The sequence below is a fragment of the Lathamus discolor genome, chromosome 1 (genome assembly GCF_037157495.1).
Source record: "Lathamus discolor isolate bLatDis1 chromosome 1, bLatDis1.hap1, whole genome shotgun sequence".
NCBI lineage: Eukaryota > Metazoa > Chordata > Aves > Psittaciformes > Psittacidae > Lathamus > Lathamus discolor.
Genome location: NC_088884.1, coordinates 25,082,573 through 25,154,661, shown reverse-complemented (window position 1 = coordinate 25,154,661; position 72,089 = coordinate 25,082,573).

Below are 72,089 nucleotides of genomic sequence, written 5' to 3'. Positions count from 1 at the left end.
ACTGTTGATTCATCATAACAGTTCTTTCAGATTATATCATAGAAAATTGCTCTTGAAGCCAGGTACAGTAACCAAGTGACACTGAAGAATAAATTAGTTACCCTACAAATAAATAATCAAATATAAAAAACCTCTTGACATGTTCCTCAACAGTAAAGAAGATATTATGTGATGATTACACTCCAATTCCATAGAAGCAGAAAACTAATCCATAAAATATTTAACAAACCAATCTGAGTGAAACATCCCCAGTCTCACTGGTCTATGTGAAAAACTGAATTACTGCCTCTTCAGATTCATCACAAATACTTTGGTATGCTCTTTTAATCGGAAGGTCATTTTAAAAATGACAGGCGGGAGTTATTTCTATTTGGGCAAATATTTGAACTTACTACCTTGTTGTGTTTATATAAAACTGTGTGCATTGTCCTTGTGTAAGTACTTTTCTCTCTGACCTTTTCAAGCATATAGCAAATAAATCTTTGCTTGGCTTTTAAGTGGCTGTCATAACAACATCACCACAGGGTTCTAGGTGTGTTGACTAACAATTTCTAAACAGCCTAATCAATTTGGAAACATTTTTCTTTGGTATTTAAAGAGGTTGATATAAAATGACTAATAAGCTTTAAAAGTTTCAGTTCATGAATATGAATGTCTTTCCCAGTTACATTTTCTTATAGTTTTATAAATAAGAAAGTTGTAGCATTTTTATTAAGATGGAATTAAATTGAAATATTGCAGTGGAGGTAAGAACTCATGGGCTTATCCTTCTCAGCAAGATTTATTATGGCTTTTATTGTTCAGTTTTGTGTGGGTTTTTTTTCTCTTTAATTAGGTATTATATTCTGTTACAGTTAATGAAAGCAGACTCCCACCAGAGGGGTGTCTAGGTAAGAACACAGTTTCAGTTTTAAAATCCTTATCTTTAAGGGAAAAGGTTCATATGATTTTACCCCTAGCCACCAGGACTTCCAGCTCAACTCAGAATCTTAAATTCAAGCTGTAGACTTTCTCTAACCCAAATGAGGATTCTGCTCATGTTCAGGGATCCCTGTGGTGTGTTGTCCAAAACTGGGACAAAGTCAGGTCTGAACCACCTAGGCAAGCAACGAGAAAGTGTATAGAGGGGGGGAAAAATATGTCACACTGGCAATTTCCCTAAGGAAATTCTGAATCTTTAAGATAAAATTTGTTTCTTTTGTGTCTTTGTGGGGCATTTGCATCAAAGTAATGGTGCAGGACTGTGATTGTAAGAAGTATAACCCAAGAGGTGAGATGTATCTTTTATCAGAAAAGTCTAGGATAATAATTAAGAATCAGATACTATCTATAATGTGACATGCCTGGTGGGTTTTATTACTTCTGTCATCTTATGTATGTGTGCACATGAGTGAGCCAGTAGTCCTTACATAGGTATTTAATACACATCACTTACTTGGAAAAGACAGCAAGAAAACCAGCTCCACTGAATGCCATGAATACTGTCAATAATCTGACTAATGCCAATTCTGGTCAAATTCAGGGTGCAAGATGGCTAACCCATGAATGGTGCCACATGTCTAAAAAGTGATAAAATAAAATATAAGCAAGCAAAACTTTTGGCATTCTTTGCTGCCAGCCTTACATCCCTTGAAAGACCTGCCTGAGCAATTGTGGCTAACGCAAGTGTTATACACGGTCCAGACAAAAAAAAAACCAATGAAATCTAACCCCAAATATCTAAATGGATTTGTTTAACTGTGTGTTGAAAGTAGCGACAAAATATTGCACATAAAAAAGTATATATTTCAAGCAGTTATTTACATTATGACATGAATGCTATGTTGTACCTTTAGTCATCAAACAGAAAACAGATAAAGAATTCAAATGTAAATCCCCTCTGAACAGAATATTGTAGGGTAAAAACTAAAGCTTGATGACTTGTGTCAGAGTACTGTGAGGGCTGATGGCTCTCCTGGGCCAGATGCTGGAGGTCAGGGGGGCTAATTGGGTGTCAGGGAAGGGCTTCATAGCCAGGGCTGGTCCCACTGCCAAAAGCCAAAGTCCATGGCATGGGCCCTGACTGGGAGTCCCTACTCTGCTGGCCCCCAGACAGGGTTTGGAGCACGGCAGGGGTCAGCTACTTATACTGAGCATTTCCATAGGTCTGGAGGTAGGCTGAAGCTGTCTTGAACTGGTTCTGTGGTGACATCACTGGGGCGGGTACTGACCGCACCAGGGAAATGAAAAGGGGTTTGAGCCAAGGGCAGGAAACAGCACAGGAGGCTTTCTTTGATGGTGACTAATAAAAATCTCCATCCTAATCCCGCCCACATCATCAATCCCTAACTTGCAAGTCTGGTGAATCTTTCACTGTAAAACAAGTACACTAGTGAAAACTACCAAACATACAAGCATGAGGAAAGGAAATGCATCAGAGAGAGTTTAGCAATGATAGTGACATCTTTGGTTTGTACTGGAAAACGTACAATGAAAATGTAGCTCTAGCAAAGCATCTTGTGTTCACTGAAACTCGGAACATGAGAAGCTCACAAATGTAGTATCTGAAATTCTTATGTAGCCTTCAAGCTTGTAGCCAGATCACTGAAAATAGAACTAAGCACAAGGCTATACCATTTTTAGATTCAAGGGAGTTACTCTAAATTGATTATGTTAATGGGGGTGATTTCATTTAGCAGGGAGGGATTCAACTTAAAAAGCCAAATTACTATGATTACTTTTAATGATCTCCTAAATGGTCAGCAACCTGACAAAGAATGAAGATTAATTCTATATATAAGAAGTTTTATCACAGATTATGTGGTTTGGGTTGTTTTAAATAGAGTAAAACCATCATAGTAGTTTGTAAATACTTCCTTCCTCAATGGAATTCTGTGATGTTGGGCAGTTACTGAAGATCTCACAGACCTTCTGTGGATGATAAATCTGATTCTCTAGTGTATTGTTCCTTCTGTAGCTAGCTCATTTGCATTTTATTTGCAAGAGCAAAATGTTCCTAATCTGCTTTTACAGGTGTATTACAGGAGTATAAGATCAGAAGTTGTTTTCTTGTCTTCATGAATATAAGAGTATGACTCTGGATTTATTCCATAACCGTAATGTGGGCCTTAATTTCTATCAACATAGATAGACATTTCATAGCCCTGAAATGGAACTGGAACTAGAAAAAATGGAACAAATGTAGCTCTTTCTAAACTACTTTCATTATAGTTTGACTGCTGGTATTGTGTTGGGTTTTTTTTTAAATTATATATATACACGTATAAATATTTATTTTCATTTACTTTGGTTAGTTTTAATTCAGATGTATTTACTTCAGTGGCCTTATTCCTGATCCTGTTAGGTGTTGTAAGTAAAAATGAGGCTGTTAAGAAAACCGGAATGGGTATTATTTAGCAGTAAATGGTCCAAAGTTGGTAACTCTTCCTTCCATAATTTTTAGCACCCAGTAGTGATCCGACGTTAGACCTCATCACGTGCTCTTTCCACACCATTAACTACAACCAGAATTCACAGTTTCACAGTAATTGAAGCAATGCTCAGAAACAGTGTTGCATAGTTTAATTTTTTAAGATTTATTCTTATGAAATCCTTTGGCTATATTTAATCCCTTCTGTTTTTAAAAGACTTCAATAAACTTGTCTGTAGATTACTGTGGAGAGAAAGAAACACAAGAGCGTCACCTCTTGGTTCAGTGGATGAAATACATGTTGCAAATAAAGTTTACATCATGCAGATTTAAAATGCATGATGGTACTACTCAAACTGAATAACCTTAAGATAGAAAGCTATGTGGTACGATAAACAAAATTTACAGTCCAGGAGACAAATAAGCTCTACATACTGTGATAAGGAGAGAACAAAATACCATAGTGTCCAAATCAAACCTAGTAGAAAGAAAAAAACCCTCTCAGCTGAAAAAAAGTCTGGCATCTTACGTTAGTTATACTCCACAACAACGAATAGACATTTGAGGAAACATTTTTCTATGTGCTGTAGAAATGGCCACTTCCCAGCTCCCAGAGCTTAAAAATTGTTGCTTCTTAAACTTCAGCTTAAGGTTCCTATTTAAAGTGGTAAAGGATTATGGAAACAAGTTTTCAATATCTGCCCATCTGTAGAGTAAATGATTCTTTCATGTAAAAAAAATACAGTGAGGAATTTGTATTTTTTTTCATTCATTTTGTTAATAAGCTTTGAGATAAAGGGTTTACAATCTGATTAAACTATTAAACAAGCAGCTATAATAAAATTTCATTGAAATCGTTTAAGTGCATACAGTGTCTTGGAAGCACTACTGAAACAGTTGTTAAGAGTGCTTTCTTCTGGCTAGAAGATGGTAAATCAATCAGGTAAATGGACCTCTGACATGTTTCCATTTCCAAACTCTTCATATCCACAAAGCAAGTTAAACTGGAATCCTTCAAAACTGTATTAAAAAAACTCCCACCTTTTTTTTTTTTTTTTTTTTTTGTAAACTCCCACCTTTGTGTGTGTGTAAAGCTGGGTGCTAGATTTTTTGTTGTTGTTGTTATTTTTGCATTATATTATGCCCTCCAATCTGAGTACCTGCTAAAACTGAAACGGCTATTCAGTACTGACCTTAGTCAAATTAAAGGGAAAATTGCTGGAAAACCATGAGGCAATACTCTGCTTCTTTGAAGCATCCTGTTTTCTACAAAGGCTGAGAATTTAAACTCTCACAGCATTTAAACTCCTGCTGACTGGAAAAATAATCTGACTGATGCAGGTATCAGGATGCTAACCAAACTAACAGGGTCTACAGCTTCTTCCCCCCATGCCTAGAGGTTTGGCTGTGTTAAAATTAACTCTGATTTTGCTCAGCTGTGTAACCTGGGATCAAACACATAAACTGTGAGAATGAGCTATGGGTATCTCTTCAGGGATTTCTGTCCCCTTTGCCTGGGAGCTGCATTTAAGCTCAGACTCTTGACCTAGGTCCTTGTGTGAGTTTTATTTGTAGCTGTGCCTTTGCCTGGCCCTGCACCTTACTGTCTCTGACCTGGCGTCACTGACTTGGCTTCCTGTACTGACCTCAGACCTGTGTTGTCACTAAAAGGGCATTGATGGCAATCACAGGGCTGTTGGCTGACCCTGGTTACTGCCACCAGTCCACTGCTCTTCTGGCATGTGTACTCTGTAATGTTGTCCTTTGGTGACAGAGTTCCTGCTCTGCCTGCATACTGTGAGTTCCAGTTCCTGGCTCCTCTTTCTGCAGAACAGCATAGGCTTGCTGTTCCCAGTCAGTGAATGCTCATTTACTGGATCAGTGGCTTTGTAGAACATTGAATGTGATTTCAAACTGGGTGTGAAATTCTGGTTTAGGGTTTTTGGTTTTTTTTTGGGGGGGGGGGGATTTTTTTTTTGTGGGTTTTGTTGGGTTTTTTTTGGTGGTGTCCCATCCCCCCCCCCAATACACCTCCAGTTGTGGGAGATCTTAGCCACATTATATATTACACCTTTTCTACTGTGTTCATTTCAAAGCAAAATAAATAGTGCTTCATTTATGCCATGCCTGCCTTGCTTAAGAGAATACATATCTGAACTTACAGGTATATCTGTTTGAGAGAGCAAATACAGGAGAAGCTTGGGAGCCAGGGTTAGTTTTAAGTGTTTGCATTGCATAACACATTGTGTTTATTCCTATTTTATATGTAGGTCAGAAAATCACCAACGAACCATTTTTTCTTCCATCAGAAAAAGACATTAAGATCCCTTAGTAAACAGTATAGACTGTATTTTCTTTAAGAAAATATTTCAGACTTTTATAGCAAAGTTTTAGTTGAAACTGAAGAACACAAGAAAAGAATTACGCAGGAGGGTCCTGGCTTCAAACCCATCTGGTGACCACAGGGTACTTTCCTCACAGGTCAGCTTTTCCATTCTAGCTTTGTTCTCTAATTCATCTCTTTTCTCAGTCTTTCATCTTGGCAGCAGAGTGCATGTACAACTAAATATTTATTTGGCCACTGTGAGACTGATCCCAGAGTTAAATAACGTCTTCTTCATGTAAGGTATAAAAAAACTTCGTCAAGCCAATTTATATTTATTTGTTTACATAAAGAAATACAGCTATAAAGGAGAGTCTAAATGAGATTGTCATATTTGTCAAACTATCACCTATCAGGTTGGAGACATGACATGTTGCCATTCCACACATGAATTTACCAAAGATCTCTTAAGTTATTGCCTATTTTGATGACTTTGGGGAGTGGGGGGGTTGTGTGTGGGGGGGGTGTGTCTCATTATTTTTTAAGGTTTTTAAAATAGCTTTTTTTTTTTTTTTCCTTTTAAATGATACTATGCTTGTAGTATGTGAGAACCACCTTGTACCTAGCCCTAGCTAGGCACATTAATCTCACACACAGGTCCTGTTCTTCATCTCTTAGTCTGCCTTTAGACATGTAGCTTACCAGTTTTTGAAAACATATTCTGAACAGAGTTTTAGTCCTGTTGAAATACTGATTAGAGGTGAACATCACATTTTCTGTCACTTACTTTTATAAAAAAGTATATAATAATTAGCAATGATTAAATGAAATCATATCCTTATCTAGTTGGTTTGGCGTTTTTTTTGAGGGGAGGAAGGGTTGGTTTATGGCATGCTATTAAGAACGTTAACAGATATTGGGTGCTGGAAGGTGGTAACCCTCTGTTGTAATTCTGCCCACAGTAGTGTTGTAAGCACAGTTTGAGCAATGTAACATTACGTGTAATATATTTATTAAATAATGGCAATAGATTTAAATTGATTTTTAGATTAGTATTTTACTGACTACTGTTGAAAGATGGATGAAGGGCTTTTGGAAAAAGAAACCACAAGCATATGGCAGTTGCATTTGATGGTTTATTTTGCCTTGGTTGTGGTTTATAATTTTCTACAGGTTTTAGTGAGATGTCCATGTCCTTTCACAATATACAGGCTGCATCTATCCAGTACTAAAAATAGTAAAATACCTAGTAAATAGGCAATATAGTTTCATCCACATTATGCATAGAAAAGAATAATGAGGTAGTAACTACAAATTATTCCAGCTTTTTGGAAAAAGAGTAGAACATCCAGCAATGATATTGTCTAAGCTCTGTACAGTTACTGTCCTTTTGGTGAGTGTATGGTGTATCCACTGAATATTGTTGCTGCAGGACTGCAGGGAGCATAATGAGGTCTGGATAATTTGAGTAATTTAATTAAATATTTTTTATTGGTGTAATATAGATTTTATACTGGAATTTCACTTGGTGTTTGCTTTGAGATGTTTGCCAGCTGAAAGTAAAAAGAATTAAGTTCTAGCACAATTAGAAAGCCAGATGGTTTGGGGATGGATGTGATGGCAAGTATTTCCTTGCCTTGAGATAGTGATTAGACCACCATTTTGATTGGTACTGTCAAGCTGCTGATGTTTATGCCTAATTCATGCAGCCCTGAGGACAGGCAGATTTTTCCATTAATAGTAAAAATTTCAACTAAGAGTTGATTTATAAACAGCATGAGCTTCTCCTAGAAAACTCTGTCTTTGTGCTAGTGTTTTCAAGAAAGCCAATAATGTTATATTCTTTAATTAATTTTATCATTATATTTCTTTAGAAGATCTAAATGAACCAGAATAATACTTAAGGATTATTTATGAAGCATCTGTTCCATATAAATGTTAGACAGTTTGTTTAGTCTGCTCCATGATAGTCATCCTTAATTGCTTACCCTAAAGAGATAATGTATTAAAAACATCTTTTTCTATTCAGTTTCCATTCACATGGCATGCAGAAAAGTTAACGTATCGTAAATGGAAGTGGTTTTACTTTGGGTTTTTTTTAAATTCAACAGTGCTCACCCTGGCTGCTGTGCTAGAACTTTAGAGTTGTGCAATAATTTTTAAATGTGAATGGAATCAACTAAATAAATACATAAAAATGAATAAATAAATAAATACTCTGTGTCTGGAAATAGACAGGTTGTACAGCCAGAGATAACATTAAAACATCTCTACTGGTAACTATTTTACATGTTTCCATCAAAACTTGTTGAATGAAAAATTTGACTATTTTCTAAAATATTAACTGAAAAAATCTGAAATGTATTTAAAGAACACTTGTCTTTCTTTTTATTTCGCCTTGTGCTAAATGCATAAATAGGGATTATTTATTGAGAAAAAATATTTAATCTGCATGTTAAATAAGCTGACTACAAAATAAATTATTTCACAAGAACATATACCACGTTCTTGTTAGGTAGAACAGAACACATTACATTAGTAAACATGGCAAGTAAAAGGCACTCTTTTTGAAATGTTCAAAGAGAAGTGTTTTCTCTGTGTCCTTTTAACATTATTATTTTTTAATTTTAGGTATCTGATGTTCCTAAATTAACTCTTAAAGGAAAGTCTGAGAAATAGAACTCATAACTAATTTTGTCAAGCTGATAGAAACTTGTCCATTTAAATAGAAATAAACAGCAGTAAGTTATTCTTTTTTTGATTGATGGATAGCATTATGTGGTTATGTGGTAGAGTTATAAAATAAATTAACTGATACAGCTGTTCTCTTGGATAATTTTATTGTAAATGATATTGTGTGCAGTTCTGGTGTCCTCAACATAAGAAGGACATGGAACTGCTGGAACAAGTCCAGAGGAGGGCCACGAGGATGATCAGGGGACTGGAGCACCTCCTGTATGAAGACAGGCTGAGGAAGTTGGGGCTGTTCAGCCTGGAGAAGAGAAGGCTGTGTGGGGACCTCATAGCAGCCTTCCAGTACCTGAAGGGGGCCTATAGGGATGCTGGGGAGGGACTCTTTGTCAGGGACTGTAGTGACAGGACAAGGGGTAACGGGTTAAAACTTAAACAGGGGAAGTTTAGATTGGATATAAGGAGGAAATTCTTTCCTGTTAGGGTGGTGAGGCACTGGAATCAGTTGCCCAGGGAGGTTGTGAGTGCTCCATCCCTGGCGGTGTTCAAGGCCAGGTTGGATGAAGTCTTGGGTGGGATGGTTTAGTGTGAGGTGTCCCTGTCCATGGCAGGGGGGTTGGAACTAGATGATCTTGAGGTCCTTTCCAACCCTAACTATTCTATGATTCTATGGTTCTATGATAATTGGAAATACATGCATCTTATACTATCAGAAGTGTGATTGACGCTTAAAATGTCAAGAAAATATGCTATGTACAGTTTAAGACTTTCTGAAGTACAGAATACGCTTAAGTGAACTTCTTGGCATATTAAGATTCTTGTTGTGTAATTTTTTTACTGTAATCAAGGTGAAATGTAAAAATGCAATGACCTGATTTCACAGGCTTTTTTGCATATGACTATCTTCAAAACAGCAATGCCAGTTAAACCAGTTAAAATCTTTATTGAAACATTATTTTATACATTGCTCCTCACTGGCTGAGCAAGTGCCAATATTTTACCTTTTTTTATCATTTCCAAATTCAAAATTCATCACTTAGAGAAACTTTGAAAAATACTGGAAATACTTGAAATTACCCTTATTTTAATTAATCAGCTCACTAAATTTCTTGGTGCTGCAAACTTCTGGTACAAAGATCCAGTTTCACTCTTTTGACAGTTGTGATGTGACAGCTGTGACTATCTGTATACCAGTGGGAGTAGTCTTTAGCATAAAACTTAAGCATGAGATTCTAACTCCACATATTAATCAGCATTATTTAACATAGATGTAGCACAGATAACTGTGCACTTTGATGGCACTACTTAATTAGAAGATTATTCTTTTCACTTTAAGTTAAGCTGAATTTGAAATCAGAGCTGATAATATATTTACCATTTTAAAGTATGTCTTCTAAAAACATGACACTGACCGAAAGCCTAGTTATGATAATGGTTAATAATTTTTTTTTTATAAATCTAATTACTGTTTTTTACCTTTGTTAATACCTGAAAAACCAAGCTAAGCAAATAATTTCTATCAAATAACTTATCAAATCTTTAATTTCTTGTCCACAAAACTTATTTGTCCATTTCTTTTCTGCTGGCTTCTTACTGTATTGACTGTAACAATTTTGCAATTGTCCAATTAAAAAAATTTAGTTTGAGTTTTGGTTCATCACATAAATTACATGATATGATTTCTGTTATTCAGAAATGTAACCCATCTGAACCACTTGGAAAACAGGCAGAACTAAAATATTTTAGAAGGCAGGAAAAAATATAAAGAGTCAGTGTCTTGTAAACATAAGCCCCAAAATAAACATTTTTAAAGAGTATTTTAGAAATTCGTCAGCTTTTGGTTACACTTCTCTCTTTTCTGATTATTTTAATATTCTGGCTTGTGGTACAGTGATAAAATAGTGTTCTCTCTCAATATGTTTCCCATGATCTTGATTACTCATGCTTAGTTATGGATTCTTTATGGAGTCTTATGGGTATATCTGACACTTAAATTCCATATTTTTATAAGCATAAGAAACATAGACTCTGATCCTGAAAAACATAGATAAATTTAAAAATATAGGCATTTCTTTCCAGTAGTCTTAACAGAACTTTGCAAAATATGATGGCACAATGATGCCTGTTCTCAGATTAATGCCCCATCTCTCTACCAGTGACACCAGTGGTTTAAACTAAAGACAGGTGAGAACTTCAATGGATACTCTACTGGCACATACCCTTTCCTGCAGGCATTTATGACTGACAAGTGAAAAGCAGCCTGTACTATCCCTAATACAGAGAAGTACGTAGTTTGAAGAAGACAGAGGCATTATCACAATGATATTTTTGTCACTTTATATTTGTACTTCCTCAAAATATATTTTCTATATGGATGGATAGAGTTTATAAGCTTCCATAAAGAACTGAAATATTTGAAAGAGAGGACTGTAGAGTTACAAGGAGGTAGATGAGATCAAGACAGATACTAGAAGTGAGAGGAGAGCAACGTGAGAGGGGAAGATTTGATGGGAAGTTGTGTGAAGTTGTGAAACTGGTAAAGGCTGCAAGGAGGTGTGCGAAGGAGGCAACAGGAAAAGAGAGTATGAACAAATTTAAAGATGGTGGATGCGAGAAAAATATTTTTGAGTGAGAGAACTTGGTTAAAAAAAAAATGTAAATCAACCTGATGAGAAATCTACTTTTCTGATGGTGTGAGTGAAGCTGAAGACACTGATAGCATACTAGTTTATGCTACAAGAAAGTAGCTGAGACTAGCGTATCTCACTAGAAATTCTGCCTTGTTGCTCCCTATCTTCCGTCTGTCCTTGCCCTTCTCATCTACTGGACAGACAGTCAAGGAAACTCCATTGTGAGCTATACATTCATTCTGTGTGGAATGAAACTGCTAATAGCCCCGTAGAAATTCAGTGATAACAGATTTTGCATTTAGTTTTTGAGTAGTCCCCAGGAACTGATTGTTGGCTTTCTAACTGTACTGCTGTAGGTCTCTGCCAAGAGAATCTGGGAAGCCTGAGATTTTCCTCTTCCATGAAGACGTGTGTTCACAGTGTTTAAAATTTGCTGAGTACTAGAGCATGAAAGCTAAGGCTTTGGTATGTGTGAACATCTGTGTGAATAAAACCCAGTCACTCAAACGTTCAAGGACAACAAATACAAGAAGAATGTATGGATGCCTGAAGAAAACGTATTTCTAAACTCCCAGAATTTGGGTTTGTTTGGTTTGGTTTGTGGGGCTTTCTTGTTTGTTTGAGGGGTTTTGTGCAGTTTGTTGTTGCTGGTTTTTGTTATTTATTATTTTTTTCTCTTTCTTTATCCACTAATCTCTGGTCATTTCCTAGGTAAGGTTCTCTTTTTTCCCTCTAAAGTTTGTTACTTCATTAGTGTAGCATGAAGTTAAGGCATAGTTACACAGCATGCATTAGCTCTTTTGTAGTGCAAAAAGAAATAAATTTAATAGAATTGCTAACAGCATTTTATGTAGTGCTCTTTCTCCCTTTCACTCCTCCCTCCACCCACCGCCACTTTTTTTCCTTCTTTTTTTTTTTTTTTTTTGTTTGTTTGTTTGTTTTGGTTTCTTTTTTGTTTTGTTTTGTGGTGTTGTTGTTACAGTAATTGCTGTCTGAGCCTCAAAGGCTAAAAATCGTTTTTCATCTCATGCATGAAGAATTTTAGTCTGATTGATGACATCTATGGAACCTTTCCTTAGTCACTAAGCTGCACTAATTTGCAAGCTAAAACAATATTAGCAAATTGTTAATGATCCATGAAACTGCTGCAGCAGCCTTAAATGTTATGCTCCAAACTTTCTTACAACTAAAGCAGCTTACCTAAATTCCCACAATGGACACAAAATGAGATGGCATTTACAGAACAACAACAACAACAAGAAAAATAGTAATTGTAGAAGTGACAGGCTTGGCTAATGCAGTACATTAGTGTGAATAATTTGTATTGAGGGCATGTGAACAATTAACATTAAAACCCAGACCTAGTTCGTAGCAGTTTGGATTTAATTTTCATGTAGAGCTAAAGCTGGTGCACATATTTCCTCTCTGAGCTTAATGGCTGCAATTTTCCTCTCTTTCCATCACTGTGTGGCTGGCTTTTAAAATGAACTGGATTCCTCATAAAGGAAAATAGAGTCAATTTTGGAAATAACCTGTGAGTGTAATTTTGCCTATTGAAAGAAAGGGGTTTTTTTTCACTTCCTTTTTTTTTTTTTTTTCTTAATGGACCCCAAAATACTGTTTGATGATTCATTTTTTGACATGTTTTAAGAAATTCTGTTGAGTGAGCAATATTCAAGTTGTTTCATGTTATCAGAGCATGTGGAAGGCTATCTCACAGTCAACATGGCAGAATACAAGAAAACATACATTATTTTCAGCTACATATTTGCCAGCAACAAAAGGAGACTGATAAAGCAATATGACCTTGTTTAGCAGCTGTGTGCCTCACTGTGCATAGCAGGAACAGTTTAAACAAAAGCACTGCTCTTTCCCTGGCCACATATAAGCAAGGTATTAAGTGTGTATGTGTGTGTGTAAAGCAAGATATAAAGTAAATTGTTAATGGGTTTCATATTTAAAAAAACTTAAACATTACCTCAAAAATCAAAGTAGTGCAACATCAAGCTATTCCAAAACACAGAAAAAATGTAATACCAAAAAAAAAATGAAATGAAATAAAATAAAGAAAAAAAAAGGAAATAACTCTGGGTTCAGCCAAATAATTAAGAATTAAAGTTCAGTAGGGAGACTTTTATAATTGTAGCTTTACAATTTAGTAACCAAAGTTGATTTTTGTTATTTAGTCTTTATCTTTCTACATTAGTGGAGTAAGGACTTAACAACACTTCTCAAACATGATGAATTATTTTGTGTCAGCCATGCTTTATTTCATTGTACGTAGTAATGATTTTGGTAGTAATTATGTTCTCTTTTTCAGGAAATTCTGCCCCCCCCCCCCCCCCCCCCCCCCCGGGAGAACTTGTGTTTCCTAAACATATATACAGAGATTGTACAATTCCAGAAGGCATAGAAATCCAAACTGAAATCCAAACTGAAACAAGATGAAGCTGAGTGAGTAGAGGACAATAACAGCTGATGAACTGCAATGTATTCACCTAGATAATCTTTTGTACTACAACTGTTTTTAACTATTGAGACAAATATTTTCAAGTTATACTCGGCTTTTTTGGTCATCCATCCAGTTTCAAGTCATAGTAACAAGTATTTTTACATTCCTGAGTACTACACATTAGACATAGTTCTCTTGTGTGATTTTTAGGTTCTGTAGCAAATTTTTTTTTTAGATATCAATATCAGAAAGTACAGTAACAATCTGTATGAATTAATAATTTTTTGTTCGTAGTTTTTTTCTAATATATCAATTTATAACCCATGAGTATGGTTTGAAGTAATTATTTATTTTCATGGGAAACCATAATATGGTTGATTGCATTTTTTTCCTTTATGGTCTTCCACACCAGTTTCTTTCTATCTGAAGTAGTGACAAATGTAAGGCAACACATATGTCACCAATATTTTTGGATCACTGAAAATAAGAGCTCAGTTTATATGTCATAAATTTAACCCAATATGACTGCATTTGCTATTTTCATTAGAGCAGGAGAAATAAGCATACTTTTCAGTTTAACATGATCATTTTGATAGTGAAAGATGGGTTTTATTTTGGGCCTCCCCTTATGTTTGTGTATGTTTGTGTCTGTTTATGTATGTTTATTAAAATCCATTCTTTAAAGGTTCATATACAAAGAAAGGAGTATTAGAATGCTTTGTCCTTCATTGGGTGTGAACGAAAAATATTTGTGGGGTCTCACGAGAGCAGAGCAGAGGGGCAGGATCACCTCCTTCGACCTGCTCGTCATACTGGCCCAGGATACGGTTGGCTTTCTGGGCTGCAAGTGCGCACTGCCAGCTCATGTTCAGTTTCTCATTGACCAACACCCCCAAATCCTTCTCTGCAGGGCTGCTCTGAATCTCTTCTTTGCCAAACCTGTAGCTGTGCCTGGGATTGCTCCGACGCAGGTGTAGGACCTTGCAGTTGGCATCGTTAAACTTCATAAGGTTGGCATCAGCCCACCTCACAAGAGTCTCAAGGTCCCTCTGAGTGGCATTCCTTCCCTCCAGCGTATCAACCAGCAGACTTGCTGAGGGTGCAGTCAATCCCAATTTTGCACAAACATAAAACTATAATCAATTTTTCATTAATCAATTTTCATTAATCAATTTTTCATTTTCCACTTCTGTTTTGATTGAAATGGGAGGACAATTTTAAAGTAGAGTTGTTATCTTTCTTAGATACTTTGAGATGATAAGAACATGATTAAGCCAGTAATTACCAAGATAATTATAAAAAACATAATGTCTCCTGTATTCTTAGGGTACAATTTTGACCTCTGTATGCCATTTACTCAGGAAATGCTTTTGAAAGATGAACTGAAGATTTTATTCCCAAAGTTTAAATACTGCAGAAGAAGAAATGCAGTGCTGCTCATAAATATAGTTCAGTGAGTTTAACGGTGTGTCTGGCAGTAAATAGCATTTGGACCCTAATTGCCAGGTCCTTTTTTAAGACCAGTTTCCTTATCGTTGAATAAACACTTATCTTTCAGCTTTTAAAAACGGTTTTAACAGAAGCTCCTCCAAAAGGCAGCATTCCCCTAAAAATCTTGAAGGCAGTGGTTTGATTCTGCTGTTTTTCTAGCTGAATAATTTTTTTCTAAAAGTCTCTATGCCTATCTTTAAAACCTTACAATAATTGTAATACTTGACAGAGCCTGGCAACTTTTATAGAAGTTTGAGAAAATACTCTTTTTGTTTTCAAGGTCTTAAGGTTTCATTAAATGTCTCTATTAGCACCGAGACTGGTTTTAACTTCTGAACAAATTCCAAGAAAACATTTATAAAGACTCACCCTGAAAAACTTGCAATTTAAAAGAAACTGGAGGGGGAAAGTAGAGAAATGACTCTTTTTGATCATGTATGCACGAAAGTTTCTGTGTAACTGCATTAGGGCTGTAATTCCCTGATTCTACAATTTATGTTTGTGATAGTAATCTTTCGTTGTAACTAATATGCTGCATATCAAAGTGCTGCAACACCATCAGTCTCTTCATAGAGTTTCTGAAGACGAAACAAATTCTAAAACTTTATTTAAACCATACCTCTACGAAAATATGAAGTTGGTTAATTTGATGTATAGGGGTTTCTGAAAGAGTTTTTTAATTATTATTCTATACACATGAGGATCAAAGCTTCTTGAATTTTACTTTGTACTTTGGATTTAGGAAAAATAACTAAGGTAAGGCAGAACTAAGTGAAAAGGGGCCAGGGCTTCCCTCTGCCAGACACAAATGGTTCCAGCCAGTTCAAATGGACCCACTGCAGGGTACAGGTGAGTTCCTCAGCCAGGATGGTGGTGGCTCTGTGAAAACAAATGTAAGAAAGGGCAAAAAGCAGCAGCTGTGAGGTTGTCCCCCTGTAGACCATGGAGGACTATGGTAAAGCAGATACTCACACTGCAGCTTTTAAGTGACCCGACACTGGAGCAGATGAAGATACCCTGAAGGAAGCTGCAGTCCATGGAGCCCCCATGCTGGAGCAGTTTTTTCCTGAAGGTCTGCACTCCTTGGAGAGGAGGACACATGCTGGAGCAGTTCTTGAAGAACTGAAACTATGGGAAGGACCAGTGTTGGAGAAGTTTGTGAAAGGCTGGATGGAAGGAATGGAACCCATGCTGTAAAATGTGAAGGGAAAGGATTGGTAGAGGTGAAGTGTTACAATCTGACTGCAGTCCCCATTCCTTCTAGCTCTGTGCTGCTTGGGGTGAGATGAGGTAGGATAATCAAGAATGAGGTTGAACCTGGAAAGAAGAGGGAGGCGGAGTATAATTTTAGTTTTGTCTTTGTTTCTCATGATCCTACTCTAATTGACAAAAAAAATAATAAAATTATTCTTCCCCAAGTCAAGCCAGTTTTACCTGTTATGGTAATTGGTAAATAGTCACCCTGGTGACAGTCACTCATCAACCCATGAGCTTTTTTCACACTTTTTTCTTCTCCATTCCATTGAGGTGGGGAGAAAGTGGCTTGATGGGCATTTGGCAGCCACTAGATATTTAAAGGATGTTATCTGTGAGTGAAAGAAGAGCTGAGATGGTTATGTTAAAATAGAAAATTAGCTTCTAGTTGCCTGCAGTTGCATGGCATGAATGTGGCTATTACGAAATGATAATTTTTGTTAGACTGAAATTCTAAGTACCTTTACTTGACTCTAAGACAATGCTTTTTTTGGTGTTTGGTGACATTCTAACTTACCACTAACTTTAATTTCTCAAGCAGAGTAAATGAAAGACGTGTTCGTGATAAACATAGCAACAGTTAAATTCTTCTATCTACAGTAGTGAGCAATAACTAAAGGAGAGTTCAATAGCTCCTGATTCTCATCAATTGTGCTTGCTAGTGCAAGATTACTGGGTCAAGGAACAAACAACATCTTCCTTATTTCCAATCTAATGTTATAATTGAAAAGAAAATGTTCATTCTATGTAGCTGTTTCTGTTTAGCTGATATGCTTGACAAAATAATTTTTCTACTGTCTGAACCTCTGAATAGATCAACACTACTGTTGCCTCAGGAAAAGATACAAGAATTGCTATATCAGATCAAGACAGGGTAGCTCAGGCTCTTGAGTTCCTAAGCTTCTGAGAAATTTGATAAAGGTTTTAAAAGAAAACTCCCAAATAGGTAGCATTTGGGGTCATATTTTTATTGGGAAAAATGAGGAAAGCTGGAGTACAAATACATTCCAAATCTCAAGCACTTGTAGCTTCCAGAAGATATAATTCTTTTCCTTACACTTTCTTGCAGGAAAACAGGTTAATGTAAATGAATACAAAAAAATGTATTGCCTCATCAAGACAGGAAGAACTCAAAATACAGTAATGCTGTTCACTTTGACCAGCAGCAGATTGCATGTATATAGCCGAGTCATTATTGCAAAAGCTATAGGGATCTGTTTAACTCTCCTGTCATGAGCATTAGAATGTAAAGCTGAGATTTTATTTTTTTTAATGTAGAAATGTATTCACCACCAAAAAAAAACCCTCTGAAAGACCAAAGATGTTTCTATGATCACAAATAATATATATACAGAACCTACTGAGCAAAATGGATGTTGTGAGGGAAATAAAAAAGGGGGGGAAACTCAAGCCCTCTTTGAGTTTTTCACTTTCTATTTTGAGTCAATATTTTGTCTGTCAGCTATTTGTATGGATATATATATGCTTAAAATAAACTTAAAATGACATTTTATGTCGTGACTACAAGCATTTCCTGACTTTTCTGACTTTCTCTTGCACTCTCCACATTATTGTTTTCATTTTGGAAAAATAGAAAAAAAAAGGGAATTATCATAAATAATTTCTTCATTTTTTTCTAGATTACTGGATTGATAGAACATTTATGTTAGCTAACAGGATAGAAACTACCTTTTTTCTTTGTTTCACTTCTATTTTCATCATGCTTAAAAAAAATAGCTAGAAACCTGATTTTTTATACAAGGCAAAAAAAGGACTTTTTTGCAAGATAGAAATAATTTCAAAAACAGTTGTGATATAATCAGGTCATTTTTTTCCTAACTGCTACAGCATTTTTACTTGTACTCTATATATCTGAACGCACACAAGTCCGTGGGACCTGATGGAATCCATCTGCGGGTCCTGAAGGAGCTGGTGAATGAAGTTGCTAAGCCACTGGCCATCATATTTGAAAAATCATGGCAGTCAGGTGAAGTTCCCGACGACTGGAAAAAGGGAAATATAACCCCCATTTTCAAGAAAGGGAAAATGGAAGACCCGGGGAATTACAGACCAGTCAGTCTCACCTCTGTGCCTGGCAAAATCTTGGAGCACATTCTCCTGGAAGGCACGCTAAGGCACATGACAAACAACAAGGTGCTTGGTGACAGCCAGCATGGCTTCACTAAGGTGAAATCCTGCCTGACCAATTTGGTGGCCTTCTATGATGGGGCTACAGAACTGATGGATAAGGGTAAAGCAGTTGACGTCATCTACCTGGACTTGTGCAAAGCGTTTGACACTGTCCCACACGACATCCTTCTCTCTAAATTGGAGAGATATCAATTTGGTGGATGGACCACTCGGTGGATAAAGAACTGGCTGGACGGCCGCACACAAAGAGTTGTGGTCAATGGCTCTATGTCCGGCTGGAGACCGGTAACGAGTGGTGTCCCTCAGGGATCGGTGTTGGGACCGGTCTTGTTTAACATCTTCGTCGCTGATATGGACAGTGGGATTGAGTGCGCCCTCAGCAAGTTTGCCGATGACACCAAGCTGTGTGGTCCGGTTGATACGCTGGAGGGAAGGGATGCCATCCAGAGGGACCTTGACACGCTTGTGAGGTGGGCTGATGCCAACCTTATGAAGTTCAACCACGACAAGTGCAAGGTCCTACACGTGGGTTGGAGCAATCCCAGGCACAGCTACAGACTGGGCAAAGAAGAGATTCAGAGCAGCCCTGCACAGTAGGACTTGGGTGTGCTGGTCGATGAGAAAATGAACATGAGCCGGCAGTGTGCGCTCTCAGCCCAGAAAGCCAACTTTATCCTGGGCTGCATCAAAAGGAGTGTGACCAGCAGGTTGAAGGAGGTGATCCTGCCCCCTCTACTCTGCTCTTGTGAGACCTCACTTGGAGTATTGTGTGCAGTTCTGGTGTCCTCAACATAAAAAGGACATGGAAGTGTTGGAACAAGTCCAGAGGAGGGCCACGAGGATGATCAGGGGACTGGAGCACCTCCCGTATGAAGACAGGCTGAGAAAGTTGGGGCTGTTCAGCCTGGAGAAGAGAAGGATGAGTGGAGACCTCATAGCAGCCTTCCAGTACCTGAAGGGGGCCTATAGGGATGCTGGGGAGGGACTCTTTGTCAGGGACTGTAGTGACAGGACAAGGGGTAATGGGTTAAAACTTAAACAGGGGAAGTTTAAATTCGATATAAGGAGGAAATTCTTTCCTGTTAGGGTGGTGAGACACTGGAATCGGTTGCCCAGGGAGGTTGTGAGTGCTCCATCCCCGGCGGTGTTCAAGGCCATGTTGGATGGAGTCTTGGGTGGGATGGTTTAGTGTGAGGTGTCCCTGTCCATGGCAGAGGAGTTGGAACTAGATTATCTTGAGGTCCTTTCCAACCCTAACTATTCTATGATTCTATAGTGAAATGTGCCTTCTTACCTTGAATTCATCAAGACTGAAATTCTGTAACTTCTTTCTTTTCTAATGGGAAAATTGGCTAAGAATCAATATAAGCAAGGTAGAAGTCAGTCTGGCAGGTGGTGGTTATCATATTTAGTCAATATGATTTGTAGTTTCTCACTACTAAGTGATCTATAATTAAGTCTGGACTTGAGAGAAAGAACTGAGGGTTTTCTTTGAAGAAGATACAAATAATTCACAAAGCTGGTATTCTTCAAATCAAGAATTTCGACTAATATAGAGGGGTGAAAGCTATTTTACCACACAGTTAAGAGTAATGCTCATGAGCAGTTAATACAAAAAATATGGGAATGTTGCTCATGAGCCTGCAAACACTATCTTTGATCATATTTCAGAAAAGAAAGAACAAAGAATTGTATGCTTAACCTAAAGTGTATTCATAACATGTTCTATAAATGGAAATTATTGTACCTTACTAGAAGTAAATAGTTATAGACATAATAGAGGGAAATTGATGAAAAATTCATCAAAATTTCCTCATAAAACTTAGCTGAAGGCAATCAGAACTTTTCCTGAAAGTGTTTATCTTGAGAAGGTGAACATTCAAAGTCACAACACATTTTTAGTTGGTTTATATTGCTATGCTACCTGCAGTTCAGGTGTTTTAAACTGTGGAGGTAGAATACTTTAAAAATTATTACAAAAATATAAAATGTTTAGACAGACAGTCTTAAAATGGGAAAAAAATACAAGGTAATTTCTCCCTCCAAATAGGAATATAATACCTAGGATTTAAAACTGATCTCAGTGTCTTGTATTTTAGGGTGTTAACATGGCACATTTTTCATGTGCTATTATGGTTGATTCTTTTTTCTTATAAAATGTTGGAAAAAGACATTTTGAGAAAAAGTTCAATGGAAAAAAAAATAAAGTGATCTATTGAATAAGTATAGCTTTTACCCTATTGAAAGGGTCATGACTTCTGTGGTTGAATATTTTTCTGTTACTCTTCTCTCACTAGCTAAGTCTTGCTGTGACCTTCTGATATGCTCGGAGATTACAGAATAAATGCATCACTCCCCTGTAATCTAACTTTTTTCTTCTTTTTTTTTAATTTGAATGAATAGATAATTGTTGGGAACTGTTCCTTGTGAGGTCACCCTCGTTGGCTGTGGAATTTTGTCTTCTAAATTATTTTGCAAATGTTACTGTCATATTCACAGTGATTATATTCCTGAAACTGGACTAAAAAGAACAGCCGTTTTTGAGCACATGAAAGTAAATTTGCCGTTCTTCAAGGCTTTAAATTCTGGACAATTAAAACCATTCTAGGTCACTTTCCATGCAAATTCAATTGATTATATTTCACAATGAAAATCAGATTCAAAATACTAGTGGTGGCAGCAGGAAAATCTTACAAGAAATTCTGTTACTTTGTATGATACCATCTTTTAACAAACTGTATGAATAACCATGTAGAATAACATATGACACAGTGGATTTAAATTGCTAAAAGAGACTGAAGAAGGCAAATCCCTGCTAGATCTCACTGCTCTTGCATAAAACTCAAACTCTTGTAACTCTTCCTCAATCTATAAAATAAGTATCAAATCCTCAGCCTCATAGATTTAGAGGTATAAAGAATGTGGAATGTGGAGATTCTTCTTGAAATATCCTCATCTCCTCAAGATGTTTTATTAATAGTTAAGAATATTTAAATCTTCCACATAAATGTTTTCTCAATGAAAAATGAAGGTTTTCTTAGAAAAAGAAAAATGTTACATTTGTTTAAACTGAAAGTTTATGCAGATTTTGAAGGTAACTGTGTTTCTAGCCATAGATATTTTTCATAGCAATAGTTATTACCTATTTAGAAGGTTTGCTTCATTACGCTTTTTGGTGTTTTTCTTTTTTTTCCTGGTGAGATGGGGAGGAGAATCAGAAGTTAAAACCCATGAGCTGAGATAAGAACAGTTTAATAATTGAAATGAAGGAAATAGTAATAATAAGGAGAAGAAAGAAAAAAAAAGAGGAGGAATAAAATTCAGGAAACAAGCGATGCACAATACAATTACTCACCATACATGACCAATGCCCAGCATGTCCCTGAGCAATGATCAGTCCTTTGTAGCTACCTCCCCTCAGTTTATATATGGGGCATGATGTGCTGTGGTATGGAATACCCCTTTGGCTGGTTTGGGAAGGGTGCCCTGTCTCTGCTCCCTCCTGGCTTCCCATGCACCTCCTCACTGGCAAAGCATGAGAGACTGAAAAGTCCTGGATCAGGATAAATGCTACTTAACAACAGCTAAAACATCAATGCATAATCAGAATTGTTATCAGACTGAATCAGAAAAACAGCAGTGCATCAGCTACTAGGAAAAAATTAACTTTATCCCAGGTGAGACCAGGACATAATTTAAGTGCACCACTTTCTTCCATTTCTCCTCTTTCCACAGTGAAATAATAGCTTATTATAAAAGAACCCCAACCAAACAGTAGACAAAACCCAGTAACATTTTAAAAATGACTTACTGATTAAAACATCTCCTAATGGCAACTGTTTTCCTGTTCTCTGGTTGTAATTCCATTGTTGTGCTGGGTGAAGAACTAGCTGAACGACAGGGCTCAAAGGGTTATAGTGGATGTGGCTGCATCTGGCTCCCAACTAGTCATCAGCCATGTTCACGGTTCGGTTCTAGGGGAGGCTCCGTTCAATATATTTGTTGGTGGTCTGGAAGCAGGAGGTGAATGCACCATTAAAAAGTTGGCTGATAGCAGACTGGGAGATGCCGTTGGCTCTCTTGAGGAACAACATTCCTGGCAGAGGCATCTAGGTAGATTGGAGCATTAGACAATGATTAATGGGATTAAATGGATTTAATTTAATAAATCCAAATGTCAGATTCCATACCTAGGATGGTGTTCGGAAGAGGGGAGAAATAAGGCAGCTTGCAATTCTAAGTCAAGCCTGAGATTAAGGTGATGGAAAATTAAAGATAAGATTCCAGTGGGGCCTCAAGGTGAGACATGATGATGAATTGATAATGAATAAGAAGTTAATGAAGATAGGCTGAGGAAATTGGGGCTGTTCAGCCTGGAGAAGAGAAGGATGAGTGGAGACCTCATAGCAGCCTTCCAGTACCTGAAGGGGGCCTATAGGGATGCTGGGGAGAGTCTCTTCGTCAGGGACTGTAGTGACAGGACAATGGGTAACGGGTTAAAACTTAAACAGGGGAAGTTTAAATTGGATATAAGGAGGAAATTCTTTCCTGTTAGGGTGGTGAGGCACTGGTTGCCCAGGGAGGTTGTGAGTGCTCCATCCCTGGCAGTGTTAAAGGCCAGGTTGGATGAAGCCTTGGGTGGGATGGTTTAGTGTGAGGTGTCCCTGCCTGTGGCAGGGGGGTTGGAACTAGATGATCTTGAGGTCCTTTCCAACCCTAACTATTCTATGATTCTATGATAATATGGAATTTTCTGTACATAGACATACCCAAACTTCTAGAAGGATATTGAAAAACTAAAGTTAGGTAGTTAAAAGTTAAATAGGCAAATTAATAAAATGGATGAACTAGAAGGGTGGACTGAGAACTAAAAGAAGTCAAGGTAGTTAAAATAATAAAATATTACTAATAATAAACAGATATTCACACCAAAGCATCAGAAGAAATTCCATAAAAAAAGTTAGAAGCAAGCCAAAGAAATCTCACTGAGATCACAAAATACTTTCCAAGAACAAAGCCTATGTGACTTATTCTCGCATCTCACTGAGATCACAAAATACTTTCCAAGAACAAAGCCTATGTGACTTATTCTCGCAATAAAGTGTATCAGAAACCACATATATGGCACTTCTAAAATGAGATTCCACAAGTCTGAGGAAAATATGATCCATTCTGTATTAATGGTTAAAAAGAAAACTTGATGTCTGAAATTAATTCTGACTCTTTTCCACTGTCTTGACATCTTATTAAGTAGCACGTAAGGGGTAAATTATGCAAGTTTTCAATATATGCATTTGTAGTGAGAGAGGAAATCATACTGAAAAGCCTGAATTTGTTCCTCTATGTTTCTGTTTCATTCACAAGGGAATCTGTGATTCTGTATTTGGGATTCAGTGAACAGATTTCTCTCTGCCTGAGGCTCCATGTGCTTGTCATGTTCTGATCAAACCTGGTTTGCTCAGTCTGCAAAGTATAACATCAGATATATGCTGTATAATTGTCTACCCACTGTGTAGAATATTTCCTGGAGAGCTGTGAGCCTCAGGTTTTAATCCTCTTCTGCTTAAATGTGCTTGGGAGTCAACATCTGTATGCTGGAAGACTTCCCCACAAGCTAGACTAAGAAGGGTTTGGGAAAGACATCCGTCAACCAGTTGTTGCTAACCCAAATCCCAAATTGACTCCATGTTAGTTCAGATTAATTACCAGGATCTACACAGTTATACATATCTCCTTTTTATGGAGGTGCCTGGGGTAATACAAGAGGAAGAATTTGAGACAAACTTCTTTACAGGCATTTTATTTGCTAGCTCCAGAATCTCGACGAATATGATACGAGTCATTGATATGACTCCACATATGAATTTATGCTCCATCCTTGTCTGTACAAATACTTTTTTGATACTACTTTGTTAAGCATTCCAAAATTGAGTGTCTCAATGCCTGTACTGGAGCTAAATGCTTGTGCTAGATGTTTGTGCTCTTTCACGTTGAACATAATAATGAAACATAAAAAGAATATGAATCTGCATAATTTGGTTTCTAGGTAAAACATTCAGTGCCCTTGAATAACAGGTACGAGGTCTTGGAAATTCAGGGCCAGGTGAATGGAGATGGTGAGGCAAATCTATCTAGTGAGTCACCCAGGGCTAGTCACTCACCCACATACCTCAGAACTTCCCCAACCAAGAAGAAAAGAAGAGTAATTGTGGTGGGTGACTCCCTTCTGAGGGGAACAGAAGGGCCCATTTGTCGACCGGATCCACCCCACAGGGAGGTCTGCTGCCTGCCTGGGGCTCGGATTAGAGATGTTAAAAAGAAGCTCTCTGAACTGGTGCAGCCGTCTGACTACTACCCGCTGCTGGTTTTTCAGGTTGGCAGTGACGAAATTATTACGAGGAACGTAAGGGCAATGAAGAGAGACTACAGGGCCCTGGGACGGCTGGTTAAAGGGTCTGGAGCGCAAGTGGTGTTTGCCTCCATACCTGTTGCAAGCGAGGGTGAAGGGATATATAAGAAGACTCTGCAGGTTAATGTATGGCTACGTGACTGGTGCCAAAGGCAGGGGTTTGGGTTTTTCAGTCACGGGCTGCTGTATGGGACACCTGGTTTGCTGGTGACAGGCGGGATACACCAGTCCCAGAGAAAAAAAAGGGTTTTGGGGCAGGAGTTAGCAGGGCTTATTGACAGGGCTTTAAACTAGTTATGAAGGGGGGAGGGGATTTAACTGGGCCTGTTGGGGACAAGCCCAAGAGGAACATGCTAGGGATTGAAGGATGGCGGGCTAAGGAGGACTATCAATCTCTTGTTTCACTTGTGGGAAAGGATAGCTCTTTAGACCCTGTCCCGCAGGGGAAAAAGGGTACTAGGACTGGCTCCCTGAAATGCCTGTACACCAATGCACGCAGCATGGGGAATAAACAGGAGGAGTTAGAAGTCTGTGTGCGGGCTAAAGGTTATGATCTAGTGGCGATTACAGAGACATGGTGGGACAGTTCACATGACTGGAATGTGGTCATGGATGACTATGTCCTTTTTAGGAAAGATAGGTCAGCGAAGCGAGGTGGTGGAGTTGCTCTTTACGTGAGAGAGCAACTAGAATGTATTGAGTTCTGTCCGGGGTCGGATGAGGAGCAAGTGGAATGTCTGTGGGTACGAATCAAGGGGCTGACTGGCACGGGTGATACAGTTGTGGGGGTCTATTACAGACCTCCTGATCAGGACGAAGGAGTTGATGAGGCTTTCTACAGGCAACTGGAAGTAGCCTCGCGACTACATGCCTTAGTCGTCGTGGGGGACTTTAATTACCCCGATATTTGCTGGAAGACTCACACAGCCAGTCATTCACAGTCTAGGAGGTTCCTCGAGTGCATTGATGATAATTTCTTAATGCAAATGGTGGACGTACCAACTAGGGGAGCAGCGCTGCTAGATTTAGTACTCGCCAACAAGGAGGGTTTGGTCGAAGTGGTGACGGTCAATGGCAGCCTTGGCTGCAGTGACCATGAGATGGTGGAGTTTAGGATCCTGTGTGGGAGGAATAGAATACCTAGCAAAGCCACAGTTCTGGATTTCTGAAGGGCCAACTTTGGCCTCTTCAGTCAACTGCTAAGGGAAGTCTCATGGGAAAGTGTACTAGGCGGTAAAGGGGCTCAAGATAGTTGGTTAGCATTCAAGGACCGCTTCTTCCAAGCTCAGGATCGGAGCGTCCCAATGAGTAGGAAGTCAAGTAAGGGATCTAGGAGACCGGTGTGGTTAAACAAGGAGCTACTGGGCAAACTCAAGTGGAAAAGGAGAATCTATGGATTATGGAAGGAGGGGCTGGCCGCTTGGGAGGAATATAGGACAGTTGTTAGAGGATGTAGGGAGGCAATTAGGACAGCTAAGGCCTCCTTGGAACTCAATCTTGCTAGTCGGGTTAAAGACAATAGAAAGGGCTTCTTCAAATACATAGCAAATAAAACTAAAACAAGAGGCAATATAGGCCCACTGCTGAACGAAGTGGGTACCCTGGAGACAGAGGATATAAAGAAGGCTGAGGTGCTGAATGCCTTCTTTGCCTCTGTCTTTACTCCTGCAGACTCTCCCCGAGGGCCCCGGATTTCTATAGCCCCAGAAGGAGTCAGGACAAAGGAGGAGTTTGCTTTGGTAGATGAGGATTGGGTTAGGGATCAGCTATGCAAACTGGACATCTGTAAATCGATGGGTCCGGATGGAATGCACCCACGGGTGCTGAGGGAGCTGGCGGAGGTCATTGCTAGGCCACTCTCCATCATCTTTGGTAAGTCGTGGGAAACGGGCGAGGTGCCTGAGGATTGGCGGATGGCAAAGGTCACACCAATCTATAAGAAGGGCAAGAAGGAGGACCCGGGTAATTATAGACCGGTCAGCCTTACCTCCGTCCCTGGAAAGATGATGGAACAACTTATTCTTGACTCCATCACTAGGCATATCAAGGATGAGGGGGTCATTAAGAACAGCCAACATGGTTTTATGAGGGGGAAGTCATGTATGACCAACCTTATAGCCTTCTATGAGGAAGTGACTAGGTGGAGGGATGATGGTAGAGCGGTAGATGTAGTTTTTCTTGATTTCAGTAAGGCATTTGATACTGTCTCCCACAGCATCCTCATAGATAAGCTAAGGAAGTGTGGGCTTGACGATCAAGTAGTGAGGTGGATCGAGAACTGGTTGAAAGGAAGAAGGCAGAGAGTTGTGGTCAATGGCGCAGAATCTAGCTGGAGGTCTGTGACTAGTGGAGTTCCCCAGGGGTCGGTGCTGGGACCGGTGCTGTTTAATATTTTCATCAATGACCTGGATGAGGGAACTGAGTGCACCCTCAGCAAGTTTGCTGATGACACAAAACTGGGAGGAGTGGCTGACACACCAGAGGACTGTGCTGCCATTCAGCGAGACCTGGACAGGCTGGAGAGTTGGGCGGGGAGAAACTTGATGAAATTTAACAAGGGCAAGTGTAGAGTCTTGCATCTGGGGAAGAACAACCCCATGTACCAGTACAGGTTGGGGGTTGACCTGCTGGAAAGTAGTGAAGGGGAAAGGGACCTGGGGGTCCTGGTGGATAGGAGGATGACCATGAGCCAGCAATGTGCTCTTGTGGCCAAGAAGGCAAATGGCATCTTAGGGTGCATTAGAAAGGGAGTGGTTAGTAGGTCAAGAGAGGTTCTCCTCCCCCTCTACTCAGCCTTGGTGAGGCCGCATCTGGAATATTGCGTCCAGTTCTGGGCCCCTCTGTTCAAGAAGGACAGGGAATTGCTTGAAGGAGTCCAGCGCAGAGCCACAAAGATGATTAAGGGAGTGGAACATCTCCCTTATGAGGAGAGGCTGAGGGAGCTGGGTCTCTTTAGCTTGCAAAAGAGGAGACTGAGGGGTGACCTCATCAATGTTTACAAATATGTAAAGGGTAGGTGTCAGGATGATGGAGCTAGGCTTTTTTCAGTGATATCCAGTGATAGGACAAGGGGCAATGGGTGTAAACTGGAACATAGGAAGTTCCACGTTAACATCAGGAAGAACTTCTTTACTGTAAGAGTGACAGAGCACTGGAACAGGTTGCCCAGGGGGGTTGTGGAGTCTCCTACACTGGAGATATTCAAGGCCCGCCTGGACAAGTTCCTGTGTGATGTACTGTAGGTTACCCTGCTCTTGCAGGGGGGTTGGACTAGATGATCTTTTTAGGTCCCTTCCAACCCTTGGGATTCTGTGATTCTGTGATTCTGTAATAGCACGAAATTCACCTTACGTGTCTCTAAAAAAAAAATATATCCTTGTATATTTTCATTACATACTGTTTCTAGTGTGTCATTAGTGGTCTGGGGATATGAAATAATTTATAAGCAGTCTTAATGCAGTGAACTAAATAGCATTGTCTTGTCAGTCAACAAAAAGGCAGTTATGCCTTTTGGCTATTAGGATCAATGTTTGATTTGCACCTCATTTTAATCACTAATAAATTAATACAAGCCTACTAAAGCATATGTAATTAGCATTTTTCTGATTGATTTGTCACCAAGAAATGACCCTGATTACATTGTAAATAATCTGTTTACTCTCAATAGACTTTGTTTATTAAATCATGAGGAGCTGGTGGGGTGGGTTATCCTTGGCTTGCTGTCATTCCCACCAAGCTACTCTCTCACTCCTCACCTCAACAAAACGGGGAGAAAACAAGATTATAAACATTGTGGATTGAGATAAAGACAAGGAATTTGTTTACCAATTACCGTTAAAGGCAAACAGGCTTGACTTGGGGAAATTAATTCATTGCCCATTAAAACTAGAGAAGGATGATGAAAAACAAACACAAAAAAATCACCTTCCTTCTACCCCTCCCTTCTCAGGCTCAGGTTGACTCCTGACTCCTCTACCTCCTCCCCCCAGGGGAGGGGAATGAAGAATGGGGGTTGCAGTCAATTCATAACACTTCACCTCTGCTACTCCTTCACACTTTTCCCATGCTTCAGAATGGGTTCCCTTCCAGAGTATGAAGCCCTTCACAGACTTATCCAGCATGGGTCATTCCCACTGGCTGCAGTTCTTCAAGAACTATACCAGCAAGGATCCTTTCCATGGGGTACAGTCCTTCAGGAATGGACTGATCCATCCAGCATGGCCCCCTTGTACAGTTCCCACCAAGAAACCTGTTCCTGCATGACTGCTCTCTGTGGGCCGCAGTTCCTGCCAGAAAACTTGCTCCAGCATGGGCTGTCCATGGACTGCATCTTCCTTCAGAGCATACCCACCTGCTCCAGCGTGAGATTTTCTACAGGCTGCAGCGTGGATATCTGCTCTGTGTCCTTGACAGGATGTGTGGGGTGGAGAAGACAAGCTGCTCACCATGGTCTTCTCCATGGGCTGCAGAGGAATCTCTGCTCTGGTGCCTGGAGCACCTACTCCCTTCCTTCTTTTACAACCTTGTTGTCTGCAGAACTGTTTCACGTTTTTTCTCTTCTGTCTCACAGTTGATGTTGCGCAGAGCTTTTTACCCTCTCTTAAATACGTTTACACAGAAGCACCAGGACCTTGGCTGATGGGCTCAGATTTTTCCAGTGGTGGGCCCATTTCTGAGCTCTCTGAAACTGACTGTGTCTTGTCACGGGAACAGATCCTGGTCTGTTCTCACAGCGTTTAGCCCTGTAGCCCACCCCACCAGAAACCTTGCCAAGTAAACCCAATACAGCTCTACATATCGACCAGTGTATGACAGTATCTATAACTGAATAATAGTAGCAACATTTTTTTTCTGTCCATGATCATCTTTGTTTTTTTTCAGAATCTAATTAGTCAAACTGAGACATCTGACCTTGAGACTAATTACTAAGTTCTTCTGCCAGTGAATGGTAATCAAAGCACAAGGGACATTGTGGCAAGGATACTACATTTAAAGAGAGTGGATGAATATAAAACAAATATTACATTATTTCATATAAAGATGAGCATTTAACAAAGGCATTTTATGTACTATAGTGTGGGATTGTTGCTGTAATGAGATATAATGTATTCAATGGACACATTACAATTTTTCAATTCATTCACAAAATGCGTACTTTGTGCAATATATTAACTAGTTTGGAGAGTATGACCCACCAGTGAATGATCGTAGCCTCAATAACTGTGCTATTTGCTGTGTAAGGCTCACTGACCCTCATGCTGAATGCATTTAACCCCGAGTGAACTTCACAGGGAGTTTTAACTACTTAACCCTTCACCAAGTACTTATTCATTGCAGAACCACTGCACTGCCAAGCTGGCACTGCTTTTCCCTTCATGTCACTTCAAAATCAATTGCTGGTCTGTTAGCATTCTCAGTGGACCTCTAATCTATGTGCATAAATTATGTCACAGCTCAGCCCTTTCAGCATTGTTCTTGGCCTCTTTTGCCTTTCTTCCTATGATATGGTGACAAGACCTCAATTTGTACAGGACCTTACAGTAAAATTGCTCTCTTTGCCAGCCTTTTTTAAAAAAACGATTACTCAATAGACCCTAAATGCTTTAGTCTCTGCACCTATGCTGCAGTATTCCTTGCTGCGCCTCCTCCTGGTTGTCCCTGAGATTTCTCCAGAGATGGCCATTCACAGTTGTTTTCCAGGAAAAAATTGACCTCCTGTTCCCATCCGAAGAAAGTAGTGCCATAAAGTAAACTGTAGACAAACAAATCAAAAGTTGCCCAGGATAACAGTTCTACCATTTATTAGAGATGATGACTGATTCTTCTGGGTGTTTTTATTTCTGTGCCCTTGGTTCTTTGTCCCATTCTCTTACTTCAGAGTTCATCCGCATAGTGACATCACTAATAATGCTTTCTCTATCCCTCTGGGGAACATGTACTAGAATCTGTATGGCCCACTTAATTTCCTCCACTGAAATCTTATGATTTTAATCCTACCTTTTATACCAATACTTTCTTTCCATCAAGTCATCTTCATTTCCTTCCTACCGTATCCTGCCCCTGCTATGCAAGAATTGCTAATTTCCTCTGAGAAAAAAAAAAAAAAGGTAATTTTATGTGACTTCGCCTTTTCTTCTCTCCTTTTCTCCACTTTATTTCCCTGTCACTTAAGCTGTTTCTCAACTTTGCTTTTTCTGTCACATGCACAAGGGCCCTATAGGGACTATTTTCTAACTTCAAGCAATAAAACATATTTGTAAGGCCACAGCTCTGAGGATTTTAACATTATGTTTCTTTCACGGTTGATTTGACTTTAGTGTTAGTGTCTCAATAACCTTTGCTGAACAGTGAATAATTTTTCATTTTTTAATAACAAGTGGGAACTCAGATTGTTTGAAGTTAAAGGTGTTTTACTCCTGCATGTTCAGCATCATAGCAAAACCAAGAATGGGATAAGTTACTCCATCAGCTTTTCGCTGTTTCATGCTGATATTAACGAATTCAGTAGTGCTCAACAAAGTGATTGATTAGCAACAAAATAATCATGGTCTTTAAAAATCCCTCCCCCCCCTCCCTCAGAAAAGAAAAGAAGAAAACCTGTTTAGTCTATTCAGGATTTTCTGGGCATGTAAATCAGATAGGAAAAGTTTAATTTGTTTGAACATAGATGTGCCATTTCAAAATGGTCTAGTCTACTATGTGACATCTGGCATATGTAAAACAATTTTCATGGGAGACCTGTGCCCTTCTGAAGCTGCAGCTGTAGCCCTGGCAAGATGTTCAACAGTAGCCCTGGCAAGATGTTCAACAGAGCCTAAAAGAACACTAGATGCCTATGTTTACACAGCTGAAAGCTGCTTAGCTTTATTTCAAGTTATTTCTTCAGTTAAGATATTTGATGATTTTGTTGCTGTATTAATGCCGAATTGCACTGACTTAAGTACATGCTTATGCTTAAGATGTGGTTACAGCAATATATGTATACTAAGAACAGAAGGAGAAACTCACAACAAAATGGAGTTAACTATGAGCAATCTGTGCTTACACTTAAGATTTATTTTCCTGGCCAGAATAGGCTGATTGAATTTCTTGAAGTTACAGCATAGCAAGGCGAAAAATATGATCCTGACTAAATGTCAGTTCAAGGAGTTCCAAGTCCTTCATCAGCATGGCTCTTTATCTGACAGAATCTCCCTCTGCCTCAATTTCTTTCCTAGCAGTGATTTCCTTCTGTTTTGTTGGAACCCAATTCACATCTAGCCTGTAATCCTATGTTTTTGATGACAGTTTTCATTACCATAATGGACATACATTTTAGGATTATATGCTGGACATATGCATTTGCCCACAACACATGCTGAAGTATTCTGCTACTGACATGCATTTAATACTGGTCACTGTAATTCTCTTTCCAGTATTATGCTGCCAATTTAATTTCTATGACATAGTTTGATCATAGATAATAATATGAGCTTGACTATATTTGTCACTTCTTGTGTGCTGAAATTAGCGTTATTTTCCCATAATTTATTGCCTGGGGATGTTTCCTGGCCAGCCTTCTCTTGAAACATCAATAAGGATCTCTCAAATTTGGTTTACATTGCTATGCAAGCTAGTAGTTTTCTTCTCTTTGTGTTTGTCTGTCTTCTCCCCAATTTACCACCCAAATTACAATTTTGAGGACCTCAGGACACTCCTCATACCCAGTATATATGCAAAGTGTTCTGTAAATCCTGCTAAGTCCTTGGTTTCGAGAACTGCTTTGGTTTAATTAGCTTAATCATATTTTGAGTGAGAACTAATGTTTGTTGATTTATAAATTTTACACCTTTTAAGTACATCTATGATCTCATGAATGCCAATGAAATGAAGACATTAAATGTAATACTATTTGCATAATAATTTTGAGTTTGAAATAAAAATTCAGAAAAGCTCAATCACAGTGCTTCAGAGCTTTTATCTACTTCTGTGTCCACACTCTAGTAGTATATTCCTATCTCATAACTGTTATTTTAACACATTCATTTACTTACACAATATAAAATCATTCTGCCTACTATTTTCTATATTTTAAACTCTCATATTTTTATGCGATTGGGTGAAGTGTCTTATTCTTTCTTATGGCATCAGGATTTTTATGTTTCTTTCCCTTTCTTGGTGTTCTAGGGTTGCAGCTTGCCTATTGGCCAATGTTAAGCTGGACTACTCAAATAATTTCTGTTCCATTGAATAGGAACTTGTTCAACTATATTTATCACAGAATTCAGAAAAAAAATTGACTTTGTCAATGAAGTTTTTTATTCAGATCTCCAAAATCCAAGCCATTTCTCTCTATATATATGTTTAAATTGTTTCTTTAATTTTCCTACTGCTTATTTTCATCCATGAGGGATTGTTTTGCACCATTAGGTCCTGGTTCATTATGATTCCTTTAAGAAAGGCACTTGGATTCCATAAAATATTGTTTAAAGTGCCATTTTTTAACTTTGTTGACACTATAGTTATCAGCAATGTTACAGAGAAAGAGAGGATGACAGAGACAGTCATACATCCCTTCAGGTGCTGGGAAGCTCAGTTTGCGAGGTGTTGAATGGGCCTCTGATGAAGATGTTGCATGCTGCGCAGGTCCCATCCATGAAAAGGTTACCCCATCTTGGTATTTTGAGCTCTTACAAGATTTTCTTACAAGAAAATGTAATTTTTTACTGTGAGAAGATGTTCATGTGAGAATTTATTGTCATACTTTCAGATAAAGGCAAAGTCATTCATGTGGCATAGTTGACAGAAATGAGTGTGAGCTGCCTATAGGCTCCTCTGCTACCATGGATGGGCTAAGCTTATCCTGCAGCACAGGCCTGATGACACAGCTATACATGTAGTACAGCACAGGCACTCACCTGTTCAGGTTAATAGTTCTTTGGGTCATTAGCTCCAAAATGTACACTGATCAGGTTCATTGCAGGCATCTAGCAGTTATTTACTGAAGTTATTTATGAAGTTATTTACTTTGTTCTTTTACTGTACATACTCAAATGTCAGTCATTATTAATAACATATGTTCAGTCCATGCTATATACCTTTTGATGCCATACTTGAATGTTTCCTAATCTACATATTCTTATCATACACTATTGTAGGTGTGACTTGAAGGATTGCAGGTTTCCTAGTTACTGCCTTAGTAGCAAAGTACTAATCACTTGTACTCCTAAGACCATTGCATACCTAAAATAACCAAGTTTCCTTCATTCCCAGTCTTCGTCTTAAAACTAATGCCTCACAGTTTTATAGGTATTGTTGTGAATCACGGAATAGCAAAGCTTGATCTCTGTACAGTGAATGTTCTTGTTGCTCTGAAGTGTACACTCAGCAGTGCCAGGAATTTTATCTCTTTTTTTCCTCGTTAATAGTTTGTTGCTTTGTTTTTTTTTTTTTTTTGTTTTTTTTTTTGTCGTTTTTTTTGTTTGGTTGGTTTTTTTGTTTTTTTTTTGGGGGGGGTGGTTTTTTGGATTTATTTTTGTTTTTGTTTTTTTGGGGTTTTTTTGTTTGTTTGTTGTTTTTTTTTTTTTTTTGTGGTGTATTCCTGATGCATGTGCTGGTGTTCTAGATTCGTCTATAGGTGAATTCATAGCATATAGAGATACGTACGGGAAGCATCTGATGGTCTCTATAAGTGCAGTGAGCACTGCCATGCATGCATGAAAAAAAGAGTATTGCCAAAGGTATGACTAGAGGAAATAAAGTGGTGTTCAACAAGAGTTTGCTAGATAGAATAATAAAGCATATGAAAAGTTAGATTTGAGTTCATGTTACTCTTCATTTGGACTGAAACCTGGTTTACAGTATATTAAATACCTTTGTATTGAGCTGCAACACATAAAAGAGATTATGTCATTCACATGCTTTTGCAAAAGAGTTGACTTATAATGTCACCAGTCAGCACAATGACAAAAGAATGCTAGATGGTTTTATCTCTCATCCTCCTGTTCAAGTAAATCTTTAAATATGTTGTACTATATTTCAGTATGTATTCTGCTGCAGGTATTGGCCATTCCATTCAAAGACCCAATTCACACAGTCACAAAACTCAACACTTGGTTTATCTCCTTGGAACTTTTCATAAAATACAGTAATGATTAGCAATAAGTTGTATGGTGGATTTGAACATTTCAACCACTTCTGAAAGATTAGACTCATCACATTTAGCAACAACCTGGCTATAAACACATGCTCACATAGGAGCTCAGCTGTATCTGGGACTATATCACAAGCAATGCTTCACATTTATAATAATTATTCACAACCTCCATCCTTTTTTTTTGGTAGTTAATAATATTTAGGAGAGTAGTTTCTAGGCAATCCAAATGTACTCACAAGTCAGAAGGTCCTTGGTCAGCTGTTAATAAAGTTGAAGAAAGAGACAAACAGTGGAAGTAGCTTGGCGAAACATTCTGTTTCCACTATGAATGCTCAGCCAGCGGACTGCACTAATTGTCTCTCCTTTCTCATTATCTCTGTGATGTCTTTGCTTCATCTGACTAAGAATTTCTGATTCTTCTTCATAAAGATTTTGATAGTCTCAAAGTCAGGCTGTTTTTACCAAATGCTTGCTGTGCTTTACTGTCATTGTGTAAGAAGCTGTGAAAGTAATTTTGCATGTAATCTTTACGTCTCATGATACACTGTAGATGACAGAGTTCAAAGTAGTGCAAAGGCGATTTAATACATATCAAATTCTGGCCCTGAAATCTATATGGTCCTCTGTGGCCCTAAGTAGAAAATGCATACCAGACAAATAATCTGGTTTAGTGGCCAGGTGGTCTATCTTCTCATATTACAAAATAGTCATACTGATAGTTTAAATCACTCTTTTGGGCACACTATCAGTATTTTTAACAGAATTTACTTCTTGTCTATATAAATCAAAGCTTTTGATAATAAATGCTGCATGAAAATCAGCTGTGAATATAATGCGCCAACATTATGGCTATTAGTATATATGTAAACCTTATTTTTTTTAACAGTAGGCTGCTTATTGAACTGTGTGACTTGTATTTTAGATAAAAGAATCAAATACGTCATGTGAATAAATTTTACGTACACAGCAGTAAAACATAGAATACTTCCTTTAAGTTGAGTTTTGGCTTGGGAACACTGCTGTATAATCAAAGGAAAATAACTATTTTTCTTTATCTCAAGGTAACATGGAGTATCAGAAGACCTGAGTTCTGCTTTTAGAATCATAGAATCATAGAATGGTTAGGGTTGGAAAGGACCTTAAGATCATACAGTTCCAACCCTCCTGCCATGGGCAGGGACACCTCACACTAAACTATGCCACCCAAGGCTCCGTCCAACCTGGCCTTTAACACTGCCAGGGATGGAGCATTCACAACTTCCTTGGGCAACCCATTCCAGTGCCTCACCACCCTCACAGTAAAGAACTTCCTCCTTATATCCAATCTAAACTTCCCCCGTTTAAGTTTTAACCCATTACCCCTTGTCCTGTCACTACAGTCCCTGATGAAAAGTCCCTCCTCAGCATCCCTATAGCCCCCCTTCAGATACTGGAAGGCTGCTATTAGGTCCCCACGCAGCCTTCTCTTCTCCAGGCTGAACAGCCCCAACTTTCTCAGCCTATCTTCATATGGGAGGTGCTCCAGTCCCCTGATCATCCTCGTGGCCCTCCTCTGGACTTGTTCCAACACTTCCATGTCCTTTTTATGTTGAGGACACCAGAACTGCACACAATACTCCAAGTGAGGTCTCACAAGAGCAGAGCAGAGGGGCAGGATCACCTCCTCCAACCTGCTGGTCACGCTCCTTTTGATGCAGCCCAGGATACGGTTGTCTTTCTGGGCTGCAAGTGCACACTGAAGCCGGCTCATGTTCATTTTCTCATCGACCAGCACACCCAAGTCCTACTGTGCAGGGCTGCTCTGAATCTCTTTTTTGCCCAACCTGTAAGCTGTGCCTGGGATTGCTCCGACCCAGGTGTAGGACCCTGCACTTGTCATGGTTGAACTTCGTAAGGCTGGCATCAGCCCACCTCACAAGAGTCTCAAGGTCCCTCTGGATAGCATTCCTTCCCTCCAGCATATCAGCTGAACCACACAGCTCGGTGTCATTGGCAAACTTGCTGAGGGCGCACTCAGTCCCACTGTCCATGTCAGCGATGAGGATGTTAAACAAGACCGGTCCCAACACCGATCCCTGAGGGACACCACTCGTTACCGGTCTCCAGCCGGACATTGAGCCATTGACCACAACTCTTTGTGTGCGGCCATCCAGCCAGTTCTTTATCCACTGAGTGGTCCATCCACCAAATTGATATCTCTCCAATTTAGAGACAAGGATGTTGTGTGGGACAGTGTCGAAAGCTTTGCACAAGTCCAGGTAGATGACGTCAACTGCTTTACCCTTATCCATCAGTTCTGTAGCCCCATCATAGAAGGCCACCAAATTGGTCAGGCAGGATTTCCCCTTAGTGAAGCCATGCTGGCTGTCACCAAGCACCTTGTTGTTTTTCATGTGCCCTAGCGTGCCTTCCAGGAGAATGTGCTCCAAGATTTTGCCAGGCACAGAGGTGAGACTGACTGGTCTGTAATTCCCCGGGTCTTCCATTTTCCCCTTCTTGAAAATAGGGGTTATATTTCCCTTTTTCCAGTCATCGGGAACTTCACCTGACTGCCATGATTTTTCAAATATGATGGCCAGTGGCTTAGCAACTTCATTCACCAGCTCCTTCAGGACCCGCGGATGGATTTCATCAGGTCCCATGGACTTGTGCACGTTCAGATTTTTAAGATGGTCTCAAACCAGATCCTCTCCTACAGTGGGCCCAAGGTCTTCATTCTCGCAGTCCCTGAGTCTTCCTTCCAATACTTGGGTGGTTTTTGTACACATGTATTCATACTGAAGCAGTTATGACAGTAAACTTATTTTCCTTTTTAACTTTTAAAAAAGGAGATAAATTTTCATCCTTGAGTGATTTAAAAAAGTGTTACTCTCTGATTAATGTGGAGGTGTGTGAGAACTTACGGTGTCATTTTATTTGGTCTATTCTGGAGACTTAACAGCCTTCACAGGCACAAGTTTTTTTTAATTGTTCTTCAGTACTTCATTCAGCTTCAGATGATCACTGATGCTTGATGCTTTCTAATCAGTTTAAGAATTCTCTCATGCATAAAAGCTGTTCTAATCTTAAGAACAAATCCAAGAGATCCCTTTTTAATCATTATTAAATGGTAACTATTTTGCTTCATTTTTCCTTTAAGTTTTAAATTAAACTGGCATTATAAGGTGACTTAAAACCAAAAACAAAAATAATGTCCTGGTTTCAGCTGTCACAGTTATTTTTCTTCCTAGTAGCTGGTGTAATACTGTGTTTTGGCTTCAGTCCGATAACAGTGATGATAACACAGCTATGTTTTAGTCGTTGTTAAGTAACACTTACCCTGATCGAGGACTTTTCAGTCTCTCATGCTCTGCCAGTGAGGAGGGGCAAAAGAAGCCAGGAGGGAGAAGAGACAGGACACCTGAGCAAACTAACCAAAGGGGTATTCCATATCACAGCACATCACACCCAGTACCGAAAATGGGTGGAGTTACCTTCAAGGGACCAGTCACTGCTCAGGGACATGATGGGCATTGGTCATGTGTGGTGAGCAATTGTGCTGTGCATCATTTGTGTTTTCTGAGCTTTCATTTCTTCTCTTATTGTTTCTTATTATTGTTAATATTCTTTCTACTGTCACTGTATCTTACTTTATTTAGTTATGCAACTGTTCTTATCTCAACACATGGCTTTTACATTCTTTTAATTCTCTTCCCCATCCCACAGTGGGGAATGGGAAGAAAGAGGAGGTGAGTGAGTGGCTGCATGGCACTGAGTTACTGGCTGGATTTAAATTATGACAAATAAGAAGAGACAGACAAAAAAAATTACACATTTCTTCTCTTAATGAGAACCAAATTAATTGTAATTTCTGCTTCTGTGTTATTGGGTTTAACTAATTAGTTGAATCTTGGCCAAAAAAAAAATCTATAGGTGTTTTCTGGTTCTGAAATTGTCCATCTTTCTTGCAGAAATATCTTTTTCATGGAAAATCAGTACTGTTTGCTATTTGCTTGTTATTGGTTCTATGTTATTGTATAATTTAGGATATTTCATTCACCCAGCTATGCAGAGGAAATAATACCCTGTGACAAGGGTTGCTAGTGTCTCAACATAAGCAGTACATAGTCCAAGAAAACTGCTCAAGATATCTATAGCAGAAAAACAGCAGATCTGCTAAAAGGAAATTGGGATTGACTGTTGAACAATTTACCAACCAAGAAAAGAGTTGTATATCAGCTTGTTTTCTCTTAACAATTACGTATTTTTAGTCCTTATTCAGTTAAATTTATTAATATATGGAGAATTAGCACAAGGCCTGTTTGCTATTTAAATCCCGTGTAATATCTCAGCTTTTTCTGATATATTTAGGTCTAAATGGCAGCCCACTGTTGCTTAAACTGATTGGGTGGTATTTCCAGATGGATCATGAAAGAATCTTAGGAAAATTTATGAGAAAGTCTGTTCTAAAGATGTCTTGCTAGGTATTGCTACATCTTGCATATCTCCATTAAGTAATAGATAGTGGCCTGTGAATCATGCTAAAATTATGATAAGAAGCTAGGGACAGTTGGACAACATTTGAGGAGTTGCTGACTCCACCTGGAGCCACACATGTAGCCTTGCAGTATTGGAAACTTACTCTGAAGGCTGCTTCAGGATTGCCATTAACAAAAGAGTATAGGCATATCTACTAGAGTGTTTAACCAAATGGGAGCTGAATTACTGTGTTCTGAGAGTCATTTTTCATCCTATAATCATTGAACTTACGATGGCAAATAATAGCCTCCATAGTCCAAAACACAAATGAGTTTGAAATCTGTAACTTCAGAGATTTTTTTTCTTTTAATCTCACTAGTATGTTTCCCTGAAAATGGAACACTTTGAAGAATTCATGCTATGACCGAAAAATATGGTAGACAACCTTTGAAGATTTAATAACCTGAAAGCAAAGGTAGAAAGTATGTGTATATGATAATTTACAGCACTGAAAGCTCTTACAACAGAAGTTATATTCTGCAAATGTGCAGAGGGAATAGTTTAGATACTAAACACTCTGTACTAACTCAGTTACTGTTCAGATTTTTTTTTTCTTTTTTGTCCTGTCAGAAATATATGATTTCATCTTTGAATGAATATAGCAAAAATGGAGATTGGCTTTTGAAATATTTATATTTTAACTTTGTAGCCAAAGTCCTTTCTAATGACAGTTTTTAGTTATTACCATTTGTCAAAGACTCTGAAGCAGAAGCACTTAACTTCCATAAGGACAAGTTCCTGTGTGATGTACTGTAGGTTACCCTGCTCTTGCAGGGGGGTTGGACTAGATGATCTTTTTAGGTCCCTTCCAACCCTTGGGATTCTGTGATTCTGTGATAAGGAGGAGATTATATTAATCTCTGCATTAGGGGTGGCATTAGATGAAAAACATAGAATGATTTGGGTTAAAAGTTACCTTTAAGATCATCTAATTCCAGCCCTGCTGCCATGGGCAGGGCCACCTTAGTGAAACCTTGTTGGCTGTCATCTATTACCCCCTTATTGTCCATGTGCCCTAGCATAGTTTTCATAAGATCTGTGCCATGATCTTACTGCACGCTGAGGTGAGACTGACTGGCCAGGTCTTCCTTTTTTCCCTTTTAATAAATGGGGGAAGGGGAGAGGAGGGTGTTAATTGCCCCTTTTCCATTCAGCAGGAATATGTCTCTCTGAGTTGTCATCACCTCTACTTTTCTGTCCATTATATGCCTAGCTTTAAATTTTGTCAGCTTAACACAAAACCAGCAAAACAAAACAAAATCTTCCTTGTACCAGATTTTTCTGAAGGTTTTAGTCTAGGTGATGGCTCCCAACTTACACTGCAAAGTGGAATTTGAATTACTATAGTAAATTGGACAATAAAAATGTATAGTAGAATGTACGTATAGCACAAAAGAAAAAAAGTTTGATCACCTGAGTCTGGAATATGATCTTTTGTTTGCTTATCCTTTGTCTTTGCTATGGCAAAGCAAATGTCAGCCTGAAAAAGAGGCTGAGCTGCTGAGGAAAATTCAAATGAAAAAAGAGGCTTATGAAAAGTGGAAGCAAGGACAGGCAGCCTGGGTGGAGTACAGGGATGTTGTCCGGGAAGCTAGGGACCAGGTTAGGAAGGCTAAGGCCCAGTTAGAATTAAACCTAGCCAGGGATGTTAAGGATAACAGGAAGGGATTCTATAGGTACATAGCAAAAAAAAAAAAAAAAACAGACTAGGGACAACATAGGCCCCCTGAGGAAGCTCTTGGGAGAACTGGCTACACAGGATTTGGAGAAGGCTGAGGTTCTGAATGACTTCTTTGCCTCAATCTTCACTGGCAAAGGCTCTGACCACACCACCCACGTCTTAGAAAGTAGATGCAGGGACTGTGAGAAAGAAGACCTTGGGCCCACTGTAGAAGAGGATCTGTTTCGAGACCATCTTAAAAATCTGAACGTGCACAAGTCCATGGGACCTGATGAAATCCATCTGCGGGTCCTGAAGGAGCTGGCAAATGAAGTAGCTAAGCCACTGGCCATCATATTTGAAAAATCATGGCAGTCAGGTGAAGTTCCCGATGACTGGAAAAAGGGAAATATAACCCCTATTTTCAAGAAGGGGAAAATGGAAGACCCGGGGAATTACAGACCAGTCAGTCTCACCTCTGTGCCTGGCAAAATCTTGGAGCACATTCTCCTGGAAGGCATGCTAAGGCACATGAAAAACAACAAGGTGCTTGGTGACAGCCAGCATGGCTTCACTAAGGGGAAATCCTGCCTGACCAATTTGGTGGCCTTCTATGATGGGGCTACAGAACTGATGGATAAGGGTAAAGCAGTTGACGTCATCTACCTGGACTTGTGCAAAGCTTTCGACACTGTCCCACACAACATCCTTGTCTCTAAATTGGAGAGATATCAATTTGGTGGATGGACCACTCAGTGGATAAAGAACTGGCTGGATGGCCGCACACAAAGAGTTGTGGTCAATGGCTCAATGTCCGGCTGGAGACCGGTAACGAGTGGTGTCCCTCAGGGATCGGTGTTGGGACCGGTCTTGTTTAACATCCTCATCGCTGACATGGACAGTGGGACTGAGTGCGCCCTCAGCAAGTTTGCCAATGACACCGAGCTGTGTGGTTCAGCTGATATGCTGGAGGGAAGGAATGCTATCCAGAGGGACCTTGAGACTCTTGTGAGGTGGGCTGATGCCAACCTTACGAAGTTCAACCATGACAAGTGCAGGGTCCTACACCTGGGTCGGAGCAATCCCAGGCACAGCTTACAGGTTGGGCAAAAAAGAGATTCAGAGCAGCCCTGCAGAGTAGGACTTGGGTGTGCTGGTCGATGAGAAAATGAACATGAGCCGGCTTCAGTGTGCACTTGCAACCCAGAAAGCCAACTGTATCCTGGGCTGCATCAAAAGGAGCGTGACCAGCAGGTCGAAGGAGGTGATCCTGCCCCTCTACTCTGGTCTTGTGAGACCTCACCTGGAGTATTGTGTGCAGTTCTGGTGTCCTCAGCATAAAACAGACATGGAAGTGTTGGAGCAAGTCCAGAGGAGGGCCACGAGGATGAGGACTGGAGCACCTCCCATATGAAGATAGGCTGAGAAAGTTGGGGCTGTTCAGCCTGGAGAACAGAAAGCTGCGTGGAGACCTAATAGCAGCCTTCCAGTATCTGAAGGGGGCCTATAGGGATGCTGCAGAGGGTCTCTTCGTCAGGGACTGTAGTGACAGAACAAGGGGTAACGGGTTAAAACTTAAACAGGGGAAGTTTAGATTGGATATAAGGAGGAAATTCTTTCCTGTTAGGGTGGTGAGACACTGGAATCGGTTGCCCAGGGAGGTTGTGAGTGCTCCATCCCTGGCAGTGTTTAAGGCCAGGTTCGATGAAGCCTTGTGTGGGATGGTTTAGTGTGAGGTGTCCCTGCCCATGGCAGGGGGGTTGGAACTAGATGATCTTGAGGTCCTTTCCAACCCTAACTATTCTATGATTCTAAAATATAATTCCAAAAAAGCAGCAGATTCAAAGCATCTAAAACCAGTTCAATTCATATAAATCAATAACACTAAGTATGTCATATCAAAAGGGATTCTGTTTCAAAATCAGTCTGAAATGGACAACAATAGTCCAGAGATTTTTTTTGACAGCTCTTTTTCTTACTAGTTTTGAGATGGACTGTTAGTCTATCTGAGACCTGCAGCCACACATCAGTTACCGATTGACTTTTAATATATGATTTAAGAATCCTTCAAGGGATGTCTAAGAATTCTGGTGAAGCATGCCAAAACCAATCTCTATGACCTTATTTATATCCTTTTTCTAGCAATCATGCATGGATAGGTGCACTTCCAATGCACTCTGATAACTAGAGAAGAAATAACAGAAATATACTAGCTATTTTATCAAAAGCTGTTTTTTCTTGACTTCAAATAAATCATATGATTTCCAAGAAAAAAATATTTATTTCATGAAGTGTTTTAATGAAAAGTTAATCAATTCTGCATTTGGAAAACAAAATCGACCATTTACATCACCTTTTTTTTTTAAAAAAAGATAATTTGCATTTGGCAGTTAGCTTATGTGTAACACATTCTAAAATTTAAAGGGATTTAACTGTTCTGAAAACAAGATACATTTGGTGATTAAGTTCAACAAGAGATTTTTAAGCACATCAGACATGGAATCTGACACTTAGAAGTACTCTAGCAGTGTATTCTTAGTGTGTCAGATATTTCTCATTTTTCTGTCTAGAAATGTTTGCACAACTGGTGACTATACAGGGAGAAGGCCTCACATATATGTGCATGGTAATTACTGGTTCCAGGGCAGTGAGTTCAGGGTAAAGCAATATGTTCCTCTGAATTTCCTTCATCAAACCTCTACAAAGCCTTAACAGATGTGTTTATAATTAGCTGAAATTAAAGAGTGAGTGAAATAATACTAACGGAGAATGTAAGTTATAATTTCTAGAAGTTGCTTTCAGCACAAATCTATTATTCAAGCCTAAGTAGATGCTTTGGTGTACAGTGGCACTCCTACTGAAAATTAAAATGTGCACACTGAACGTGTGCTAACACATCTTTTGTATACTGTTAAAGTGTGTTGATAAAGTAAATTATGCTTCATATAACAATAGAAGTGATAAAATGCCTACAAGATGTGTGGGGTTAGAAGGAATAGCTGTACTTTAACATTTTTAAGAGTGCTACTATTAATCAGAAAAAAGTATCTGCTCTTCTGGTTTTCTGAAAAGACATGAAAACTACTATCTGGAATTAAGTGAGAACAGAAATATTTTAAAATGTTTTACATACTATATCATAGTTTCTGTTTCCAGGGAAACCGTTTTTTATATCTTCTCCACTATTAGGAGGGTGCTGTCAGGAAGGTTGAATATTAAGGATGGGATCAGGGTTGAAGTGAAGGAGAAGAAAATAATTAAGACTGAAAATGCATATGATAATGGAAATAGTATATGTGTATATTTAAGGAAAGATACTGTTTTGGACCACTTTTATCCTAGCTTTCATCTTCAGGAGGCTGCTTCTGTATGCTGGGTATCTTTGAAGTATGACACATTGTGTACTGTAGTAGAAAAGAAAATAAATACTAAAGCAAAATACAGCTCAGTTACCTGAAGCAAATACTGAAGAGTTCCCTTCGGCTGTTATAAAACCTTGCACAAACAGTATATTCAAGACAACTGGATGAATTTCAGAAGGGTTTTCTTTAGAGCCAATAACTCATGCCCCTTTTTACTTGGGGCTGTTCTTCATGCATGAATAATGAATGAATAGAAAAAGAACTAATAAAGGTGACTGAAATTCTTGCCAGCTCCTGGTGGTTTTTCATATCTTCAGAATTCCTTCATACTGACAACTGTACCAGATCACTGAGCTCAGTCTTACAAAATAACCTTCCACAAAGTGGCATTTTGGAGATGTTATTATGCTTACAGAGGTGCTATGACTGACATCTGCCCTTCTGTTCTAGGACCTCATATTCTATATAGAGCTGATTAGTACACAGGCAGAATGTTTCTGGAATAAATAGTTCTATAACTAAGAACTGAAGCATCCTTTTGATATAATGGGATTTGTAGATGTCATAGTGAGGGAGCACTAAAAATGAAACTCTATGCCTCTGAGGAGAGGAAAAAAAAACCCACCAAAAATGTAACCAAAACCCAACATTTGTTCCAAATATGAACAATATTTTGGCTTATTAACCTGTTCAAGATTGTAAGTGTCCTGGGTTCAGCAGTAGCAGTCATTTTTCTCCTTCTTAGTAGCTAGTACAGTGCTGTGTTTTCATTTTTTGGCCTGGGAACAGTGCTGATAACGCCGATGTTTTCAGTTGCTGCTCAAATGTTTGGTCTGGCCAAGGACTTTCTGAGCCTCATGCTCAGCCAGGGAGGAGGGGAGGCCAGGAGGAAGCAGAGACAGGACACCTGACCCAAACTAGCCAAAGAGGTATTCCATACCACAGCACGTCATGCCCAGGAGGTAACGAAAGAGTTACCCGGAAGGGCTGGTACTGCAGGGTTGGACGAGGTATCGGTCGGTGCTCGGCTGGGGGGAGTGGGGCGAGTTATTGGTCGGCTGGTGTTGAGGTGTTGTATTATTTCCTCTTGTTATTTTCTTTATCATTATTATTACTGGTGGTAGCAGTAGTGATCTATGTTATACCTTAGTTACTAAACTGTTCTTATCTCAACCCGTGGGAGTTGCATTCTTTCGATTCTCCTCTCCGTCCCTCCAGGAGCAGGGGGAGGGCAAGAAGGCGGGGGGGGGGGGAGTGAGTGTACGAGCTTTTGTGGTTGGGTTTAAACCACGACAGTAAGATATTATACATCACACAAGGAAAAATCAGGAGACAATGACTGTGCTTTTCTGCATTGTATACAACACTGTTTCAGGCATTAGTTCAGCAAATCATATGCACTTCCATGGAGATGATTTTGATAAATATCTCAAATTGCCTAATAAGACATTAGGAAACTAACAGGAAACATTTTGGGTCCATACTATAATACTGCAAATGCAAAACCAGACAAAGAATGTACTTTTCATGAGAAAAAAAATCCAAAAACTTAAATGTAACAAAGCCTTGTCTAAAACAACTTTGATAAATGATTCAAAACTGAAAGCAAGTTCTGTTGTTTTTTTTTTTTTTTGACAAACCCCGAAGTATATGGAGCAGACTGTAAAGAATAAAATAACCTCATGAAAGTCACCCTGCTATGAAATATGTTGACGGCTGTAAGAATTACACAGGTCTGACAATGGAACATATACCCCACAACTTTATTGGAGTGTATACCTCATCACACTGAGTATTGAGATAGTATCTGTAAACTAGCTTTTCTGCTACTCATACTCCTGTGAGTTACTCAGGCCCAGAATTGTCACTGAGTATTTTATCCAGACAGAAAAGTGTCTTGAAGAAGTTGAATGTTTGACACTTTGTACGTTAATCTTGAACACAGAAAACCAAAAAGTATTTCTCAGCAGTAACAAAATCAGTTGGAGAGACAGGGGTAGGGGTCTAAAGAAATTTGAGAGCAAAACAGTCTGTCATATACGCATTCTAATTTTAGTTATCAAGTTCCTGCATCAAGTCAACAGCGTTGTGCTTGTTTGTGTATGACACAGCATCTTAATATGGTCATCATTAAGACCAGAATCTTAATCCTGGTCATTAACAAGCATGAATTTCTTAACTATTATTGTGACTTAAGTAAGTGACTTAAGTCACTTTATTTCTGCACTGTTAAATTCAGGTTTCAGACTATAACCAGGTTTTTACACATGTACTTTATAGGAGGTTAGAATAGTTTTGTGGTGAATATATATGATCCATCTTCATTGGAACCTGTATTTAGGACAGGATAAGAAATTACAGATTTAAATGAGAATGTACATTGGGAAAGAAATAACATAAATCAAGAAATTGATTTTTAAGTTGCAGAAGTTACAACAGAAATAAGTGGTTACTTTAGCTTCATTTATGTTAGAAGCAATGGAAGGAATAGAATTAAATGTATTTATCATATATATCTCTCCACTGTGTCTAGTCAAAAATAGTATGTGATAATACCTGTCACATATTGGTTGGTTTCACATACTGGAATGAAGGCATAGTGGAATGAAGGTACATAAATCTCATTATATTAGGCAAAAAAAAGAAACTTATTTTGGCCTGACTTGCTTAGTAAATGAGAACTGATGAGGGTAGTTGAAAAAATCTTTTTATGGTGCATCTGGGATAACTATCACCATAAGCACAGAAGTGGTTTCAAGCTTATCCCAGACACCATTATAGCATCTGTTTGTGTGTCTTATTCATCATGTTGCCTCATGTGAGAAAGTTTATAGAGGTACAGATTTGCTCACAGAGTAAGATAAACACATTTTACCTTCACTGTTTTCTCTAAATCTTAGGTGTTTGTAAATTTATTATGTAAAAAGCTTAATCCTGTTGACTGAAAGGCCAGTTTAACAGTTATTGTCTCTACTGGTGTGATAACACACACTACAAATCTTATATTCCAACAGCTGCTGCTCAGGTCAGTGGAGTGTGTTTTGCAGAGGAACACTGAACTTTGCTCTTAAGGGAAAGGAAAAACCAAGTGTTGTTACCTTGCAACCTCAGTGCTAAAAGATAACAGGAAATAAGCTACAGAGATAGCTTTAGATACCCTTGTAAAATTATTTTAAAAGTTATAGTAATACTAGATTTGTTTTAAAACAAAGGCATAAGGATACAGCAAATGACTCAAAAATTGCCTTCATTAATCAAATGCCTTGAATTTCTCTCAGCTCTGTTTCTCAAGACTGTAGATAATTGGGATAAAACCACCAGTCTTCTGTGAATACTGTATGCTGCAAAGAGATTTATAAACAGCTTAATTGAGGGTAACCAGCTCTTCATGCTTTAAATAAAATAATTTAGAATATCCTGGTATTTTAAAACTGATGGAATGCCAAAAATTAGTTATTGTAACAGCTAATTCAGCCTAGTTTGATCTTTTTCTGAGTTGTCTAAACCCATGTTTCCAGCACCTGTTCATTTGTAGCATGCGATTATGTTGATTCAATCGCTTTCAAGCACATGAAGAAAATTATTGATAATTCACCAGCTGGTTTTTAAGAACAAATTTGATCTTTTAAAAGAGGAAAGGGAGTGATCACACTTCTCAAGGTCCTTAAACTGTAAAACAGTTTCAAGCTGTGAAGATTCTGAATGGATGCTAAAACAAATAAAAATCCCAAACTGTGAATAGTATGCTGTTGTTTTATTTGTTACAATATTACAAGGAAATATTTCAAAAAGAAAACAAATAATTAAAATTTCTAGTAAGCTATATTCTGTCTGTTTGAAGGACTGACTCTTCATTTTTTACATTACATGTATCAAAAGGTACCTGGCTTCCCTTTTCATTTTAATTTGCTATATATACTATGAAAAATAAATGAACATGTTAAGGATAGTGGTTTAGTATATCTCATATCTCTTCTAATTCTCACCTAGGTAAAATAGCTTGTGTCCCAGCAGTCCTTTGTGCATCACCTTGAAAGAGGTGATTTCTCTTGTTATATACCTCTGGAAATTCACAAAGAATCTCTGGCAATATAGAAAAAATCAAGCATACACATAGAAAGCTCAATGACACTTCATATTTGTGTCTAGGTTTTTCAATACTCTGTTAGTTAGATAACAGTGTAAAAATTTATGGAGAATGACAGAAGAAAAATTTTCTAAAATAGAAATGATTTTGTGAACAGATACAAACTAGCAGTCTTGTTTTCAGATATGAAGAAAGGAAGAACTGTTTCAGGTATCTGGGTATCATGAGCTTTGAATAATGTCTTATAATTATTAGACATGCAGTGTAGCAAGTACTAATTAACTTCTCTTGAATGATATTCTAAGATTAAAGAAATCTCAAGGAAAATAATTAAAAATAAAAATACAAGAAGTCTGTAATGTCTGATGTTGCAATCCCTACACACTACTACCTAGTATAATCTGCTATTTATATGAGCTTTCCCTACATTAGGCTTTGATTGTCAATGTTCAAAGTACAGTGTGATTCTTCATCTTCTTTAAATCATATTATTTTGAAGAGAAATTAGCTGGTAGCCAAATAGCTTGAATATTTTTTCAGCCTTAGAGCTCAAATCTGTTTGTGTTCAGAGGATGTTATCAGCAGCAGGTTATTCAATTCAGTTCAATTCAATTCAATAACTTCAGGCTTGTAGAACTAAAGTGATATGTGCATTTCCAAACTAACATACCCATGCTAAAAAAAATCTTCAAAACTTCTCCAAATGCCATGAGTATACAAAATAAACAATTACAATATGTATTTTTATTCACATATTTTTACAAGGTGTTACACTGTCATCATGTATGTACTGAAGGATATTAAATTAATGCTATCAAATGGCCATATCTAGAACAAAATAAAAGACATTTTCCACTTGAGTTTGGTATGTTATCTTAGTTTATTTCTTTGTGGACTAACCATGCAATAGGGCACATGTAGCACAAGGAATTTTAGTAAGGAAACCAAGCAAACCATAACCATTTATGATATTCAAAGCACTTACTAGGTTGGATAGCTAATGATCTGGATTTTAAAAGATTTTAATTTTTTTACTAGGATCAGAGTTCTTATTAGTACCGACTGACTTTGAACTGCTCGACAGGACAATGAAAAACCTTCCAGTTAGCCTCTGGAAATGTGCTGTCTCACAGTTTCTCAAAGGTACAGGCTGTTTTTTAAATTAGCAGTATGTAACTGCTATGTATTTTAAATTAGCAGTAATGCTATGTATTTTAAATTAGCAGTAAGTAACTTGCTGGTGAAATGAGAAAGGATTGAATAAGAATGTATTCTTGAAGATTTTTTTGACTACACAGAATCCTGTTCACCCCTATATGGGCAAGCTCTGAGTCTATAGGCTATGCTATTTATCCTATCACTCAGCTGCATGGTTGGTATGACTAGTTAATATATACAGTGTGCATATGCACATTTAGTATATATATTTAACATAAAAATCCCGAGGATATTTTTATCTGCAATCACACACACAAAAAATGGTCTTAGAATTCAGACTGGGTCTGGAAACATTCCATATATTAAGTTGGCATTAATTTTCTTTCAAAGTGACAGCTTTGTACTCAAACCATCAAGGACTGTGGCTAAACAGTCAGGCTTTTAGCAGATCTCAGTGTCTTTATTTTAATGAAAGCAAAAGAATTTGTAAATATCTTTCACTGCATTTTCAAAAGCAACATTTCTTACTATGAGCTCAAACATCTTCCCTTTAGAAAATCCAGCTTCTTAGCTTAATTGAATTGAAACAAAACCAGCAACAGTTCTGTGAAAAAATTATAACTCAGTTTTGATGTACTAAATATCTCAAAATGAGATGCTGAGATACTAGCAAAACTGGCTGAGCAGTCAGCCTACATATAGAATGAGGAATTAGATGTTAAAGGCTGATCTACTGCAGCCACACTAGTTGTGTTGCACAGAAGACAGATTTTTAAAAATTCTTTTTTCAGTTGTACTTCTGAAAAGAAATTCCAATATCTTGATTAAATAAATAATGGAGATCACTTGATTACTTTATGTCAAGTGGCTTCAGAATAAGTCCTAATTTTATGGCCACACTGATTATTTTTTTGTAGTGTTAACCGGAAATATCTATTCTGAGACAAATGCATAACCATAGTGGCTGTCACAAGTAAAGCAGTGTCTGCCCTAAGGAAAAGGAGTTTTAATTCTAGTCTGGTTATCACAAGAAAATTTTACAAGTCCTTAGTGTCCAGTGAAATAATTTTCAGCACCAGAACTCTTAGTCTTAAGAGTTTATTTGCTTCCTGTTGACATGTAGACACTTCACTCTGTTACATACCATGAACCTTTTTCATAATCACATTTTAAACATTTGCTTTCTTTGTCCTAGGTTCATTCTGCAGTTAATTACAAAACTTTCATGACATATTTTTCTTTTACACGGGTTTGCAACTTTAGAAAATATATATATTTAAAACATACCTTTAGTGCAAGATCACTCTAAATTCTTCAGAGGAATTTCTTCTTTTCTGCCAATCCCTCTGTGTGATTATATCAAAGTATTAACTAAAATAAGACAAATATAACCCCATCATAGAAGGCCACCAAATTTGTTAGGCTTGATTTGCCCTTAGTGAAACCATGTTGACTGTCACCACTCACCTCCTTATTTTTCCTGTGCCTTAGCATACTTTCCAGGAGGAACTGTTCCATGATCTTTCCAAGCACAGAGAGACCTCCGGTTTCAAAACTGGCGGTAATGTTTCCCCTTTTCCAGATGGTGGGAACTTAACCGATTGGCATGACTTTTCAAATTTGATGGATAATGGCTTGGCCACTTTGCCTACCAGTTCCCTCAGGACCTGTGGATGCATCTTATCAGGTCCCATAGGTTTGTGCACCTTCAGGTCCCTTAGATGGCCTCGAGCCAATCTTTTGCTAAGTGGGCAGTTCTTCATTCTCCCAGTCCCTGCCTTTGCCTTCTGTGACTTGGGCAGTGGCCACAGCACTTGTCAGTGAAGACTGAGCTAAAAAAAAAGTTAAGTACCTCATTCTTCTCCATGTCCCAGGTAATCAGGTCTCCTGTTACTTCTGGAGAGGGCCCACGTTTTCCATAGTCTTCCTTTTATCACCAAGGTATCTATAGAAGCTTTTCTTGTTGCCCTTGATGCCCCTGGCCAGATTTAATTCTGTCAGGGTTTTAGCTTTGTCCATTTGTTTTAGTTGTCTGCAAGTTTTACTTCTCCTTGTGGTTGAAATCAGCATTTACAAAATCATCACTTTGCATAATTAAAAAGTTGATGAACTAGAAAATGAGGCCCATAGAATCTGGAAAAAAACCCAAACCCAAAACAAACTAATTAAAAAAAACCCCATCCCCCCAAAAAAAAGGACAAAACCAAAACCCAACCCCCCACAAAACAAAACAAAAAATAAACCCACAAGAAGCTATGTCCTGTGTTTTGTACAGAGATTTTTTTGAATCTATTATTTCTTTCCTTGACATGCATAACCTTTGCTCACAGGCTACTGACATTCTGAATAGCTACCAATTCACAGCAATGTAATCCACAAAAGCCTGCCACATGAAATAAATTATCTAATTGCCCCAGCCACTTAAAAGTGAAATTAAATAGAATCTGGACATTAATAACGAAATGCAAGAAGACAAATTATCTCTTAATGATTCATGGAACTCTGATGAAAATAAATTTTCTTCCCCATTAGTGATCACATAAAATAAATTTTATCTTGTGAATTTAGAATTAATATTTATCAAATGCCTGATAAACTATTATAACACTTCTTATTAGAGCTAGTTTATTTGGTGAATATTTGAACAATAATATGCATTTAAAAAGAGAATCAGAGATAAAACTATACGTCCTGTAACTATTTGCAATGCTTATTTAGAGATCATGACTGTTGAAATCTTAGAATAAAAATTACTATTCCTGTTTTCTTAAAAGATTATTTATGCTGTTGAAAAAAAAAATTCACTTCAAATACAAATCCTAAACATGCTATTCCATGATACAACTGAGAAGATCTGAAATTCTACTGCTCCCAAAAATGGCAATGTCACTTTCCATTCCTATCCCTTTCTTTATGATGACTATGGCACTCATTGACACAGGTCAGCTAACTAACCAGCCTTTCTAGCCAGAGATGTACTTAAGTTTTGTTAGCTGGAGATTCAGAGGTGCTCCAGAGCCAGTGATTTTGGGAAGTTCTTTTTGATAGTGCCAATTAATGCATTCATATTATCCAGTTTCACGCTTACTTCATGGACAGTTTCCATAATAGCACAACAGAAGAGAACTAGTTCAAATCAGTCGACATATAAGATTCTTTTTTCCTTATCATTTTGTTTACTTGTTTTATCACTTTCTAGCTTCTTTAATCATTATGGTTAATTCTTAACAGGAACAAGACATCTCCAAAGGTTCCATCAAGCACTATGAAAATATGAGTTATTCCAATTCACTAGCAATCCAGGCCTTGTGATTACAATAGCAGATAAATTACTTTAAATCACTTTACTTAAAGGGCAAAAAAATTAAGTAAAAGCTAATATTAAAAAAAAATAGGGAAGGATTTTTTTAAATTACTATTTGAAAAGTTTGATTTTGTTTGTTTTAAGAAGTCTCTGCTGCTGCTTCTATAGAATTCAGGGAAAAATATTATTTAAGCCTTATTGGGTCTTTGCCCAATATGGACAAAGTCTGCTTCTTGTCTTTTAGATTTAGAACACTCTTCTGAAGATACAAACATTAGGTTTGTATCTTCACAACTTAACACTTTTGTATATTAATGATTGAGATAAAAACTTATTCTTTTCCCAGTAAGAGTGTTTTTTAAAAAGATGTCTTTCCTTAGACCATATATTTTAAGCTGTAAAAAAGAAAACTATCTGAAACCTAGCAAAAAATACAGCTTCAGTAGACAATTTTTTTTCCCTTGTGGATATATTAGCACTGATTTTCCTATAACATGTTTGCTATTAAAATATGGTTGTAATTAGATTGTTTTCCTTACGTGAATGAAAATGATCGTTTAACATTTTTAAACATCCATGTGTATGAAACTCTAAACTGATCAATCCTGAACACTGATCACAGACACACAGTGATGTGACTGCATTAATCTCTCTAACTCTGCTAGTAATCTCATCTAACCAGAGTATGATGTACCTGCTAAAGTCTTGATTACTCTGTTTATTTACGAAACTTGGTCCAGCTGCTTTATTCTACTTTTAACAGAGAATCAAGAAACAACTTCTTGGAAAAAAATGCCTCATCAAAGGTAAGGAATATGTGTGAGACTTATAAGAGGTGATGGGACATGCTCTCATCATTAGAGTTGTTGAGGGGAAAAAAGTATAAAACTGGAGTGTAGAATACAATATATCCTTCATGTTGAATATTACATCCTTTATTTACAGAGTGTAAATCAAAAGACAACCAAGTAGGTCACCTTGCTGTGTACAACTTGCATATAATTTAAGACTAGCCAAATTCACGGAATAACAATTAGAAAAGAAAACAATCAAGGGATTGTGGAATATAAAGAGCAATACTTTAACTAAAACCTTCAACTCCGTCAGCACTCCTTGACAATCACAATCCTTTCAGTATGACCCAGGTTCTTCCATTTATAACTGTGTAATGCTGCTGACATGTCTCCATTGATTCTTCTGTAGTCATTTATATGTAATGGTATAAAAGTTTCCTCAAGAACATAATCTTTTCAATGGTAGCAAAAAACCTCCTGCTGATAAAGTAATCTTACTTCCCACAGATTGAAAAACTCTACAACAGCTGAATGACGATGGATATGTTAGTCTTTGGGGTATGATTACATCTGACTCAAATACTGAAGAAGAGACTAGTATTTTGGAAGAAAAAGAAGATACTAACTTTAGTGGAGAGTTGGGCGGGGAGAAACTTGATGAAATTTAACAAGGGCAAGTGTAGAGTCTTGCATCTGGGGAAGAACAACCCCATGTACCAGTACAGGTTGGGGGTTGACCTGCTGGAAAGTAGCAACCCTTGGGATTCTGTGATTCTGTGATTCTGTGAGAAAGACCTGAAAGAGCAAGATATTTTAATCTTTTTTTATACGTATTGTTTAGAGAAAATCAACCTACCGAGACAGATTTTGATGTACAATACCTAATGAAAAATATCAAGGTGGCTAGTCTATGTATATCCTAATCTAACTACTGTCACAAACTGTCTCATTGCACTCAGCTTTATCTACCATGTTTTGAGTATTGTCGGAAACTGAGACGATTCATCAGCGATTTGTTGAAACTATTCAAAAAACTCTAAAACACACAAAATAAGCCTAAGAAGGCTGGTTTCTGTGTTACATATAGTACCAAGAGCTGCAGAAAAAAGGCTTATTTTTATTAATTTCATTTAATTGTTTTGCTCTTCTGTTGGGAACTTTTAAGTTAAGCTGGGATGAAGCTGCTGCAGACTAAATGTTTTTTTTTCTCAGGAGAGAAGTGAGTGTCAGTGCATACACTGTGCAACTGTCACCTCGTGCTTCATTCTGCTTTGTAAGACCTCACAATCATGTAAGTTTTTGAAAAGTGTAACTTTTCAAAATTGCAATTTCCCACACTATACACAGGGGATTTTTTTATGTGTATGACAATTCAATAGATTAATAGATATTTTACAGTTCCTCTAATTGAGGATCCCCCAGTTAGATTTGGAATAGAGTAGAATAGTTCAGTTAGAAGGGGTCTACAACAATCATTTAGCCCAACTGCCTAACCACTTTAGGGATGACCAAAAATTAAGCATATTATTACGTGTGTTGTCCAAATGTGTCTTAAACACTGTCAGTCACTGGACATCAACCTTCTCTCTAGCAAGCCTATTACAATGTTTGACTACTCTCTCAATAAAGAAATGTTTCCTATTGCCACATCTGAGCCTACCTTGATACAGTTTTGAATCACTTCCATGCATCTTGTCACTGGATACCATTTAGAATTGATCAGCATCTCTCTCTCCACTTCCCCTCAGGAAGAATCATGGAGAATTTACATACTTCACTGATCTAATTGCAAGAATGGGATACTGACCAAATTAAGGTATGCATGACACTGGTCAAGAAATTAGCAGAATGTGAGGTTGATGATATTAAGTCAGACCAAACGTACACAGCCGGTATTTTTTCCCTAGCACTGGGAATAAGTATATATGAATTTTCCAGAATGGCTTTTCTACCTCTAATTTATGTATCTCCAAGGAAATATCTTAAACCAGATGTGCTCTGTCTATTTAATAATGCTTAATAAACTTATCTTTCACATAACACTTTAATCAGCCCTTGGACCTATTTATATTTTTACAGTCCACAACAGCCTTTGACAAAGAGTTTTAGTAAACTACTACCCGTTGCATGGTGGATTGGAGGGGAAGCGTCTTTCAGTTCAGCTATCCACACTGCCACTCATGGAGGACCCCATGCCACAGCAGGTGAAGGTGCCCTGAAGAAGCATGCAGATCATATAGCATCTATGCTGGAGTAGGTTCCTGGTAGTAAATGTAGCCAGTGGAGAGGAGCCTACACAGGAACCAGGTTTTCTGGTAGGAACTGTGAACCTGTAGGGGATCCAGCACGGAGCAGTCTGCTCCTGAAGGACTGCAACCCATGTAAGGGACCTGGCACAATTCCTGAAGAACTGCATCCTGTGGGAGGGACCCATGTTGGGGAAGTTTATGAAGGACTGCCTTCCACGGAAGGGACCCTGTGCTGGAGCAGGGGAACAGTGTGAGAAGGAAGAATCAGTTGATGAAAAGTTGTGTTCTGAACTGACCACATCCTTCATTCTTCATCCTCCTGCACTACTCAGGGGAATGAGGTAGAGAATTTGTGTGTAAAGTTGAGCTCAGACAGAAGGGATGGGATGGGAGCAAGGTGTTTTCTAGATTTATTCTTATTTCTCATTATCCCACTCTCTTTAATTGACAATAAGTTAAATTCTCAAAGTCAAGTATGTTTTGCTCATTATGGTAATTGCTGAGTGATCTCCCTGCCCTTAACTCAACCCACAACCTTTTAGTTGTCTGTTTCTCCCCTGTTCTTTTGAGTAGTAGTGATAGAGTGGTTTGTTGAACACCTGACAGCCAGCCAAGGTCAACCCACCACACAGAGAAATTTTCTGGATCTCTTTTGGCATCACATTTAATCCTTTCCAGTCCTCAGGTACAACAGCAGTTTTGAAGCAAGAAGTTACACACTACCATTACTAATTTAGCTATTTCATCCTTGAGTTATCTTAGAATACTTAAGTGAATACCGTGGAGTCCTACAAATTTGTTATTGCTTATTTTTTCAGTCTGCTCTATGACCCCTTTTATAGCCACCTCAATTTCAGGCATAACCTCTGCTGAGTCTCCAATAGAAAAAGAGTTCAAGTGGAAGAACCTCCCTAATTTTTTTCCATAGTGAACCCTGATGCAAAAAAATCATTTGGCTTTTCTGTGGTAGCTTTGACTTCTTTGAAAGATTTTTTAATACCCAAATTGCCATCTGAATTTACAGATTCCCTTGAAACTTCTTATACCATCTGCTTAAAAAAAGATTTGGTATTTAGTTGGGTTCTTTTTTCTATGCTTCCTCAACTCTTCTGTTATTTTATCTGCTAGACTTACAAAACATTCTATCTCTTTATTTGAACACATCATTAGCTTTTCAAAGATAGTCTCTCTTGCCTCATGGTTTCCATGCCATCTTCTTTTTATTACTTTGAAGCAATAATATTTAATATTTAACAAGCAATATACATTAGCCCTATGCTTCTAGTGTATATGTCTTTCCATATCATATGTAAGCATTTAAACCTCTTTGCTACCATTTGATGTAATACACCTCCATTGTGCATTTTTTTTACAAGTTCTCTCACTTTGAGGTGACAGAGCCGGTAGGTACAACTGTGGTGGGTTTCCTTGTGGCTGTAATAGGTACACTATAATAACACTGTTGTTGCTCTTACAGAATAGCTCATAGGTTGTGATTCCTGCTAGATGTGTAAATAACTCAATTGTCAGTGATAGCTGTTTGGCTAGTCCTAGATTGAAAATTCTCTCTTCTGAAGAAGAAACATTTTTGCAAGAAAATTCTTAAGCCTATATGGAATTTGAAAAATTGGCTGGTACCCATACTTTTGTGGGTCAGAAATGTGGTAGACTAATGTTGGTATTACTAAGCTTAGTAAAAGAATATAGATTTTACTTAAAAAAAAAAAAAAGTACCTTGCTTTTGTTTTCACAGCAACAGATTCTACTCCTGCATTAGGAACTACTCAAAGAATCTTAACCACAATATAAGAAAAACTCACTTCAGATTGGAATGAGATGTGAGGTTTCTATGTCACCAGAGAAATATTTACCTTTAACATTACCAATTTTAAAACCTACTGTAGTCTCATCTCTTCATGTTCAGCAACAGAGTATTTTCTTATTATTTTCCAAATACATACAGCTTCTTTTCACTATGTTTATAATCCAAAGCTCTAGAATGTCTAATTTAATGATGAACACTGCAGGGAAAGATAAAATGTTCAGAGGTGTTTGTGCTACTACATTAAAATTAATCTATGCTATAATGCCCCAATAAAAAGTGTTACAAAAAACATACTATAAAGTTTTCTAACCCAATGTCCAACAAGTACGTATGAGTTTGGTTAATATTCACTTCAGTCTCACACTACCTGTCAGTAGAATTGTTTAGGTTTTTTTTCAAAAGATAGCCACTGAGGAATTCCAGGGGGAGTTAATACTTACAAGAGCAATCTGTTTTGAGTATCTGCAGTATTTTTTCTTTAAATGCTCCTCAACAATTACTTAAAGATAATTCCTGTTCCTAACATGAAGAAGAAGACTAGTGTGCACTCATTTGGTATCAAGAAGTCTGGAATGTTAAAAAGCATATTGCTACCTGGTGTAATTGTCCAGGACACCTTTGAAATGATCAAAGTCTGTTTTTGAAAAGACCATCCAGTGTAGTAAGACTGTGACACAACAGAATAAAACAGTTAGTACAATTTAAGGATTCACAGCTGAGCTGCTTAGTATTCAGTCTATAAGGTGCTTTGATATAGTTCTCTAAATGTATAACACCAATAGCTTTTCAGACATATCAGAATTTGACCAAGTATTTCCTATCATTTTATTTATTTTTTCATATATTGCTTTCTTGCTTGCAGTTTATCTGTTCTGATATCATGATATCAGGGTGTTACTGATAGTGAGATTAAATATTTTTCATTCTGATCTTCATACTTAGGAAGAAAAAGAAAAAACAACATTTATTTTAGCTAGATACAATTACTTGTAAGTGGAATGACATGTTCAGAAAAATGAAATCAAAGATACTTTGTCTCAGACATTTAAATATAGTATTAGGTTTGTTCAATGGTAGTAAAATGACTGCTATTTATGGTGTCACTGATGGTAAGAACCTAAAAAAAAAAAAAAAGGCATTAAAAATTAAATTGTTGATCTTTAGTGCTAATCACTTAAGTTTTTTGCCTTAGTCCGTGATAGTACTGATAGACTGTTGGCTGCCTGAACCCCTGAGGCAGAGGACCACAAGCTTGGGAACGGGACTTTTGTGGACACTGATATTGTAAGGGATCATCTGTACCAGCTGAAATATTGAATCATAGAATGGTTTGGCTTGGAAGGGCCTTTAAGTATCATTTGGTTCCATGCACCCTTCCAAGGGCAGGGAAACCCTCCACTAGACCAGGTTGTGTGGGCAGGTTTGTCATAGCTGTGAGCAGAGGCAAGAGGCCTTGGACAGAACTTGTGCTCCTTTGATTGAAATAAAGAGAGTTTGGGCCTTAACATAACCAGAGCGTCTGGGGAGGCATATTAGGGAAGTAAGATTGCTGATGCTGTATAGTCTTACAGCTAGAAACAGGATGCAAAACTGCAGAATTAAGATGTTGATAAGTTGCGATCGGCAAGCAATGTTTAGCAAGTTGACATTGTTAATTTTTGAATGTTAGAACGTTAGCCAATGGAATTGTTGTTGCTAAGCTTATGACGTAAGTTAACCTTTGAATGTTAGCCAATGGAATTGCTGTATCTAAGCATATGACACAAGCTGGAAAAACGAGATCGGTATATAACCCATTGTATACGCAATAAACTTTGGCAATAGCTTGATCACATTGATCGTTTCTGCATTGTCCATGACTCCCGCGTCAACAAGGTTGCTCTAAGCCATATCCAACCTGGCCTTAGATGATAGATTCATCAAATGTATGAAATTTCCACCAGGCTGAGTACAACCAAGGCTCTGAAAACAAGTTCTGGTGTTTTAAGTAGGGGCATAAGTATATTTCTCATTAGCTCTTTTTCTCTGTTCTTCAATGCCTGGGAAAAGTCAGTCAGTTCTCTCTTTAGCAGCTTCAAAGACTGACAGCTGTACTTATTCCTGTCTTCCCTGGAACTAAGAGAACAGCATCTCCAGAAGATCAGGACATTCATATAAGATAAATGTTACAGTTCTCTCTAGTAATCAGCTCAGTTTTTATCTAGTGACAGTTTAGGGTAGATTTTGTTCACACCCAAGAGGAAAAGACTAGAGTTCAGGACTTCCATGTCCTGAAAAAGAAAGGCTTTGGTATCACTGTACTGCAAGCATAACTCTACTCTTTTTTGCTCTGCTTTCAAACCTGGCATTCTTTATATCCAGCTTCAGTAGTAGAAATCGAATATGCTCTAGTTCTTTACTCCTTTCTCCAGAAAACTTTGAATCTTTGTGTTTTGGGCATCCTTGCTCTTAGTAAATGGGGTCTAGCTTGTTTTCAGCTTCCATTATGAATAGAAAAGATGCAAGCACCAGAAGTTAGTGCAGTTATGTAGTTTCTACACATATATTGGAGACCTAATTAAGTTTGTCACCTGTTTCATAAACAGAAAATATCATCAAGACCTTTGAAAAAACAGTCTTTCAAGATGCTGGCAAAATGAGTCGATTTTTTCATGCTCGAACATTCTCAGTGTGATAGCCAATCAGAATAGTAGATGTTCTCCTGTTCTCCATGTTGGAGGGCAATATTCCATAAATTGTCTTTTTGTAGTGTCTAGCAGACACCAGAAATCTAAAGCATGCCAAGCTGGAAGGTACTTTTGTGCTTGCTTTGTCACATAGAATAACTAAGCAGTGGAGGATCAGGCCCATTTTTGCTTACATTTACCATTTATTAGTCACAATTGTTTTGGATTGTCAAATATAATTTTTTTCTGCCTATCTAGTTATATTATTCCCCTAGCCACATGTTATGCCATTATTAAAATTATTCCCCAAAGCAATTTCTGTAGAAAATAATACATCTGGGAATGCCGCTTCACAGAAAATGAATCAGTACTTCTGGCAGTAAAACGACTGAGAGTCTTCTGACAGTTTTACTGAATACTGATGAAGCAGTAAGATATCATCCCATGTGGTGGACAACAAAAATGAGTCCTGTGGTAAAAATGCATTTGCAGTTATAAACTTCTTCCTATTTTCCCAAAATTAATTGAATTCACAAGGCAAAATATGTTGTCCATTTTTAATTAGTTAGGCCCTGATACGTAGTCTAGCTGAGTGTTTTACTGGTCATACCAGCTGGCGGCTAGTGTATCCTGCGGTGTCTATCAAAGCACCAAGATGGCTGCTGTGAATTATGCTGTTCAGTAATAGAGCACAATGTAATATTTTACCAAACAGAGATGGCTGGAATGAAGCAGTGCTTCGGCAAATGTCCTCCTCAACGGGAAAGACTGTATTGCCAAGTCATTTTTTCTATGAAATTGTAACTTTTGATGGACTGAGAGCACTTATTTTAGAAAAAGACAGCCATGGTTTGGGGATTTTTAGTAACTGGAGGAGTTATTATATCAGAAGGCCCACTGGATAATTACACAAACTGCCAAAATTGCATATCTTGTTTTATCATCTGAATGAGCTTCTTTATCTCTACAGACATTGACAATTATTATGTCTTCTAAGGTTAAATTAAACAGTCCTCTACTATCAGAATTTTTTCTTTCTGTGTGTCTTGACTATGATCAAGCCTTAACCTTCCTTTGGATAATAAATAAAGTATATATACTCTTTATGTAAACTAGATTTTACACTGCTTTACATCTAAACAGCTATATGCAAATACCCTAAAATTCTGATTTTGTCACAAATAAATCAATATGCATGGGTATTGTACACACCAAGGAATGAATGTGGTCTTTAGGTGCAGTCATGATGTTACACTCCAATACAGTTTTGCTGACACTAAAGAAGTCTGATTAAACATGTCTATTTATAGGATTTGCATGGCAAGGTGTTCGTAGCAGGGGATGGCTACAGAGGTGGCTTCTGGGAAAAGCTGCTAGAGCCTTCCCGCATGTCCAACAGATCCAATGCCAGCTGGCTCCAAGACAGAGCTGCCGCTGTCCAAGGCCGAGCTCAGTAGCGACAGTGGTAGCACCTCTGTGATGATCTATTTAAGAATGGGAAAACAAAATGATGCATACAAGCAGCCAGAGAAAGGAGTGAGAAGATGTGAGAGAAACAGTTTTGCAGACCCCTATGTCAGTGCAGAAGGAGGGGAGGAGGTGCTCCAGGCACCGGAACAGAGATTCCCCTGCAGCCCATGGAGGTCCATGGTGGAGTAGATTCCACCTGCAGCCCAAGGAGGACCCCATACCGGTGGAGGCCACAGCCTCCCTCCAAAAGAGGCTGTGACCCCATAGGAAGCACCTGCTGGAGCAGGCTCCTGGCAGGAGCTGTGGCCCCATGGAGAAAGGAGCCCACATAGGAGCAGGTTTGCTGCAGAACTTGTGACCCTGCAGGGGACTCACACTGGAGCACTCTGTTCCTGAGTGACTGCACCCATGGAAAGGACCCCCACTGGAGCCGTCTGTTCCTGAAGGACTGCACCCTATGGAAGGGACCCACACTGGAGCAGTCTGTTCCTGAAGGACAGCAGCCCATGGGAAGGACTCATGTTGGACAAATTCATTGAGGACTGTCTCTCATGGGAAGTACCCCCCACTGGATCAAGGGAAGAAAGTGAGGCGTACTCTACTTAGGAAGAAGGAGCAGCAGAAAAAATGTGTGATGAACTGACCACAGCCCCTGTTCTCCATCCCTGTGTGCCACTGGGGGAGGAGGTACAAAATCAGGAGTGAAGTTGAGCCCGGGAAGAACGGAGGGGTGGGAAGAAAGTGCTTTCAAGATTTGGTTTTATTTCTCAGTATTCTACTCTGATTTGATTGACAATAAATTAACTTCCCCAAATTGAGTCTGTTTCACCCATGGTGATAATCAGTGGGTGATCTCCCTGTCTTGTCCAGTTGAGGAGAGGGAGTGACAGAGCAGCTTGGTGGACACCTGGCATCTAGCAGGGCGAACCCAACATAGTCTAGCTTCAGGAGTAGGTCCTAACTAGTTTCAATTTTCTATAGATATATTTATTTTTACTGTTGTAGTGCTTTTGGTTGAGATAGAGATAATTTTTTTCACAGTAACTAGTATGGGCTATGTTTTGGGTTTGTGCTGGAAACAGTGGTGATAACACAGAGATATTTTAGCTAATGCTGAGCAGTGCTTACACAGAGCCAAGGCCTTTTCTGCTCCTCACACCACCCCATTAGCGAGCAGGCTGGGGGAGCACAAGGAGCTTGGAAAGGACACAGCAGGGACAGCTGACCCCAAGTGACCCCAGGGATATCCCACACCATATGGAGTCATGCTCAATATATAAAGCAGGAGTAAGAAGAAAGAAAGGAGGGGACATTGGGAATGATGGCATTTGTCTTCCCAAGTAACAGCTAGGCGTAGAATCATAGAATCACAGAATCATAGAATAGATAGGGTTGGAAAGGACCTCAAGATCATCTAGTTCCAACCCCCCTGCCATGGGCAGGGACATCTCACACTAAACCATGCCGCCCAGGGCTCTGTCCAACCTGTCCTTGAGCACCTCCAGGTTTGTAGAATTCACAACTTCCCCAGGCAACCCATTCCAGTGCCTCACCAGCCTAACAGGAAAGAACTTCTTCATTATACCTAACCTGAACTACCGCTATTTAAGTTTTAAACCTTTACCCCTTGTCCTGTCACTACAGTCCCTGACAAAGAGTCCCTCCCCAGCATCCGTATAGGCCCCCTTCAGATACTGGAAGGCTGCTATTAGGTCCCCATGCAGCCTTCTCTTCTCCAGGCTGAACAGCCCCAACTTTCTCAGCCTGTCTTCATACAGGAGGTGCTCCAGTCCCCTGAGCATCCTCGTGGCCCTCCTCTGGACTTGTTCCAACACTTCCATGTCCTTTTTATGTTGAGGACACCAGAACTGTACACAATACTCCAAGTGCGGTCTCACAAGACCAGAGCAGAGGGGCAGGATCACCTCCTTCGACCTGCTGGTCATGCTCCTTTTGATGCAGCCCAGGATATGGTTGGCTTTCTGGGCTGCGAGCGCACACTGCCGGCTCATGTTCATTTTCTCATCGACCAGCACCCCCAAGTCCTTCGCCGCAGGGCTGCTCTGAATCTCTTCTTTGCCCAGTCTGTAGCTGTGCCTGGGATTGTTCCGACCCAGGTGTAGGACCTTGCACTTGTCATGGTTGAACTTCATAATGTTGGCATCAGCCCACCTCACAAGCGTGTCAAGGTCCCTCTGGATGGCATCCCTTCCCTCTAGCGTATCAACCGAACCACACAGCTTGGTGTCATCGGCAAACTTGCTGAGGGCGCACTCAATCCCACTGTCCATGTCAGCGATGAAGATGTTAAACAAGACCTATCCCAACACTGATCCCTGAGGGACACCACTCATTACTGGTCTCCAGCTGCACATTGAGCTATTGACCACAAATCTGTGTGTGCTGCCATCCGACGACTTCTTTATCCACTGAGTGGTCCATGATGGAGCCCTCCTGTCCTGGAGATGGCTGAACCTCTGCCTGCCCATAGGAAATGGAGCTGTGTGCACATCTTTTTCTTTACCTACTAAACTGTCTTAACCCACAAGTTTTCTTATTTTTACTGTCCTGATTCACTCCTTTGTGGGTCCCAGCTGCCCAACAGGTTAATTTATGATAGCTATGTAAATTTTGCATTGCGTTATAAGAATATATTTCATACAAAAATGTGTCTGAGATTTGAAACCAGTTGACACACAAAAACACACCCAAACTTCCATATTCTCTATTTTTGCGTTTTTTGTCCTAAACAGCTTAACAGAGCTCTGTGGTACGAAAGCTAAACCCCTGTCATAGACTATTCTTCCTTGCAGAAACTGATGACTGAAATCCTGTTGAAATTACAAAGCTTGTAGCCAGAAGCTGGAAGGAAAGTGTTTCTGTCAGTAGGTTTACGATAAAAAATGGCTGCAGTCTACTCTCTCTCCAAGTACAAGAGACAGTTAAAGAATTTCACTAGAGGGAAAAAATCAATGTATAAAGACTTTAAAACTGGATTAATGTGTTAGTCTTTCTTTTCTGTGTCTTTTAAGATGTTTCCTTTAGAAGGTATTTGTCATGATTAAAACTGCACCGTAATCTCAGTTTAATACACTCTTATACTACCTGTTGTCATGTACTCCTGTGAAATCAGTGAGAAATATTACAAAATGAAAGAGCAATTTTATGTTCATTCATCACAAGTGTAAATGACTGTGCAGTATGCAAGATTACAGAGGTTTCAAATCACAGACTGTGGACTAAGATTCACACATGTAAGAGTGAACCTTACCATCAAATTTTAAGTTACACTTTTATAAATTCATAATAACACCCCTTTCACAAATACCTTTGAGAGTGATTCTTTGAGCAATCCTAAATCACTCATCCATGACACAGTGGTATTGGTGTTCATGGACCTTTCTTATTTGTATTACCTAGTGCACACAGACGCATACATAATGTCAGTAGTTTTCAAAAAAGTATGTGAAAAATAGTTGTAAGTTCATAAAACTTAAAAAACAGTTTCTTCCCTAATATTACTAAATTATTTCTTAGAGGATTGTCAGTATATATATTTCCTTGAAAATATATGAATCTGGACACAAAGACTTACATGTCAAACTCTGTAAGTATTAAATAATTCTATACAGATGAGGAAAATTTTCCTGAATCTTATTATTCCCTTAAAATGCCATCTGGTGATGATTCGATTGCTTAGGTGAAACAACGATATTTGAAGAGGAGGGAAAACTTGCACTTTTTTTTACTGCATCAAATTTATTTGGATTCTTCTTCCATATATCCTGAGGAAAAAAAAAAAGAAGAATCTGGATGAGAGAGTCTAAACTGAACTTTCTGCAAGTAACTGGTTATCTAATAAGCTCTATGGTCTTGTGGAATCTCTAGTTAAATTCTTCTTGTGGAGATAAGACAGAATTTAATAAAAGTGTATCATTGAATCATAGAACACCCGGTAGGAAGAGACCTCAATGATCTGATCCGACCTTTCCTGGCAAAAACGTAACCTAGAATAGATGACCCAGCATCCTTTCCAAAGAAATCTTAAGAGTGTCCAGTGCTGAGGAATCTACCACTTCCCTGGGAGATTCCAATGGCTGATTGCTCTCATTGTGAAAATTTTTCCTTGTGTCCAGTCAAAGAATATTTTTCCTTTTGTGTCCCCAGGAGCAACTTGTGCCTATTACCCCTTGTTTTTTCCATGTGACTCCCTGTAAAAAGGGAGTTTCCATCTTCTTCCCAGTCCTTGGATCATCTTTGTGGTTCTACTCTGGACCCTCTCCAGCCTGTCAACATCTTTTTCTATATAGCAGAGACCAAAACTGAACACAGTATTCCAGGTATGACCTGACAAAAGAGTTGTGTATAGTGGGAAAAGTGTAGCCATGCTGAAGTCCTTTTATGTATCTTTCATTCAGATGCCCATGTGGGCTCATGTTAGTTTCTGGAGTTCTTAATGTACAATTCATCATTTCTGCTCATTCAGCACAAGTGTTATTTCTTTGTGAGTCAGAATCCACTTGTTCTTTCTTTCTCTTCGCAGTGGCTGAGCTCTGGTCAGTGGAGCCTTGACTTGGAATTCAATGGAAACTGACTCACATTCCTGTCTGTGACAATTTTTCTATATTCTTATTCAGCACATTGTCTACAAATTATTCTTTACAATCTCCCATATTTCTTTTCTTCAAAACCCCATATTGGAGTTGTTTTCTCACTTTTCCTTCTGTCCTGCAAGCAAAAGTAAAGTAAAATCAACAACTGTGAACTAGCAAATGCAGGAAAAGATTTTTTTAACCTACCATAAGCAAAATGTATTTTGTTATTCCTCAAAGCTTTCACAGAGAGGCTTTCCTATGAACCACATTTTTGAAAATGAACAGTGGATCTTTGAATGTAATTCTTTGATCAAACCCAGTAATGCAAAAGAATTAGTCTGATTTTTTACCATTTTATACTGTTTCACATAGAAATTTTTGTTGTTATTTTTAATGATTGAATTATTTTAATATTTTTGTTTTAATCCTGGGAGATTAATCCTGGATTTTAATCCTAGGAGTTTCTACCATTAATAAAAATCAATCAGAATATTAAACTAGCTTAAAATCATGAAGCAAAATTGGGTGAGGTGATTTTTTTAAAGTATTTTTGGCCATGAATATATAGAAAAAACTTGCTTGAATGTGTTGTTGACCTGGTGACATGTCTTACAAGCATTTTTGGTATATAAAGGAAGAGTCTTATGAACAGAAATGAAACACTGTTTATTACAGCTCTGTCTAAAAGTATTTGGTAAGATAATGAAATCTGCTGGAAATATACCAAATGGAATTCATGTATTTTGGAAGAAAAACTTAGGGTACAAAAAAATAAAATTATATGGCAGGCAAGATATTGAATAAAGTCATACTCTGAGGCTTTTACTTGTCCTACCTATATTTTGCTAGACTCTTTACTACACCTAACATGAAACCAGTCTGATTCATTCTGATCCTCTCCTGATCCACTGAATCAGGTCAAAAACTGCAGCAGTTTTCAGCCCATTTTAAGCTCAGTGTAACCATGCTTTAAGATGGGAAGTATAACAGCCTCAGTCATCCACTTTTAATCCGCTGCTGGAAGTCTCATGGAGCCCTAAGGAAAGTCCTCAAGAAGGAAATGAAACAATCAATGAAGGAAAGAAATATCCAGTTACCTTTAAAAGAACATTTTTCACAAAACAAGTACTCCATCCTAGATCTCTCATTCCTAAAGGGAGATCAATAAAAAAGCTTCAACCGATGATCCTGTGAATTGTAATTCATAGTTCCACTCTGTTCCGAAAATCATGTATTCAATAAAACACTGTTTATATGACCCATTGCAACTTCCTCCACATTTTGTCTTCTCACAACTCCTGACTATTCCAGAAGTGTAACTATCTGACAATATTTTCCCCATAGGCTTTAACAATGTCACCTCTGCTATGTTAATTCTCATTTAAACAAACAAACAAACAAACAAAACAAACACATATACCTATAGCTACCTATGTATTTACTTATAAGCAAAGGGCTTAAACTCCACAGTAAATAAATAAATTAAAAAAAATTGATTCACAGAGTCACTGTAGCCTAGGGGTTACGTCTACTTGCACAAAGTAGAAAACTGGTGGCTGGCCATCTGCATTTCTTTTTAGTCTACATCAGCTTTACAGATTAGGTCTCTAGTGAAGTTTAGACTGCCAAATACCTGCAAATGTCTCTATATAGACCCATAAATATAGCAATCTAATCTCAAAAGTAATCCCACCCCAGAGAATTGTTTCTTTTACGTGGATAAAAGCAGATAGTATAATTTGAAATGCCCTTGTGTATCATAGGCATCCTCATGGAACTGAGGTGTCCAAGACATTGTCAATCTTCTTCAGCAGTAAGTGAAGACCAGAGACAGTGCTTTGCTGGCACCTAAAATGAAATTGAAGTCATATGTTTAGAAAACTGAGTCATGCACAATATATTTACTTCATAGTAAACTTACAGTTTATCTCATAAATGAAAAACCCACATGCAGACATACCGTGGTGTAGTTGCTGCTTAACAGAAGGAATGCCCTTTTTTTTGTCTCAATTTGTCTTAGTCACTCCTACTTATTATCCTCTTCTGGATAGACATGTCTTTGCACTAATGGTTCAAGCACTGGTCTGTGGAATGGAATCCTTGAATAATAGAGGGAAACAGGAAGACTAGTTGTGACATTTGGGTGAAGTTTAAGGGGTAGAGTTACCAATTGCTCTTGATATGAAGCACAGGGGAGATGATTACAGACCTCCTGATCAGGACGAAGGAGTTGATGAGGCTTTCTACAGGCAACTGGAAGTAGCCTCGCGACTACATGCCTTAGTCATCGTGGGGGACTTTAACTACCCCGATATTTGCTGGAAGACTCACACAGCCAGTCATTCACAGTCTAGGAGGTTCCTCGAGTGCATTGATGATAATTTCTTAATGCAAATGGTGGACGTACCAACTAGGGGAGCAGCGCTGCTAGATTTAGTACTCGCCAACAAGGAGGGTTTGGTCGAAGTGGTGACGGTCAATGGCAGCCTTGGCTGCAGTGACCATGAGATGGTGGAGTTTAGGATCCTGTGTGGGAGGAATAGAATACCTAGCAAAGCCACAGTTCTGGATTTCCAAAGGGCCAACTTTGGCCTCTTCAGTCAACTGCTAAGGGAAGTCTCATGGGAAAGTGTACTAGGCGGTAAAGGGGCTCAAGATAGTTGGTTAGCATTCAAGGACCGCTTCTTCCAAGCTCAGGATTGGAGCGTCCCAATGAGTAGGAAGTCAAGTAAGGGATCTAGGAGACCGGCGTGGTTAAACAAGGAGCTGCTGGGCAAACTCAAGTGGAAAAGGAGAATCTATGGATTATGGAAGGAGGGGCTGACTGCTTGGGAGGAATATAGGACAGTTGTTAGAGGATGTAGGGAGGCAATTAGGACAGCTAAGGCCTCCTTGGAACTCAATCTTGCTAGTCGGGTTAAAGACAATAGAAAGGGCTTCTTCAAATACATAGCAAATAAAACTAAAACAAGAGGCAATATAGGCCCACTGCTGAACGAAGTGGGTACCCTGGAGACAGAGGATATAAAGAAGGCAGAGGTGCTGAATGCCTTCTTTGCCTCTGTCTTTACTCCTGCAGACTCTCCCTGAGGGCCCCAGATTTCTATAGCCCCAGAAGGAGTCAGGACAAAGGAGGAGTTTGCTTTGGTAGATGAGGATTGGGTTAGGGATCAGCTATGCAAACTGGACATCTGTAAATCGATGGGTCCGGATGGAATGCACCCACGGGTGCTGAGGGAGCTGGCGGAGGTCATTGCTAGGCCACTTTCCATCATCTTTGGTAAGTCGTGGGAAACGGGCGAGGTGCCTGAGGATTGGCGGATGGCAAAGGTCACACCAATCTATAAGAAGGGCAAGAAGGAGGACCCGGGTAATTATAGACCGGTCAGCCTTACCTCCATCCCTGGAAAGGTGATGGAACAACTTATTCTTGACTCCATCACTAGGCATATCAAGGATGAGGGGGTCATTAAGAACAGCCAACATGGTTTTATGAGGGGGAAGTCATGTATGACCAACCTTATAGCCTTCTATGAGGAAGTGACTAGGTGGAGGGATGATGGTAGAGCGGTAGATGTAGTTTTTCTTGATTTCAGTAAGGCATTTGATACTGTCTCCCACAGCATCCTCATAGATAAGCTAAAGAAGTGTGGGCTTGACGATCAAGTAGTGAGGTGGATCGAGAACTGGTTGAAAGGAAGAAGGCAGAGAGTTGTGGTCAATGGCGCAGAATCTAGCTGGAGGTCTGTGACTAGTGGAGTTCCTCAGGGGTCGGTGCTGGGACCGGTGCTGTTTAATATTTTCATCAATGACCTGGATGAGGGAACTGAGTGCACCCTCAGCAAGTTTGCTGATGACACAAAACTGGGAGGAGTGGCTGACACACCAGAGGACTGTGCTGCCATTCAGCGAGACCTGGACAGGCTGGAGAGTTGGGCGGGGAGAAACTTGATGAAATTTAACAAGGGCAAGTGTAGAGTCTTGCATCTGGGGAAGAACAACCCCATGTACCAGTACAGGTTGGGGGTTGACCTGCTGGAAAGTAGTGAAGGGGAAAGGGACCTGGGGGTCCTGGTGGATAGGAGGATGACCATGAGCCAGCAATGTGCTCTTGTGGCCAAGAAGGCAAATGGCATCTTAGGGTGCATTAGAAAGGGTGTGGTTAGTAGGTCAAGAGAGGTTCTCCTCCCCCTCTACTCAGCCTTGGTGAGGCCGCATCTGGAATATTGCGTCCAGTTCTGGGCCCCTCTGTTCAAGAAGGACAGGGAATTGCTTGAACGAGTCCAGCGCAGAGCCACAAAGATGATTAAGGGAGTGGAACATCTCCCTTATGAGGAGAGGCTGAGGGAGCTGGGTCTCTTTAGCTTGCAAAAGAGGAGACTGAGGGGTGACCTCATCAATGTTTACAAATATGTAAAGGGTGGGTGTCAGGATGATGGAGCTAGGCTTTTTTCAGTGATATCCAGTGATAGGACAAGGGGCAATGGGTGTAAACTGGAGCATAGGAAGTTCCACGTTAACATCAGGAAGAACTTCTTTACTGTAAGAGTGACAGAGCACTGGAACAGGTTGCCCAGGGGGGTTGTGGAGTCTCCTACACTGGAGATATTCAAGGCCCGCCTGGACAAGTTCCTGTGTGATGTACTGTAGGTTACCCTGCTCTTGCAGGGGGGTTGGACTAGATGATCTTTTTAGGTCCCTTCCAACCCTTGGGATTCTGTGATTCTGTGATTGGGATATGGATGAAATTATTTTATTACCTTTGGCACATTCTGAGGAATGCTGGGGAAAATGGGGGAGGAAAAGTTCTGTCTTTGCCTTCTGAGGGTCATGTGCTGTAAATGCACACTCTCATGAGTCCAGAAAGTGGTATTTGTAATGTGCCCTCTTGAAAAGTTTACATGTTATTATGCAAAATGTACAGCAGATATTCCTGATTAATGCATATTAGGAAATCATGGTCTCTATGTTTTTGTCAGTCTCGAATTATATTCAGAAGTATACTGTGAAAAGAAGAAAACTCCAGGAAATTCTAAACACACCTGGTGTGGGGCCAAAATTAACCTTGATATTATGAGCAAAATCCTCACAGTCTTTTCATTGTCCAAGAAATGAAACACCCTTTTTTCTTTTTTTTTCTTTTTTCTTTTTTTTTGTTTTACATAATTTTTCGTTGGGTTTCCTTTATTTGTAAGTTGATACTTCTTAACCTTGATCAGTTAGAAAGAGAACATTACAGCTAGGTATATTTATTCAGTCAGTTAATTTATATATTCTTTCAGTTTTTTTTTTTTAATACAGCATTAATTCTGTCAGACTTTATCAAGAAAAAAAAGAGCAAAGAAATATAAAGGCTTATAATTAGTAACATATAAAAGAAATCATAATGAGCACACATAAGATGAAAATGTAAATTCTTTCCTGGGTCTTTGTAGATGAAGGTGTTGGGAATCAGC